Source organism: Amblyomma mixtum, chromosome 8 (genome assembly GCF_055824585.1).
Source record: "Amblyomma mixtum isolate Tamu chromosome 8, ASM5582458v1, whole genome shotgun sequence".
Taxonomy (NCBI): Eukaryota; Metazoa; Arthropoda; class Arachnida; order Ixodida; family Ixodidae; genus Amblyomma; species Amblyomma mixtum.
Window position 1 is genome coordinate 45,670,794 of NC_143019.1, and position 72,089 is coordinate 45,742,882.

Consider the following 72,089-nt stretch of genomic DNA (forward strand, 5'->3'; position numbering starts at 1 on the left):
TTAACCATTCAACGCTCAAACGTTAAAAAAGTTCAACGAGTTCGTCCTGCATACGCAGCCAGCATGCCTTCCCGCGCTGTTGGTGGCATGTAGTTAGAACGTAGCCTGCGCAGAGAGGTCAGACGAAGATTATCTTTTACACTATCGATCCAGCGCAGTCGCATTTTTATCGCTAGCGGCAGGGGAGGTGGGTTTGTTCAACAAGGACCACTCTATTCGAATATTATAGCGCTTTTTTCGTTCCCTCTTTCTCTCTCTCCTAGGGTACTGCAACAAAACATCATTGGCGGAGTGCAAATTGTTGCGGAACCTAACAAGGACACCAAGAACTAATTAACGCGCCTTGTCACGCACTGTCTGCGGGCTTGACGCGCTGCAGTTCCACTCCCCTCTGTACTTATCCTTGCTCGGCACACACGCACACACGTGCATAGAGGATGTTTATCTGTTCCATTATTCTGCTTCCTGCCTAGGTTGTGGAGCGCATGTACCGACTTTATACACAGAAACCACGTTGTGCCACTCGCCGCGTGCATCTGGCAAACCGGTTGGAAATGAGCCTCCGCCGCAAGGACGTGTCGCCACTTTCCTTTTACAGGAATTGCGAGCGTGCATTGCAGTATGTAGTGCCTAATGAAACAAATGAAGTGAAAGAGGAGGCGACACGCAAAAGCTACGGCGCTCAATATAAGGCAGGAAGGTTCTGCACCCGCCTTTGTTCTTGCACGCGCCTCCTGTTAAGGTAGTTGCGGGACGATGGTGCCATGCACGCAGTGCTGCCGCGGGAAGATTTCCGCCGGTGTCTTTGGCAGGCCCACGGCGTGCCTAATTTTGGAATAACAATTCGACTTTTTATCCCTTGATGTCAGACCACACGCGTGTTCATATTAGAAAGGGCAAAACAATGGATAATTACCGTTCGATTTTATTTAGAAGCAATCTCGTCTATCGGATATACAGCGCAGTTAGCTCGACCTGTCAGGTACCTGAAAAGGCAGATCAGAATGTTTCAACAATGAACAGAAACATGATCATTCCTTTATATAGGAAATCTTGGAAACGAAAGATGACGATTGTGAATTTTTTGGCGCGAGGGCATCAGGGGCCAAAGAGCGCCATGGCACAACGGGCTTTCGTCTTCTCAAGTTGGGGTCAAAGACCCACTTGCCAAGCATTTCACACTGAGGAAGAAGAGCACCAGCCTTGGGGAAAGCTTTTACCCATTGTATGACGGGTCCCAGTGGCACAGGCGATCGAACCCCGAACCTCCCTCATGCGAGGCGGGTGCTCAAACCACTAGGCCACCGGGAAACGAGATTGCGGACTGTGGATACAAAAATTAAACCAGTCGTTTCTAAGCTTGGCCATCGATATTCGCTTGTTTATTTTCTTAACACCAGAGCAGACAGTTTTGTGCTGGCCTTGAATTCGAGTATTGCTCCTGAGAAAGTAACACAGAGAAAGTAGCTCTCGTAGAAAGCAGCGCTTCAATTCCGGCATTGCACCGGCGCCTATTCCGTTCACCGCAGCCGGACCCGGAAACGCTATACCTGGACGAGCAACGATCCGTTCCGCGGAATAAGCGGATCCAATTACTCGAGACTGTTTGCTCATTTCCATTCACGGCTACTGAAAATCGATCTTTTGTTCTGCCACGTTGCTGTGCTCGTTGATTAATTGCTGGCAGTGCAGCCGGTAACCACGGCACGCCTCTGCCATTACGCGCACGTGTGTGCGCTTGTTAGCTTAGGTGGAGGCAACACTGTGTTGGGCAGGGCGTGGCCTCGTCGTACGCGCAATGCAAATGCTGCCGCTTCCCAGCTCGTTATCACCGAAGTGCCGCCCATCTATGCGGTACTGCTTGGATTCAGGCGTCGTCCGGCAGGGGGCTACCTCAGTGGAATTGCGCGCAATGCTGGCGAAGCCAGGGTAGTTATGATGTGTCTTGAAATTACGGGCGCTGCTTTCTTCTTTAGTTCACTTTCAAGGCTATAAAATCTATAGAGTCTATAGACTCTCTATAGACAAATCCTAGAGAACAGTCTATCACTACTAATGCTATATAGACAGTCTGTAGAAAATCTGTTGATTTATGGCCATACACTTTTAGTAGACTTTTTCTAGAGATGGTCTGTAGACTATGATTAGAAAAAAAGAAATACCTATAGGAAGGCAGCAGAGCCTATAAGACGTCTATTGACTGCCTATAGATAATTTTTATAGCATCATTGAGGGGGGTGCGCTTGTGCAAACGATCTCAACCCTATCTTGCTTATTCTCCAATAAGTAGTGCACAATGTGGAAACCAGTACCCGGCAAGCACGACTTGAATGAATACTTGGCGTTGTAGACGCTCCTATTTCTACACGGATACTTTTCGCACGTGTCCCAGTTGGAAGTAAGTTAAATCGCAGCTGTAGCGTCTCCCCAGCTTCAAATCTTTGTATTTTTTTGTATGACCTGTCGTTGCAACGACAACTGGTGTCCGCATACGTCACTATCTTCCACCGCTGAGATCACGGTAAGCAGAAAGACAAAGTGCGTGGGATTGTCCAAGAAAAAGCTGGAGCCTCCTACTCCTTCACATTGAAACTGTCTGCAATCGCGCTTAGCAGGTACGCTATTATGCGGTAATTTCCTTTCAGTCTGGTGCAGGTAATTTTTGGCGAAAACAAAGGAGTGGCTTCGAATTTGTGTTTAATGAAAAGGCCAATGGAGCATGGTTTGGTCCAGGACAATTTTTCCAAGTAGTTCATTTCAGAAAAGCTGTGCACAAGGCCGGGGAAAATCTTGTACCCGTTAGAAAACCGGTGGTCACCCAGTGGCACTGGGGATCGAACCCAGAACCTCCCGGAGGCGAGGCGGACGGGTAGGCCAGAGGTTCAAGGCTGAAAACGAACACTGCTTCTGCTTTCAGTCTAAACTTTTTTCACTACTAAGTCCAATGTCATTGCGAGGTTTCTGTTTGTAATCTTATGTGATCGAAAGAAAAACAGCGATTTTCATTCTGCGTAAGACACATAGTAAAATAAAGGAAAGAAATTCAGTGCCAAAAAAACAACGGGTGTGGCTTTCAGTGTAACCTGGAGTCAGCGCGTAAGAGAATCGAACGGGAGACGAAAACCCGAGCGAAGAAAGCTGTTTCTTATAAAGAACCAAATGCGTACGTACTACTTTCCCTACGTTCGTGTAAAATAGGCGGAGAAAAGTGGTATGACAGGGCGTTCGCGAATCGGGCCGAGAAGAGTGTCCACGGGGGTGTGGCGAGTGAATCAGCGCAGGATCCCGGCTCGCGGTACGCGCTCCGGCCAAGAGTACTTCCAGGAGTCCTGCTATTTTATCGCGCCCTGGCCAAGGCCACTCAAGCCGAGAATCTACAAGAGCGCGAGTCTCAGTTCCAACCCGGAACGAGGCTATAAAACCGCTCGGCGTCACGCGAGCTGCATTGAAATGGGAAACAGAAAGCAGTCATGGTAACACTAACGGCGCGCAGGAAAAACGATCTTAAGTCAGAGAAGGGAGTTGGCCGAGCGAGTTGAGGAAGAGGGCTTTGAGGCTAAAGCCCCTTAACGGCACCTCCTCGGCTCTGTGCTTACTCCCACTTCCAGCGACACTGCTTCTCCATTCCTCGCAGAAAAAAAAAAAGAACCGAAACGAACTTACAGCTTCTTATTTTCTCTTTTTAGCTCCCGTTTTTGCTTTCATTTCGAACAGCCCGGGGTCTCCACTCTGGGAAGCGGTAAAGGTCCTCCATGAAGCCGTAACTCTTCATTAAATAAGAAAACAGGAAGGAAGGGGCGTGCTTTCTGGATGTGGAGGGTTCCTTGAGAGATTCGAAACCTCTCGTGCCATAATCGCTGCTTACTCACGGGATTACTCCAGTCTTCTGCACTGGATACAGATTCTGCTCTGAGAGAGCAAGCTTACGTCGAAGCATCCATTCTTGCTATTTTCCTTTGAATTTTCCTTTGATAGAGAGATAGCTCGGATCTCTACCAACGTAGACAGATGCAGGTGCTAAACGTTTAGTTACGCTCAACATCATTATCTAAAGTCTCCGAATTGGGCTATCTCGTTGGCTGACGTTTTGGTCGAACCGTAATGTAGCGCAGGTTTTGTCGGTTTCGCCTGTAAGTCTTGGTCGCCTGATCAGCACAGCAAGTTCGAGTAGTAACTCCTTTTCAGCCCTAGCTGTGAAGTAGATTTTATTTGGTTTTAACCACGTCGCTATTTCGCTGAAATATCTTCGTCCAAGGCATATCCCGCACATATCTGGGGGAGCCGACGAAATCTTTTGCTGAAATTAAAAAAAAAGTTACCCGCGCATATTTCATTCATAGTATCCTCGCAGCTCTGTGCCTGACCTGTGGGCATCTCGGGCGGGTCGGCGCGAGACATGCAGTTCAAGCTGCATTTCTCTTTTTCAGGTATTAGCCATCCTGCTTTTCCCGAAAAAAATTTTTGCGGCCTGAGTCACCTCAGTCATTTTTATTGCTTTATCTGCGCCTTATGGAAAGCTGCTCGTTAGCCAAATTTTTCTCTGCAAGCACAGCAAGTCCTTAGTGTTGAAGCTGCCGTGAGAGGTTTAAACCTCCGGAACATTCTCGCTATTGATGTGCCTTGAGATGAGTTCCGTTCACGCTCATTACATGTGGAGCTCGCCTAGCCGCCTGAATATAGCGGCCCGCAGCTGCCCATATCTGCCAGCCGCCAGCTGTTCAAGCCATTCTTAACACCGCCCCTTCGAACGTTGTGGAACGCGAGTGGTTTACGCAGTGAGCCCCATGCGGGTGCAAGCAACAAAGTGGAGAATAGCCCCCAAGTTTACGAAGTGCAGCTTGAGGCCACGAAAGGAAAATTCGCTGACGCATCGTTCACCGCCTGCTTCGTCGGTTCGCTTCGTCCGGTCTGTTCTTTATTGGACAAAATGGCCACAGCAGCTATGCGCATGATCGGATGGAAAGTCAATAGGCTGTATAAAGCAGACGACTGCTTTGTACCATGATTGCGATAGCAGCGCACCGTCTTTTTCCGTACACAAGGCAATGGGTGGACCATCAGCAAGAGGAGGGGTTCTCAGTGGTCGTTACATACTCCATTTCACAGCGAGCCGCCGTAGAAGAAAGTGTGCTCAATTTGTAATTCAAGATGGGCCGAACCAGGAGCAAACCTTCTTGGGGAGTCGTTTGGTAGCGCTTTCAATGAGCCAGGGGGCGCTTCGATCGGCGGCGATGCTGGCCTTATCGCGGCTGTTAAGACATCAACGAAGCTTCGCGCGTTTGTAAGTGGCTCTAAAGTAAGGAACTATCGGCGGGGGATTTGTATGGCTATCATGTACCGCAGAATACTACAGACTGTATGCGAGTGTCAGATCCTCTTGTTTATATAGCACAAGAACGAACCTTGAAGCTCATTAGGTTCGGCACTGTTTTTAACGACGATGGTGATCTTTAATATAGAAGGAAAAATGGGAATCACATACGTAAATTATCTATTCTAGTGCACTCCCAGGGCTCTGAGGCTGTGTGCACGCAGTAGTCCATAAGGTAAACTGCCTAGGTTTGACTTTGGGAATAAGAAACGAACCTCAACTGTGAATATGAAAACGGGGCGCATGCAGAGATGTCCGCATGATCGGCAGCTTTAGCTACGCCAGGAATGAGGAAACAAAATTGTAAAATAGGGAAGTAGTTTTTAGCAGATTGTGTCAACAGTTAGGCCAGGTGGAAACACATAACCTGACAAGCCCCGGACCACGCCAAATATATCGTTATTTTTGACGACGATTAGAACATCTGTAGAAGTGAGCCGTTAGGAGGAGAAAATATGTGTTAAAACGGACATTTCTGGATAAAGCTTTGGCGGTAAAAATTCCCTCAGAGTAGATCAACCTAGATTTTGTAAATTGCGCTGACATCATGAAATAAACGGGAGTTTTTGTATTTCGTCTCCCTCGATACATGAACGCTGCGGCCTGGATCGAACCCGTGACCTTCGGATCAGCAGCTGAACACCAAAGTCAACAGCCACCATGGCGGGTTTAACAATAGGTGAACGAAAGGCGCATCCCAGTTGGTTTTAGACGAAAAAAATAGCACTTGAAAATAGAATGAAGGCTCAGATGATTGAAGCTCTTCAGAAAAGCAGAAAAATTCTTGCTGGTCCCGCTTTTTCACGTGCGCTCGCAGTGTACTGCCCTTTTTGCTATTAATGCGTGCTGATTATGCAGTGCGCGACACAAAGAATACCGTGCGCCCGAGCAAGCGGCAACCTCGCCCGAGATTCCGAAGCAACAGCGCAGCGGCAACGATGACGCGAAAGCGCCGGCGCCGACAACGACGACGCTGCATTCATTAATCTTCATTAGCCTCGCCCGTGATTGGACCCAAAGCCGCCCGCCCTCCTTTCCTGTGACGCTGCCTCAGCGCTAACGCTGGCTTTTCTTCATTTCGACGCTGTTTAATTTTCCTTTGTTTCCACCGGTACTACTTGGTGTCGAGCTTTCTTTTTATGTTGTGCATACAGACCAGTGTTTAAAACTTGCTGTTTGTGCAATATTTATAAAAAGGTTCCCTTTTTCAGTCGGCACTGCTACCGCGTTCTTCTCTAGCAGGAATTAAAAAGAAAACTACGCCAATGCCACTACAATTAAACTTTAGATTGAGTGACAGTCGGCTGGCCAGCCGAAACAGCAGCGAACTCTAGGGAGTTTCGACCCAATCTTTCCCCTTTTCCCCCTGTTCGCCCTACTTTCAGCTTCGCGTTTCATTTTTCTTCTAACTTGCGTTCTATTTTTACATCGTTTCTTTTATACGATGTGACACTTCTGTTATTGAACGTCTGTGCAGCATTTATTGAGTGCATCGTCTGTGCGCGCACAAAAAAGACGGCGGTTCAGATCGCGTGGCAGATTACGCAAGAGCATGCTGGCTTGTGCCGCCGGATGTGCATGTCAGCCATGGTTTTATGTTATTTGTTTTCTCTTTTTCCTTTAGAGAACCGAGTCGATGAGAGCCTTTCGCCACGCGTTCTGCACTGCTTAGCTAGACGTTTTAACCTCAAAAGTACACCCCCCCTCCCTCCCTCTCTTTTCGCTTTTTCTGAAGGGCAAAGTGTTTGTAGAACCAATAAAAAAAATCTGCTACGTTATTCTCTTCGTCGCGCTTTTCGAAAGATCAATCCAGGAGCCTGTTTTGCATAATAAAACCACACATTGCAGAAAAGAGGACTTCACTGATAAAGGGAGAGGGGAGTAAAGAGGTTTGGGCTTCCGGAAATATATACAATAAATAAACCAATAACATGTTCCTCACTCTTACGCGCTCCCTCTTTATCTCAAACTACCTGCTCAATGAAAAAGGAAAGTTAGTTTGTAGGCCTATATTATTTAGACCTGAACCTCATTAGCTGATTGTCGACCCGGTGGCTCAGTGGTTATGGAGCTCGGCTGCTGACCTGAAAGACGCGGGTTCGATCCCGGCCACGGCGGTCCCATATCGATGCAGGCGAAATTCTAGAGGCCCATGTATTGTGCAATGTCAGTTCACGTTGAAGAACATGACGTGGTCGAAATTATCCGGAGCCTTCCACTACGGTGTTTCTCGGAGCCTAAGTCGTTTTGGACGTCGTTTGGGAATATCTTCTTTTCTCGTCAAACTGTGCAGCTACTTTTAAGTCCATCGGTACTTACGATGATCAGATACTGCACTCGGCAAAGAGCATGAAGGGTTCTGCGTACAATGCGCCGTTTATGGCAAAACACGATCGAGTACTGCGAACGTCAGTACGTAAGTAGACAGCCGAAAGGAGCCTACCGTTAAAAATTTTCCATTGTCCTTTTTACTGACGCCTGTTTTTTTACCGGTGAGCTTAACTCCAACCAAACCAAATCGAGTAAAATCATAGACTTGTTTCCAAAACCAATTGAACGAAGAAGTAGTGAGCGATGGTTAACGATTGCATTGCCAGACTTTCATCTGTTCTGCAGCTGTCCAGCCGTTTCGTTTGCCGATGTGATACCCGCGCGGGACCGGCTGCCGGAGCAACCCTTCAGTACATCGCTTGGACGTTTCATTTATCAAACTGCCCGCTTTCGGAGCAGCGGCAGACATGCCGGCGGGAACACTTACCGCACAGGCAGTAGGAGTGCGTGGAGGAGGTGGAGAGGCGCCTGTAGAGGGAGTGCCGGGAGAAGAGAGTTAAAAAAAAAAAGATTTCACGAAGGGGATGACACATGTGCCGTATGTGGTACATCTGTAGAAGCAATTGAACACCTCATACTCAAATGTGATCGTATCCATCCGGATGTCGATGCAGGCACAGTCACTCTTCCTGAGACCCTAAGGTTTAAAGATAACAATGGTCATGTAAATAAATCTGCAGTGGAAGTTAGCAAAAAAGCGCCTGGAAGATTGGTGGTTAGAAGAGTAGGAAACCGTAGTCAATGCAAATGGCGAACTTTAATGAGAATTTAGAACACAGTTAAAGAAAAGTAAAGAAAGCTGAGCATGGTGGCAATTGTCACCATCCCGCTTCAAAGGGGGCGCTCCTATCCATCCATCCGTCCATCCAGTGACAGGGAGTGGCTGGCTTTTATGTGCACTGCTACAATCGCTTTACCAACCGGGCTAAAACTCCTTCACCTAGCAGAAGTGAATGAAGTCGCTACTAGCTCCTTAATGGCGGCCGTCCACGCCTAACCTTATGAGCCGGATAAAAGACGGTATTGCCTTGCGGTAGCGACCAGAGGTGCCTTGCTGCGGAAACGACTAAGCAAAAAAAAGAAAGAAAGAAAAGACATGAAGGTAAGGGTCGAACGAAGTACAGCTCGCAACCTATATTTCTTTTTTTTTTTTTCCCCGGTATGTATCGCGCGAGACTTCCTTACTTGACCGGGCCTCTCGATTCCGTTCGCTTGAAGTTTCTGCCCCGACGGAGTGTCTGCCGACTTCATCCCTCACCGGAGATGACGGTTCGGAAGAGAGATGAACGCAAAGAGGGACTGACCAGAGGCGCCAAACGGCCCGCCTAGTGACGCCTATAGTTTTACCTTTCCGCCCACGTCTTTCCAGCTCAGCATTCTTTGGTTTTGCTTTATTTTTAACCTTCGAGGCTTCCTTGTTCATCTTTACCGTTTCGCGCCAATAGCGCACACTCACTCTTTCATCTGGGTTTGAGGGCCTGTTTTTCTCTCTTTATCGTAAATGTTACCATCCATTCCCGAACCGCTGCGGAAGGTGGTGGTTTGAGAAGGAATATAGGAAGGAGTCGAGGGAGGGACATGGCGGTATATCGCCATCGTTTTTCTCACCGTTTGTCTTGCGCACGTCGAAAGTAAGGTAAGGGGAATAAACAAAAGCAAAATAATGGCGGCCTGCCGAAGGAGTTACTTAAGCGGCTGCCGTAGAGAAGCATTGGAACCGAAAAGAGGGCCTCACCCATTCCATTTATTTTCCCTCGATCGCTTTCTACCTGCGACTGTATTCCTTAGCAGTTCTCTCACTGTCAAATATGTCATATATTAACGACAGGAAGACTTCAAAACATGCAAGAGAATAGGAAAAATATGTTTCAGTCCACGCTTAGGAGAGCTTAAAGTGAGTGTATGATTTTTTTTAGCGAAAAATTGGAGCCTGTTGGAATCTGCAGAAGCTGTGAATATATGCAATCTCACATATACAAAAGAAAAAATACGCAATATCGCGAAGACATCAGCTATAAAATAAAGAGCGTGCATGGATATGGAAAAAGCAATGCCTGCGAAATGAACCGGGGCGGCTTCTTTTCCTTCTTGAGCATGAGCGCTCATGATCGTCAATATCTCTTTTTTGCTATTGTTTTATTCTTCATTTCGGCAATTTTTTTTTACCCTGAGCACCGGTTCTCCGTTGACCGCTTCGGCGTGGCTCGTTTAATTACCGAACCGGAAGAAGGAAAGATGCTGTGCCGTCACAGCTCCCCCCCTTCCGAACTATTTATAAAAAAAAAAGTCAAGTTTGTAGGGAATGAGGAGGAAGGCGAGGTGGCCAGTAGTGGCGGTGGGGGAGATTCGGGTTCATTTATTATCACTATAGTTCCTGCTTCCTATTTTACACCGATGCTCGGCATCGCGGGGCAGATTTTCACGCTCCGCTGTCGCCGATGGGTGGCTGGGGGAAGAGAACAAAATCCCCGGATCGATGAAGAGCGAAAACTGCTACCGAGGATTGAAGTCACAGAAAAAAAAGAGGAGAGTGGCTGCAAAGAGGGGATGTCGAGGTCGGGAGCGAAAAAAGAAGAGTAAAGGGGGGGGGGAGGGGACATAGCCTGTTTCCGGTTCGATGCGCGCCGTCGCGGATCCGGTGTAGTGCAGTGCCATGCGGTGGCGAGATATCCTGGCTTAATTATCGCTTTCCCTGCCACCATCCTCTCTAGTTCTGAATGAATGATTGGTTAGTTGGTTTATGGGGTTTAACGTCCCAAAGCGACTAAGGCTATGAGAGACGCCGTAGTGGAGGGCTCCGGAAATTTCGACCACCTGGGGTTCTTCAACGTGCACTGACATCGCACAGTACATGGACTTCTAGAATTTCTCCTCCAAAGAAAGTGAGCCGCCGCGGCCGGGATCGAACCCGCGTCTTCCGGGTCAGCAGCCGAGCACCATAACCACTGAGCCACCGCGGCGAAATGATTATTCTGAAATTCTGAAAGAATGAATATTCAGGCGAAGTGCATACCAGAAAAAAAGAACATGAAATTAAGACCCACAGAAATGAACTCGTGTTTATTGATAATTGCAGTGCTTCTGACACGTTACGGGCAAGTGTTGCGTAACAAAGTTTTAGCGATAACAGCAGTGGGCTCTGTCCTTGGCCTTGATGCAACATATCGCTCTGTATGAATGTTACGTATGCATCGACGTATGTAGCGGTTATAGAAAGAGACAAAAATTGAAAAATTGCGTCAGTTTTTATAAAACCCTGTTTCATTTGCGCACATAGAAGCCTACCAATGCCACTATAAATGCTAATTGTATATATCGTGATACCACAGTGAAGAAGAGACTTGCTGATCCTATACCCTTTAACGGATGATCAATACCTCTGCATGCTCCATAACATGCAGAGGCAATATTTCATGCACCATGTTCAAATGCAGTTCCATAGTAGGAACTGCAGAGATGAAGCGTAACCAGTGTATCTGAAGTGCATGATTCCGATAGAATGCCAGTTTTTAGAGAGCAATCCTCTTCTCCTTTTCCTGAATTAGTTGCTCTTTTTCCTGCTTTTGAATTACAAAATGTGTCATGCGATCCCATCTGCATTCAACTCTGGCGACAGACGAGCAAAAGCCACACTATCGAAAATCCACTCAACAAACAAAAGCAGCAGTTGCAATGCACCATCGACAATCTGCCCCGGTAGCAACACGAGATTCAAAGCACAAACTAACTTTCGCTGCAAGAAACACGGCATGCGCTATAATACCGTTAAAGAAGGCTATACCCAAAGAGAATAAAAGATGCATGCCGTAGCCAACACCGGAGCAGTTTTTGTACTTTCTGTTTCACTTCAACGCACGTTGTTCCACCACTCAGAAGGTCTCCGTATAGGCTGCATCTTTCGCATGGGCTTCTATTCTGTACGTTTCTGTTTTGTATGTTTCTTTTCTATTTATACTTCAGTCGTTCTGTGCTCTCCTTTCGCACACTGGCAGAGAGCTTAGTAGTTAGTTACGATGAATCCACTGAACTGCACTGCTGGAAAGTGGGTGAGTGCAGTGCTTAGACAGCGAAGGCAGCCAGAGTGAAGCAACAGCAAAGGGAAAGTAAAACGTCCACGTACTATATCGAAGTCCGTGATTGTTCTGAAGTCCATGGTTATTTTGATGTCTTAGTGTATTTTTCGCATTTAATTAATTAATTACACGTCATAATCCAAATTTTTCTCACGTCAACGTTTTATCACACGTTGTCTATCACAAGCAAACTTTCGCACATTTATCTTCAGAAGACGACGTAATCGTGCGGACAAAATTTGCGGATACTTTTTGCTGACGCGACATAGCGACGGAATTCTTTCGGTTAAAAAAAAAATCACCCGAAATTTATAGGAGATAAGCAATTTTTCTTTTGCGCGCATTCTATCAGGCAACTGGTCACCGCTAATAGAGTGTTACGAACAGAGGCAGACCCGTCGAGAAAGCAACGACGAGCGCGAAGCGAGGAAGAACCGAGCCGACGAAGGAATCAAGCTCTGGAGAAAGTCGTGGCCTCGAGAAGTGTTCCCTCCAATGGAACTGGAGCTTTATTAACTGCTCAGGTTCCAGCGAGAGTGGTCGCCTTTCAGAGCGGCCGCCTCTTAGATTGCTTCGGAGCCTTCGGGAGATGCTAGTTGCTTTTACCCTTTCCCACTCCCCATCGCTAGAAATCCCTACTGCGCTACTTCTCAGCCTCTTCCAGGTCAGCCCCAGCAACGGTTCTCTGTTTTTCCCAGTCGGCGACTTCGTCCCTGTCATCATTCTTCTTCGAGATGGAGGGCCGCCTGCAAGCCGGCACTGAAGGAACGGGTCTCAGAGCAGCAACTAGCCCCTAACTCACGCACGGGCGCACGAACAAACACCAACTCTACACGACGCAGACCTGAGTTGCACTCAGTGAAGGCTGCGCCATGCTATTGCCCTAACCATAAGGCACGGAAATGCAGGACGTCGAGACATTCCGTTGCTGCACCGAACATGCACGGCCTCTTCAATTGTGTCGTGAGTGTGATTTCAAGCAATGGCGCTTGTAACTTAGATACTTAAAAAGGGCCACAATAATGAAAGTAATGGTAACTGGGATTTTCTGACCCCAACACCTTCACTCTGTTAAGATAGGTGAACCTGCGTCTTTCTCGGAGACCCGCTCCGTATGACGCTGCACACAATTAACCAGGCGTCGTGCAGTTCCCCGAAGTAAGCTTTGGCTTCGCAACGACTCAGCTCCTGCACATAACAGAATAGAATGAAAGATGGCGACAGTTGCGCAGCATCCCAGAGAAGGTAAAGGCCTGCTCGTTCCCTTCCCTCTGGGAGTGAGGGATGCAGCTCGCTTCTCTTTTCCCGAAATAAACAACCAGAAATAAGAAATCAGCCAAGAATGAAGGCAAGAGAGATCTTCACATTTCTTGGCTTAGTTGCCCGACCGCTGGAGTAGCATTTATTGTTCCGTTTCTGAATTCGCTCTTGTGCTCCCTCTTTCTCTCGCTCTCGTGTCCTGGAGATCGCGCGTTGCTCTGGACCCGCCGATACAGGGTCCACCCGAAACAATCCCTCTTCGTGCTTCTCGCGTGAGCTTTTCTCGGTCTCTGTGCCAGGTCACTTTCCCACGTCCTAATAGCCACACTCCGCTGCCACTTCTGCATTTTTTGCGGGAGCGTCAGGTCGTCCCCTGTGCCGGCAGCTTTGTAGTTTCTACCATCACTTGACAAGCGAATTTAGTTGATGGGGTCAGTTAATTTTTTGCCAAAATCCTTCCTGATATCTGAACTCAAAGGGAGTGCACAATTTTGAACAGTTGATTGGGACATGCCGCGGAAAACGAGTTAAAAACTTTTGCTTAGGAACGTAGCCAAATAGCATTTCGGCGGAACTGGGTCTTTGCTTCGTTCTGTGCCAATTCATTTTGGTTCACGTTTGTATACGTAGAATTAACCACAGCGCTATTCATTCAGTTACCAGTTAGGGGCGTCTGGTACCCCGAACCTCATAAAAACCAATCCGGGACGTCTACTTTGGTGTCCTTGCCTCTCTTTGTGAGCTGTAGATTTTTTTCTTAGTCGCTCTTCTGCCAGCAGTGTGCTTCATAGTGTACATAGTAGTAAGAATAGTAAGCATAGTAGCCGAGTTATATTTTTTGAGTATTTTAATGTCAGCTCTAGTTATTTTTCTATTGCCTGAACAGGAATTGGCAATGCCTCTTCTCAGGTACCGACTCCTCCTGTATGTCCATGTAAGCAGAAAATAAATTGTAAATGGCGGTTAAGGCAATGGAGGAGGAAGGCAAGGCGCAATTGGACTTCCGCTTGCTGTCTAAATCTAATTTTTTCTCTCTCAGTGCTTGTTCATCGTTCAGAAAAAGCCCTGATTGATTTGACAACTCTATCTTTCTCTCCACATTCTATTATGAATTGCAAGATGCAGTTGTCAATGTAGGGAACATAGATCGCTGTAGTGAGTTCGAGTCTCAGACAAATTTCAGGCGCATAAAGACTCAGTGGGAACGCGGCTGTAGTAAGACGCGTCCGATAAATCAAGCAGTCTTTTTTGCTTTTCCTTTTGACGCTTGCACTACCACCACGGCGTTATTAGTTCAGTCCGACGACAATACTGCACAATCTGCGGTCACTCCTGCTTGTGACAGATTTTCACGTAACTGAGCTTGATACTGGGGTGCCTCAAAGAGATTCAGCTCAGGAGAGAATGAGGTTATAAATTATGCTCTAAGCAATGAATGTCCAGTGATACTTAAGAAACAGCAATAAAAGGTTAGATGTCGGGTCAGTTGGATTTCTGACAAATTATACATATTTTTAGCACAACCAGGACAGAAACCCAAAGAACGAAAGACAAACACGAGCGCTAACGTGCAACTGATTTATTGAGGGAACCACGACGGCATATATATCCCCACAGGCCTGCGCGGCCGCAGCCTAACAAGCGACTTGAAAACAGCCAGAGAAAAAACGTCATAACAGTAGACGTAATAGAAAATTCACCGCAGCGTTGTACAAGGCAACTGAAGTGTCAGTCACACAATCTGATCCTGATTTCCTCATCGCGCCAACTAGAAGTAACTGCATGGATCGCGAGAACACATATTCCTGTAGGCGGTTGCAGTTGCCAATATAGGCTAAGCTACCACACATGCGACCTAACAACCTGGAAACGTTGAAGAACTTGCAAATCTTACATTTTCACGTTTTTGATTTTAGCTTTCGTGAAGCATGGTCAGGGAATGAAAAATAATAAAGAGAACTAAAGAACAAAGAGACAAAGGAGGACGGTGGCATCCCAAGAACGCGTTAGCCCCTCCGGGTTGCCCTTACCCCAGTGCAGGCACAAGACCTGCAACGCTTTCCCCTCTCCCATCCTTGTTTACTGCAGCCTCGACTCCCAGCCGACACGCGCACAAGCTGTGCTGAGATGCGCCCCAGGGAAGCCGGAGTAGGGACCAAATGTTTTCCCCCGTCGGGGATCGGATCATGGCTGACGCCTTTACGCGCGTAGATCCCGCGTAAATCCTCATTCCGCCCGCGTCGGCGTGAGCGCAAATGACCCGCTTCATTTCCTGCGTCACTGAAAGCTGCATCTTCGGTACTCCTTTGCGGCGCTTCCTCGCTTTGTGTTCTTCGAGAACAGGGAACGGCCGGCCGGCTAGGCTTGCTAGCCACCCGGCCGGCTAGACCAGAAACCGTAGAGAGCTCTATATCGAAGTCTGGCACGCCGAAGCTCCAAGATTATCATGTAGAGGCTACTTCGGACGAAACTGCACTAGCTGTATCGTGCGCAAGAGCATTTGGGGCGCTGCCATTCACTGAATTCAAAACAGGCCGTGTACAGGAGCAAGAAAAAAAAAAAAGGAGTTAAAAAGACTTTCGGGGTAGATTAACCGTATCGTCACAACACTCCTTGATACGGTTCGGCCAGGCCCTGCGCGGATGCGATATCACAGTTCTTTAATCCCACAGTACGAGCGTCCAAATTTGCCCAATCCACAATCCGAGTGCAACGCCTTCGAGTAGGGAAGCCAACATAAATTAGCATTAGCTCCTCCTAGAGAAGACATTTTGGCTATGGAATCACAACGGCGACAAAAAAAATTAAAATGATTTGGGCTCACAGTAGTCGCAGCCTAGGGACCCAAGCCGCTCGCAATGCCCTAGCATTAGTCATCATCCAAACAACAAGGCAACGTCGTGGGTTGAGGACTACAAGAAAAAGAAGACTGTCGCCGGAAGGGGGGGGGGGGGGATAAATGGCCGCGTGTTGGCTCTTAAATGTCCCTGGAGAAGGGCAAAGACCAAGATTTAGGGAGTCGTGGCTTCTGCCTTATCGGCGACTTCCACTCGGACGCACCAAGCCTGCTTTCGTGGTGAGACTTCTACGCCGTACGAGGAAGGCTCGTTACGACCCGTTTTCAAGGCTACGCATTCGGATATTTAGCCTTCAGCTTCCGTAAACATTGCTGCAGTCATGCGGCGCTTTCGGCCACCGATGTTGTCTATTTGTCTGTTTCAGAGAAATCTAGAGTACGAACGGAAGGAATTCGAACGCTGTGCAGGAACCAAGGAGCGCTTCTGTTGTGCGGTTACTGTTAATGCAGGCGTATACAGCCTAGATCCCTACAGGGGCCTGAAGCTGCGGTTGAGCCTGGCCTGAACTCGAGGTTAAAAGCCCAAGGCCGGTCCAGGAGCTCAGCTTCAAGCCTGGCTGCGACCTGAGCCCCCTACATTATCACTCTACTGAGCCCGGTTCTGGCCCGTGAAGATAGATGTGAAGCCCCCCCCCCCCCCCCCCCCCCCTTCCCGTAGCAGCTCTAGAGGCAAATTGCACAATCTTTGAAAGGAGGTTCCTAATAGGCAAGTAAGCAAGTGGCCAGCAAAGGCTCTCAAATTGAAAAACGCGTCAAATAACTGGTTTGTTTAAGCACAACAATGAACAGAAAATAATGCAGGCTCGCCCGCTGGGCGCTTTGGACAGTGGTCTCATCTGTGAGTAGCTCCGAAGCTCCATGAACCTAACAAAAAGGGTTGTTACGTTTCTGGGCGATTCGACGAACGACCATAGAGTAACATAAAAGTAAAGAGCGGACACTCGGGCCCTTTCGCGGCCGAGTTCGGCGCTTCCCCGTTTCCGCCAGATGGCACTGAACGTGCAAATAAAAAAAAGAAAAAGAGTATGGTCTTGGCATATCTTGGCTTGCAGTGACGTGCGCTGCGCGCCTACGGCCGCAGTTACGTCAGCAACAGCGGCGTCTTTTAAGTGCGTCAAGCCAACGGGCAAGCACGCCCAGGCGGCAGTGTGCGACGGACCGACGGTGTGAGCGGCTGTATTTTTTTGCGGCGTCTGCAAGCTTCGTGGGCACGCCCGTTTTGTGTACTGCTGTGGTGCTGCGACGGTTGTTTCTTCCACCCCGTGAACTGTCCAACAAGAAGCTGCAGCTGTCGGCCTTAAAGGCGGCGGCGGCGGCTCTTCCTAAGCACTTCCAAAGAGGCAACAAAGCTGCGTCAAGGGCAGATGCCCACCACCAGGTTTTGACAGTAGAGCCTCCAAGATTCCTGTTTAAGCCTATAATCTCTGAGGCCAGTGCGTTGCCCCGGGTCCGCTAGGTGCGCTGTGCACAAAAGTCGGCCGCTGGGGCCTACGGGAGTGTCCGCTCTTTACTTCTATATTACTCTATGGAACGACGAGCAAGCGGCGACACTGAAGGTTGTCTGGAATGCCTTTATTCCGTCTCGACAGCCGGGCAGGAAAGAGCGGCGCAGCGCTCTGCCGAGGCGTTTATATAGCCCGCGATATCAGCGTTTTTCATACGCGTCACGATGAACAAGCAATCAGCAATACGTTCTGCGCGACAGAGGCTGTTATCGCCTGAAGAACGTAACAACACCTCCCCCTTTTAGGATGGCATCACATAAACTGAACAAATTCTTCGCTGCTGTGCAAACAGCTGTGAAGAGCTCCCCCACAGTCGCAAGTCGAAGTCGACAATAACGAAGTTCGTAGGTGCAACACGCACCGCTGGCCCATATAACAGTCATGACGACCAGTTCGGCGCAGATGAAATCCTGCTTCCGAGATCTGGTGCGGCGGAGTCCACAGCGAACATTGAAAACAGGAATAAGCATGAATGATTGCCTGATGAGACTATTTACAGTGATGCAGATGAGCCAAAAGAAACAAGAACACTAGATGGCGTACTTAATCATGCGCCCGACTTAAGAAGCCTGCGTTCGCATGAAGTTTACTTCTCTTATGCTTTACCACAAAAGCATATTCCTGGAGAGTTAAACTCTACCGGAGCAATCTGCCGTTCTTTTGAGACAGTTGCTGGAGCCATGTCAACGGTAGATGACCAGTAATTAGAATAAATTCCGAGCCCAAAAGGTAACAGCGAAGCTTCTCGACAGCCCACACCAGGCAAGCGCATTCTTTTTCAATTGTGCTGCAAGCTTGTTCCCTCGAAGTAAGCTTCCTGGTGACAAACAAAATGGGGTGTTCTTCCCCTTTGTCGTTTTCTTGGCATAATAACACGCCCATACCTCTTTCGCTAGCATCACACTGCACCAGGAAAGCCTCGCATAGTCTGGGGTGGACAGCACAGGCTGAGTTACCGATCCAAACTTCAGGGACTCAAACGCTTCACGCTTACGATCGTCCCATACAATGTTGTTGGGCTCCTTTTTCTGGAGGGCATCCGTAAGTGGACTCGCCTTTTCTGAGAATCGGAGAATGTACTGATGGTAGTAATTCACCAGCCCGATTAAAGATATCAAACTATTCTTCGTTTGCGGGAAAGGAAACTTTCTGATTGCCTGAATTGCCTAATTGCCTGAATCAGCGCTCGTCTTTGTGTCTTCTTGCTTCGTCTGTCGTTTTGTTCGCGCTGTTCCCTCCCACGATGTATCAGTTATCCATCCTTCTTAATTTTAAGTTGTTGCGGTCGTCTTGCTCCCCGACCGATGACATGACCCAGATATCAGACTTCATTACTGCCGAATTTACACTTAGCAGCCTTAATCGTTAACCCTGCTTCTTGCAAGCGGGAAAAGCCCTGCTGCAAATGTTGGATGTGGTCCGTTAAGGCGCCTGAAAAAATTGCTGTATCGTCCAGGTAAGGTAGTGAAAAAGCCTCTGTTCCGGCGAGAACCGGATTCATTAGCCTTGAAAATGCATACGGAGCTTTTAAACCAAACCTTAGAACAAGCGCCTTAAAGACACCGAACGGAGTCATGAACGCTGCCAGGTTGCTCGCGTGTTCGGTAAGTGGTACTTGCCCGTATCCCCTGACAACGTCGATGGCAGAAATGTACTTTGCTCTGCTTACTTTCTCGATGCAGGCTTCAATATTCGGAATCGGGTAGACCTTTGTTACAGTAACGGCATTTAACTTCCGGTAGTCCACACAGGGACGCGGATCTTTGCAGGGGCTCTCTACCAAAATCATAGGAGACACGTAATCACTTTCTCCCTTCTCAATTAACTGCAGTTGAAGCATTTGATCTACAGCATCTTTTAAAATCTTTTCTTGACGTGGGGAAAAGCGATAGGACTTGCACTGATTTGGCGACTGACTGGCCACTTCTATATTGTGCTGGACTGGATTGGTTATTCCCGAAACTGTGGAAAACAGATTCTGGCATTTTTTGGCCAGGGTAAGGGGCGCTTTTTGTCGCTCGTTCGGTCGTGCCGTTCTTTGGCACGTGTCACACGAACGAACAAACTCCTTAACGTCCTTGCAACAACCGGGCCAATAATATTCTGCCAATAGCCTGCACTTCGTTTTCGTGATTCCTAAGTGCCCCGACCATCCTTCCTTATGAGCAAGTTCCAAGAGGTCACGCCTGTATTTGCATGAAACTACCAGCTGGTCTACTTCATTCCCTCCATTGTCCTTAAAGTGGCGATAAATAATGCCGTTCTTCACATAAAACGAGATATTTGGTTTCACATTTTTCCTAGGCTATCTCGACATTTTTCTAGCGTTGGGTCCGTGGCCTGTTCTCTGGTAAGCGTGGTCTTATCAACATTTATCAGAGCACGGAAGTTCGCGCTTTCTGGCGAAACCAGAGTGGTTACGTCTGCTTCTTTGAGCGTATCCTCCGGCATCCCTTCTGCCGTTTCGTCATCTGACTTATCAGCTTCTGCCCTCGTCGCGAGCGTTTGCGGCTCAGAGCCGTTCGCTGACGTCATGGAGCGGGTGACTACTAGAACGGGATTCATGTCAAGCGAGACGCCCAAGTCACCGAGCTGCCTTGCCGTTCGGTTCGAAAGACTGTACGGACAGCTGGGCAATACCCCGTCGGACACTGGGCGCATTTGTTTTTCAGTCCCGGACTGTCCGGGACTACTTGCCGACTCGAGGCCGGTATTTGTTTTTCTCGGGCAGCCCGAAAGCTCCGCCCACCTGCTTGCATCGCCATAGCAACGCGTTCGTTTTTAGCCTATGGCAGTCCGCGGGCTGCTTGGGGCTGCTGAGAAGGCAGCAGACGATAGCTGCGCGCCGCGCTGGCAGCCATATTAAGTTAGACTCCGTGTGCATTTTGAGTGCTTTTCGTGTCCCTGGAGGTCGATATCATGCGTTAAACCTTCACATGAGCTCTGTAGCTCCTCTCTGAGCCATCGCAAGACTTTTTGTTCTTGCATCTTCGTTTATTTTCTTGAAATCCACCGCACACGGACGCGCGTTCGGAGCTGCGAGCGCGTATTGTTTGCTCGTGTCGTCAAGAGGTTCTTGTTCGCTTGTTTTGCCACATGCTGTCTGTACGCTTACCTGAAAGCATCGCAGGTGAACCACTCGTATACTGGAGCAGCTATAGAGCTTGTTGTCAACATTTTTGCGGAGGCTTTCGTCTATCCGCCTTTCCGCAACGAGTTGGGCTACTTTGTGCGAACTTCGCCGCAAGCAGTAGCGGCGAGCATACCTCCGAAGCTGAGTTCTGTAATGCACCTACGCTAAGCTGACAGTACAGTCTTTAAATCGACTCAGTATCATGATCGAGCGCACGGCGTTGCTTCGGCGTCGTAGTGGCCGTGGCTTGCATCGTCTGCTAGCAGATGACAGCGTCCTTGTACGGTAACCGAGGGGGAGCCCGACTCTGGCGCCGTGTTCGAAAGCAGCCTATGGCAAGTAGGTCATGTGACCATGACGCTTTTCCTGTGCGAGCGGAAGCCGAGACCTGCCAGCAAGTAGTCCGGGACTGGAAAAACAAATGCGGCCACTGCTGCCTCCGTGTCTACTACACCAAAAGGCCCGTCTAGTTTTACTCTGGCTACGATCTTCCAGGGCCTGTCGAACCCACACGCAGTCGCCTGTGAAATCATCTTGCTTCACTAGCGAGGAATGAACCAGGTCGTGTGTGGCTCCGGTGTCTTTTAAAGCCTTGCAAGACTGACCATTTACTTCTATGTCGTACAAGCATAGAGTAACATAAAAGTAAAGAGCGGACACTCGGGCCCTTTCGCGGCCGAGTTCGGCGCTTCCCCGTTTCCGCCAGATGGCACTGAACGTGCAAATAAAAAAAAAGAAAAAGAGTATGGTCTTGGCATCTCTTGGCTTGCAGTGACGTGCGCTGCGCGCCTACGGCCGCAGTTACGTCAGCAACAGCGGCGTTTTTTAAGTGCGTCAAGCCAACGGGCAAGCACGCCCAGGCGGCAGTGAGCGACGGACCGACGGTGTGAGCGGCTGTATTTTTTTGCGGCGTCTGCAAGCTTCGTGGGCACGTCCGTTTTGTGTACTGCTGTTGTGCTGCGACGGTTGTTTCTTCCACCCCGTGAACTGTCCAACAAGAAGCTGCAGCTGTCGGCCTTAAAGGCGGCGGCGGCGGCTCTTCCTAAGCACTTCCAAGAGGCAACAAAGCTGCGTCAAGGGCAGATGCCCACCACCAGGTTTTGAAAGTAGAGCCTCCAAGATTCCTGTTTAAACCTGTCATCTCTGAGGCCAGTGCGTTTCCCCGGGTCCGCTAGGTGCGCTGTGCACAAAAGTCGGCCGCTGGGGCCTACGGGAGTGTCCGCTCTTTACTTCTATATTACTCTATGGTACAAGTATGGCCTAAGCAGGTCTTCTGCCTTATCCGTGCACAAGTTAACCGCGGACACTCTAGGCACACGACAGCCTGAAGCCACATGACCCGGTTGATGACATTTGTAGCAGAGAATAGGCTTTCTTGCTTCAAACGACTTTATTTTCAGCTTTTGCTTTTCTGGATCCAACGCTTCCTTTGAAGGTGGAACATGCGTCGAACACTCTGCGGTTTTAGGTAACGGGCGAACCGTTCCTCGCTCGTGGCTTCGGACAAAGTTAGGCTTTTCGTTCTCACACTTTTTTCCCATGTCTCGAGCAATAAAGGTCTGCGTAACCAGCCGCCACTTGTACGGTTTTTACATCTGGCCTGTCCTGAATCCAATCCTTCACGAATGAAGGAAGGGATATAACAGAAAAACTGCTCAAGTGCGATCTGTGCTAGCACTTTTTCGCGGTCCTCATAAGAGTCTACACCACGGAGCCAACTCTTTAGAAAGCCCATTAACTTGTAAGCGAACTCGGCAGAGCTTCTGGCTTTTTACTTGCCTCTCGAAACTTGATTCGAAAGACCTCAGGGGACAACCTTAACTTCATCAGTAGGCAGGTTTTCACGGATGAGTAGTCCTCCGCCTCTTTGCAATCTAACCTTGCCAAAACATCGGCCACTTCCGCTGGCAGCAAGCTCAGAAGCCCCCCTTTCTGCACACCCGCTCAAAATTTACTAAGTAGAGACCCAAGTCTCCCCCGACGCAAAAGGGCTGCAAGAGGCTTCGCATGTCCAATTTTGTCGATATATCGACCGCCATGGCTTCCTCGTCCTTAAGGTTTTGCTTAAGCATTTCTAGTTCAAGTTCTTTCTTCCGTTTCCTCTGCGCCTCAGGCCAAGATTCTAAAATTTCGTCGGCGCCCGCGCCACACTTTTCAATGGCCGAGATGATCTCGGGCTTTCTCATGGCTCTCGTCACCTTTACGCTCAACTCTTCGGCTATGAGCATTAATTCGGGCTTAACAACCGCACCGAGATCCATCTTGTTACGACCAAAACTTTTACTCGAAAAAAAAAAAAAAATCTGGGTGCTTTCCACCCACTGCCCTTTCTAGTCATTGACAGTCTACTTCTTTTAAGCTACCTGGTGAACAAAAGAGACCTTTCAGGCACTCACCGACAATCGCCGCGGAACCCGGAGTCGTCGATCCCACCGCTGCCACCAGCAGTTACGTTTCAGGGCGATTCGACGAACGACAAGCAAGCGGCGACACCGAAGGTTGTCTTGAATGCCTCTATTCCGTCTCGGCAGCCGGGCAGGAAAGAGTGGCGCAGCGCTCTGCCGTGGCGGTTATACGTATGGCCCGCGATATCAGCGTTTTTCATACGCGTCACCATGAACAAGCAATCAGCAATACGTTCCCCGCGACAGAGGCTGTTATCGCCAGGAGAACGTAACAGGGTTGCATGCACGCGTGAAAAATTATTTGCGTTCGCTCTAGGTTTTTCATTAGTCACTATCTATGGCCATGTATAAATATTCAAACGCCCTTGCAGCCATCGCAATGGGATTTTATGCGAAGCATATTAACGTAGGTTTCGGGCCTTCGCGCGACGCTCGGCGGTGGCCACCCTTGACTGTGAAGTGGGGTCACGTCACATGACGTCACGTGATGACGTCACACCGGCTGCAGATGGGGCCTCATATCGCGCCGTCGGACGTCGCCCGGCGGAGGCCTCCACGCTTCGGTTCGCGCCGTCGAGCGCGACGCGGCGGCGGCGCCACCATCGCTGCATCACGTGATATGTGACGTCACGCCAGGGATGAAGCGGCGCGCGCCCGCCGTCGCTTCAGTCTCTGTGCCCGCAACCGCGCCAGCGTCTTTGCGCCGGGCGTGTATGCGGTCAAGATGCCTCCAAACGCTAAGGACGTTAATAATAAGAATGCAAAACGAAGGCTGCAGCGTGCTACGGAAACCGATGAAGAACGCGAAGAACGCCTAGCCAAGCTAAAGTACGACGATTAACCTAAAACCACGTCTCCGTTACTTAGCCCCATCCACACTGAGGCAGCTGCTTAACATGCTTCGCATCCACTGGGCTTAACCTTGATAAGCCTCCATTTTTTTTAATGAACACAATTTTACAGGTTGAATTCATGGTCGCGCTGGCCGCGTTTCAATGGAGCCGAAATTCAAAGAGCCTACTTATTGCGCAATAAATATTAAGGTGAAGTGCAGAGCAGGCTCGACTTTATGCTAAACAGCTGCTGCTACAGTGACTAACTCAAAAACGCTGGCTTCCACTAAGCACTCAGCTTTTTCTCGGCCGTTAGTCACTGTGATTGTGAGTGTCCTAGGCGATAATTGGGGCCATTATCAAGGTCAATTTTTAAACTAAATTATCTAGCTGAAAAGTAGCATATTAGATGCTATAGCATGCTCGGGACGCCAAAAGTCATAGCGTGCTGCAGGCATGGCTTAAGCTCACACTCTGATCGGTGCTTAGCGTGCTACGCGCTGCGCCGGCGAGAGAAAAGTCTCGCACGCAAAACTTCGACGCCTGTAGTCATTGAAAAAGAAAAAGAACTGAAAAAAAAGCAAGAATAGGATCTAAGAGAGAAAGGCACCTGAAATGGGCTGAGTGAAACCTGCTTCTTTGTATCTTGTAATGCACTCATGCAGGCCTTCGCTCGAGGCGCAAGCCTCGAGCGAGGTCGGGTTCAATCATCCACAGATTGCGGGTTGTCGAGCCGAGGAGAGGAGGGCGTGGCCTCATCAAACTTTTCGGCCTGAGTCCACGATGGTAGTACCAGGTATTCTCTCCTGTGCATTAACCGTACCAGCCCCGCTATCCAGGGAACGTATAGCGAATAATGAAAATTTAACATCGACGCTGAGTAGATCAACTGCGATGCAGCGAGAAAGAAGCAGAATTGTGCGTACCCACTCGACAGTGTACTTACTTGTGATCGAACGGCTTAACTCGCCGCCCACAAAAGCCGGTGTTTTTATCGGCTTCGATTGCGGCTTACCCTAGAGGACTAAAGCAGCGAACGCGCAGGGACTATAACATTGCTCTAAAATACGCTTTCTCGGGATGTGGTAGCCTGGGCGCTTTGCGTCGCAATAAGGCCGGGTCCGGTTTAAATATTACGGCGACAATGCGGACACTATTTTCATGAGTGATTAAGCAGAGCCTATCTCCGTTGGCACTGATTACTCTGATTACTTGGTAACTGGTACTTGGTGGTAACTGATTACTTCCCTGCGGCCGACACGGTGGCTTAGTGGATCCCGGCTGCGGAGGTCGAATTTCGGTGGAGGAGAAATTCTAGAGGCCCGTGTAGTGCGCGATACCAGTGCACGTAAAAGAACCCCATGAGGTCGAAATTTCCGGAGCCCTTCACTACGACGTCTCTCATAGCCTGAGTCGCTTCGGGTCGTTAAACCCCATAAAGCAAACCATGATGTCCCTGCACATCAGTCTATCGGCATAGCGTCTCATCTGATACTGTCACCGAATTAAACATGTCATACTTTGGCCTCATCCGCTCCTACACCAGTGTTTAATCCATCTCCGATTTGTATTTCGTGTAGTGCTTTTTTTCTATTGTTCTATATATTGAGCATTGATGCATATATCTTCATAGCGTAGAACCACATTAATATAGCACTGATTTTACGTGCTGCCTAGATTTATTGGTTGTCGTGCTTCATTTTTTCTTTGTCCATAGAAAGCGTATATAGAGCGACTGGCAAACCTTCCTGGACATGTACAAATGATTTAAGAGAGAAATGGGTAAATTCTCACCGAGCAGAAAAACTTCCACCGTCGTTACTTTTGCATTTAGACTTACAAACTGGGCACAAGCTGAGTTCAGTCATGCCTTCAGTGAGCCTCTGTGGTACTAACTGACAACATCATAATCATTGGCAGTCGACATCAGTTGCCGTTTAAGGCGACCAACCAAAGGCACTAGGGACAAACCTGTGTTTCGTCATTTTAGTGATATAGATCAACTTGTTGTGTGAATTACAGGCTGCATTCACTAAGTGCTTATCTGGGAGCTTGCTTCTTTGACAGAGGTGACAATAGTCAAAAAGGGGTGGCCAGCTGATTTGCTCGGCCGGCTACGCGGGAGCCACTACGGCCGCTACATCATCCATCATCCGCACTCTGAAGACATCAAAGAGTACGCTGTGATTGATACATTTTCCTTCGGGGCTCTTTTGATTTCGCACAAGCTCGCGCAGTCTCAAAGTCTTTCCCCTCATTAGTGCCCCAAAAAATACAGGCTTGTCCTCTGCTCCTTTACCTCTTTTCAAAAAACTTTTGTATGCGACGAAGTGAGCCATCCCTCTGGGTCACACTTGAAAGGAAATCGCGCTTAAATGAGTATGATTGAGTGGCCGTCTCACTGCTTTACCCGTGAAAAAAAGAAGTAATTACTGCGCAGCCGCTTGGATGTCAGGCGTGCCTTCCGGCGCTGTCGTGATGCTCTTGGCTTCTTGCGACACCGCCTTTTCATCTCTGATTGCGGGCTGTGACCACACGCGTGCCCGTATGCGCGGAGTGGCAGAATATGGGAAGGGTTTAATTCCTCTGCATTGCCTAGAGCAATAAAACTCTGGAATGATCTTCCTGACAACATAATCTCTTTCATTGATCCTGGTGAGTTTAAAAAACATCTATGTATACATTTATTGCCATAGTGATGTTCGAAATGTACAACAGTTTCATTTGTTCTTAACGTTGTTTTCCCATTTACCACTTCTGTTACCCCTGGTTGCTTTTTTTTTTCTCATGTTCGTGTTTCGCTTTTTTTTTCTTTCCCTCTATTTTCGTGTCTGATGTTATTTTCTCCGTTTTGTATAAATTTCGTGTTCCTTTCTTGTATTTGACTTGTACCGCGTTCTTGTACCGATATTACGGTTTTTTCCATCTGTATGTACCTTTTTTTCGATTTGCCCCCCTCACCCAATGCTCTTCGGGGCCTGTGAGGTACTAATAAACAAATAATTAAATAAATAAATATTGGCATGTCTCTCTTCAGAGTGTATAAATGTACCAGTGTCATGCCTGCGAAATCTTTGGCGTCCGTGTAAACGCGAGAACCCAACTTGGCCTTCGAGTAAAAAGCAGCGCTCGTCCAGGCTACGCCTTCGTTATCGGCAGCCACGCACCTCGGCAACAACCTCTTTCATCTATTCTACCACGCTGCAGTTGAGATAAAATAGGAAATATTACTTTTTCTATCTTCAGAGAATAACATTTTGTCTAATAATAAGGAAATATGTTCACCTTGATTAAAGATTACCTACTGCACCTAATATCCGAATGCAGCGATGTTGAAAGTTTTTACTCACAATACACAATGGGAATAGCAGGCAGGTATTGTGTAGTACGTTGTGTAGTAACGCAGGTTGCTTCAACTCACGTCCTTCTTTCACAAACTTTACCATAGTCGTTCATCCTTTCTGCGCTACACGTAGTGCCAGCTAATCAGGTATTTCCGCGACTGGATAAACAACATAATGTATACACCATTCTCGCCCGCACAAATCTGTCTTTATCAGTTACCGCTTCTCCTTGCAATTCGCAACTCAAATCAGCTTCCACAAAACGTGGCGTCCATCACTGACCACGTCACATTTGTCGACAGTCTGAAGTGCTTCCTGGGGCTGTGAATGTTGTCTGAGCCGCATATATCTACCTGCAATGATGTATTTGCTTCATGTTCGAATTTTGTGTGCACTCGCCTGTTTGTGCATTTTCTCCGCGTTATAAACTTTTATTGTAACCCCCCTCTCCCCCATATAATGCCCACACGGGCATTTAGGGTAACTGAATATATAAATAAATAAATAAATACGTTATTATAGTCAGGAAAAATGAAGACCAGCTTTAATCTACCACGTATTCATCCGCAGGAAACGGTCGGACCCCAGACGCGATGAAAAGGGCGACTGCTTCCTCCTTTGCATTGGTTATTAATGTCTGGAAGAGCACCGTATTTCCAATGTGCCCCTCTTTTTTGTGTTTATGCATGAGAACAGAGAACAGTGCATTCAATTGTGAGGAGAATAGATACAATCTAAAATGGTCGCTGAAAGCAGGACGATTTCACGCTGGTATTATTAGTACACGTTTTTTAACGCTTATTTCCCACTTTACGAAGGAAACTGCTGATTCATGGGCGAATTATTGCCTCCTCCTAATGACGCATGAAAAGCTGCACCATTTACAGCTCGTCATGATACTGTCTTTTAAGGAAACACCCCTGAAAGAGTCCTGCAGCTAGCAAATTCAACGATGCAAAAAATACGAATACCGCTTGGAGAGACTAATAATTCTAATTTTAACATTTCAGCTTCGAAAAGCGTGTTATCGGCGTTTATTTTCTAGTCGTATCTGGATCTTTCCGCTGCTTTTGCATTAAAATAACAATTTTTTGAATGCCACTCGCTGCTACAGGTGACACCCAAGTGTTTCGTCGAAGCAGGAGAGGCCGAGCGGTAGCTTGGATCGCAGTTAGGGGTTCAAGTAGCGTCGTTGGGTCCCCAGTTTCCTGCAGCATTCCCTTCAGTCATGTTACACGCAAGCACGCGAAGCTTCTTTGCAGTGTCCGCCATTGTCAGACCAATACGGATATTTTGCGCACGTCGAAAGTACGGATGAGAGCTGCACCCTATGGAACTCCACGCCCTATCTAATGCTCAGTGTTCGAGTCATCCTCACACTGGATCAAAAAAAAGGTCTGATGAGCAGATACCTTCGTATCCACATCAATACTAAACCGACATTTTTAACAGCGTCCACAGAATCGAGGATGCCATCTTGAAGCACGTTGATCAACACATTTTTTCACATAAGGAGAAAGCGCCATGGAAATACGCTCAGGGTTTTACTGCAGTGGAGAGTTGTTAAGTGACATTGTCTGTGGAGGTGCGGCGCCGCCGAAAGTCAGTTATAGCAACGGGATAGATGTTGTAGCACTCGAGGTGTATCATTCGCCAATCATGCTTTCCAACACCCTTCCCGTACGAACTGTCTCAATTACCGGCTTGTAGGATGTTAAATCGGGCCAAGATTTTCTTGGTTTCAGGTGTAGGGTTAGCTGACTGCACTTCCACTGCCGAAGAACAACTCGGTAAGTGCATGATTAGTGGTAGCAGCTGAGTTGCTGAATGCGTGCTTCAGGGCCTAGTTTTCATATAGCGGTCTATATAATGTCCTCTGGCCCTTGGCCATGATCAACGCTTTCATGCTGCAAGAGATGGGTCGAGTTTCTCAAGAGAAAACTAACATCCATATCTGATACCTGAGACGCAGGGAGAGCATGCACAAATTAAAGATCTGTTAGCAAGCATAAACCACGCTATCCATTTTCTACATCAATCTTCTGGCAATCATGATGAGAGCCAGAGCGTGAACGGTTTCCTTAGTCGTGGGGACAAGCGAACACCCCCCACCATCCGCTATATGAAGTACGAGTGCTAGCGAGGATCCAGGGCGAGTTAAAGGAATCCGAAAGCTGGTCCGAATACTTGTCGATTAGTCGTTTGATATTGTTCTTTATCCGTCGGGCCTATCTGGTATCAGAATCAGTGAGTCGCTATATTCTATCTGAATGGTAACAAATTGCACTTCGGCGTTCCAATTCCACATCCCGATGTGTGAGCCTCTATCAATGTTCACCGTACTTGTCACAGTGCCCTTCAGGCTGATTATAAGGCGTTTTTGGCGTGTCTTCTTCTTTTGTAAGGAAAGTGCCGTCCAGTCAATTTTTGGTCTTGTTTGATTTAGTGAGTGCATTGGTGGTGAGGCCAGGCGGAGTTCGATCACTCCCATGAATCTCGACATCATAAAATTATCGAATCATCATCATCCAAACTGCATCCACTGCAGGACTAAAGGTCTCGCACATATCCGTCCAATTAACCCTGTCCTGCTTCTTATGCAGCAGCTATATTCCAGCAGTCTTCCTAATTGTCTTCTCCCAGGTCCCAGGTAGTGTTGTCTATGCCGCCCCATGCTACTCTTTCCTTCTCTTGTAGTCCACTCTGTCAAAGTACTTTCAGTTAGTTTGCCTTCCCATTAGAAACGCTCCTCGCGGCCATGTCTTCTTGATTCAGACCGAAACTACCGAATATACTGGTTCAAAGACAGCAACAAGAACCTCAAATAAACACAAGTGATGTAGAAAGAGCTCCGCATTCAAATTGGACTGTCGTCATTAGCAACACAAATTTTGGTGTTTGAAGCAAATTATGCCAGATTCCTTCGCCTAGCGTTTATCCCGGGACTTCCACATAGTAAATGATGAGCGCGAAAGCCGCCGCTGATAGTCCATGATGCACGGGTCTGCACGAGGATGGTTTCGAGCATTTTACAGTAAAACAAACTGGAAGGAAAACATATGCTACAATCAATGTGAATATCCAAAATCATCGGTGCGAAGTACAATGTCGTAGTCTCCCCCCCCCCCCCCCCTTTTTTTTTTTTACATGAGCTGAGAAGTTCTGACTGTTTGGATGACGCTGTCGAAGATGTATGATTTGGAAACAAGCAAGAAAAGGGAAATCTCCTTAGTCTCTCAGTGCAGAGGGACCTTATTTTAGGCGCACTTTCAGGGACGCCAGCGCGCCGTAATCACGCAAAGGACAAAGGGTAGTGCGAGATAAGCGGGTTGGTGATAAGGAGCTGCGTAGCCCCTCCATCTTCTGAGGACACCTACGCCCTTGGCCGCATCCTTCTCGCCATTCAAAAATTGGAAGCACCATTTCAAGCACCTCTAATGGGCTAGGGTTTTGCACCGCCACCATCCTTGGGAAAGAGGAAGCAGCCCTATTTTGCTGACAGCCCTCTACTGTAATTTGTCCCCGCCTTCGTTCTCAGTGGTGTTCGTTATCTACACGTCGTGCAGAGCACATTCGACCTGGGATAACAAGCATGCTCACGGAATCAGTTTGAATAGAAACACCGGCGGACGTGATGGAGCTCTAGTAAGGCTAATCAAATGTCTGCGTATCGTTTTCTGCTGCCAGAAAAAGAAACAGATAAAATGTTTTCCGGGGTCGCTCAGCTGTGCCTATCACCTGCATCTTTTCGTACACGCTGTGGGTCCCTACACTACGCAATAAAAGCTAGCCAGGTGCAGTCACACATTTATTATTGATACTTTTACTACTACTGCTACTCTTGCTTTTCTGTGTTTTTCCTAGTTCTCGATGTTGCCGTTTTTGGTAATAGTAGTTGCAACGCGTGGTTTTATTTAAAGTGAACGGGACAAAAAATACGAAGAAGAGAGAACAAGCCCCACAGCACGAGTGCAGTGGTCTCTTCTCTGTTCTCTCTCTATATTTTTCGCGCTGTTCACTCTTCAAGTGAAATCAAACCATCACGCCCAAACGGCAATCCTCACTCAAGTGGTAAAAGATGTAGTTCCAGTGGACGTCGACGTCGGCAAATTGCAGCTGCGCGCTCGGGAATAAAGTCATGCGAACATTATCGTTTCAAAATTTCCGAGCATGGGAATTCACTCCTTTCCGCGCAGATAACCAAAAGGCGCGACAACAAAACGGTACTGCTACCTCTGGAAGAATATCATCGTTTGCTTCCATGTAAACTTACCCAACAACTTCGAACTTAAAAAAAAAAAAACAAACTATATGCATGTAACTAAACAGTGCCAAAACAATGAAGATGATGACAAAAACAACAAAATTAAAAAAAAATTGTTCTAACGCTCTTCACGCTCTAGGTGAAATATGCGGGTTGGCGGCCGGGCAAATGGGCGAACAGACATTGCTGAATGAAATACAAGTGAGTCGCGGATCTTATAGCGGCGAAATATTGCACAGAGGGCGCATCGTACGAGGCTGGTGATAGGAATAAAATGCAATGAAAGATTTTGGAGACACTGTTACCAAACGCTTGGTGAAATTACGCCAGCAATGCATTCACGGCAGCAGTGCACCGTATTTGCTTGGGATTGGTGACCGTTTACGGCACCTACCCTCCATCCTTCTTGTCACTGGAACTTCCATCGAACCTCTAACCTCCTGGTGAGGTAGTCTTCTTCGTTTATTACTTGTTTTTCTTCTTCTGATCTCTCCCCCATGATATGAATTACTTAACATCCTACCTAAGCAGGGATTTAAATAGTGTACGGTACACGTTATCATGCGTGCGCTTATAGAGGCATGGATGCCCTTCTTTGTCATTGAGATAAAAGAGCCCAGCAGCCATAGAAGAAGAGATAATCGGAAGCAGGTCCGCTGGGAGCTTCATTCTTCCACTGGCGAGCTCTGCAGTGTGGACGGGAAATCGGGTCCGCGAAAATATCACACGCGAAGTACTAATATATACACTTAAGAATACAAAACCTCACACGATGATCACCATGATCACCACGATGATCACCAGGTGCCGATCAATATCGCGTCGCATGGTGCACCATGCGACGCGATATTGATCGGCACCTGTTTACGCTGCCGAATGTAATATGGTTTATTCTTTATTGTTTGTCTTCTTCTCACTATGCTGTCATTCATGACATCACAGTGTTTTGGACCAATGAGTGTGGCCATTTGCAGTGACGTCATGCGTAACGCCACAGAATGCTGACCGCTACGCGCGCCGCGGTGTTACGCCAACGACACAGAACCGCAACACCTGCCCTTAAGAGCTGCCGCTGTGGAACGCTAGAGCTTGGGAGGGGGGTTAGGGAAGGGCGGGGGGGGGGGGGGGGGGGGTTCTATAAACAGTGGACTAGGGTCAAGCGCATCAGCTGCCCCGGACACAGCCTTCTCCGAATCTGAGTATCAGTCCGTATAAGCGGCAGTGTTTAGGCCACCAACAGCACGAATGACGGCCTAAAGTTTATTATTAGGATCTGGCAGAAGTGTCGATCACATGCGGAGAAATGGTGCAGCACTGTGAGAGGCATGAGTGTCTCGTCAGCAGACTTTTCTTCTCTGGCCCAGACAACAAGGGGGAGTGCTGATTAAGACTTGCCTAAGAGCTAGGGAAACTCGGGCGAGGACAGAGGGCTCTATATTGCTCCACCCGTTGACATCCGCGGAAGATTAATAGCCTCCCAAAACGTGCTATTATGCGGGATTCCCAGGGTAATTCGATTAGAGGTTGGGCACAGCTTCATTAAGCGTCTTTTTTCTTTTTTTTGCTTGTATTATTTCGTCAGTGCCCCCCTCCTTTCCTTAGCAACCGGTTTCGTAATTTTTTGAATCAGCGAAGTGACGCTACCTTTGGGACTCACCTTTACGAGGTCATAAGTCTTTTGGCTTTTGGACGGGAATTGTGCTCAATGTAAGGGCGCAACGATGGATGGTGTTCGTGAAAAAATAACAAGAAATGACGGCGGGACAGGCGTGTTGTATACGTAGGGAAAGAACTGCGGGAGCGAGACTACGGGAACGAAGGTAAAGGGAGTGTATCGCGAAGGCAAGGTTGCAGCGCGTTATGGGGAAGAAAGCGCCCTCGCAACTTGTTGGGTTTGAAGGCAGCAGTGGCCTGGCGATGGTTCTCATTCGAAAACAGCGCAAACAAGACAAGGACGACGGAAAGAAACGTACAACACGCGCGCTGTGTTGTACGTTTCCTTCCGTCATCTATTTTAGAATGATTACCTACGAAATCGCCCAGGCTTCTACTTTGGTGACGGTTCTTCGGAAGCCAGTCGGCGTCTTATCCATCGCTCGGCAAACTGCAGCCGTAAGAGCTTGCGATGAAGAGTGCGTTTCTTTTGCTGTGATAGCATTATACTAGTCTATCCGTCCTCAGGAAGCTCCACACGCCACTAAACCACATAGCTTCAGCCACCTTCACCCATCAGAAGAATTCTGTCGCATCTGTGAAACCTCAGCTTAGAGCGAAAGCATTCAGTGGAGTAAGAGCGTCAGTGTAATCATCGAGGGTAAACCCAATTTTTTCTTCAGAATTATTGCATATCATTTCTGGTCATTCGATAATTTTTTGTCCTCGGCTTCCTTTTTCAGTCGTCCTTCCTATGAAAAGAAGCAATCAGCCGTTATTAGGAACGCGCAGAAGCCTGAAACTGAGCTTTACGTAGCGGACCGCCACAAATACTAGATGAAAATTTTAGTAGAAAAGTAGAAAAAGCATTATAATGAGGAAGAAGTGCGGGCAGAGGCACACTGTACGGCGCGGGATCCCCCTTTCTTTGAGCTCCTGAGGCAAGGAGATAAGTATCTTGCTTTTCTTTTGCGTCTCGCTGGCGACAATTGTCCGTTTACGCCCTTTTCTGTGGCCGCCTGCACACGCCGCGTAATCAAATTCGTGCCTGAAAAAAGAAAGCATCGGAGAAAGAAGGATGGCCCCATACGAGCGAAAAGAAAGGAGAGAACGAAGGAGGTGGAGAGACACGTTGAAAGATAGTAATGACAGTGCGATAACCACGCTTCCTACTGCTAGACTGTCCACAAATCAAAGTCAGTTTCGTTCGACGTTGCCACTTTCCGAGACGCTGTCTTCTCCTCTATGCTTCCAAACTGTACCCTCTTTCAGCCCCTCGCCATTGCATTCACTACGAATTCTAATTCATCGCTCACTTTACATTTTTTTTTTAATCTGAGCTTGGTGCTATTATTAGCTCCACGTGTGCTTGGCCTGTAAGTTGTGGTGCGTGTAATGTTTCATAACCGTAACTGCATTTCAAGTGGCGCATGTGGGAGGAATTCAGCAGGCGAATGTGACCCGACCGGACCCCGTACGGTCAGCTCACATCCACTCGCGGTCTAAGCCACTCTCAGCGAATAGCACTCTCATCTCTATTTGGCCTCATTTTCGAGGTTTCACTCGCTCTGAATGCACATTATGTTTATGGCACGTCTTTCAAGCGCACATGCACCATCCGCTAAGTGTCTACCTCATAAAGCTATCGTATAGGATCCCGTGACTTGCAGGCCTTTTGTTAGACGGCGCAGCATCTCACATAATGGGTTCACAAGTGTCGTATCATTGCCACTCTTTCTGTACATCATTCACCGGGGAACATCTTTCCACATTCATAATTTTCATATTTTTTTAATTCGAAGGCTTGCTGTGTTGCATAGAAAAAGGCTGTCGATACGGTAAAGGAAATCGTGGAGGCTTCTCTCTTCCAGAAACAAAAGCAGGCTCCTGCTCTTAGTGTTGTCTGTTAGCCACAAGGAAAGCAGTTCCTCTATGGTAGCCGTAAGTCAAACTTCCAGTAGCCGTCGTCTTCTCGAGTTCTGCGTTCCTGGGCGCGTCCACAAAAGGTGGCGAAGATCCACCTCAGCAGCCGGCGCTGAACATTTGGAACATGTGCAAGGCACCACATCTTCCCGAGAGCCCCATCGGCACGTCGAATCTTCACCTGCACTTGCCCACCACGCGCGGGCAAAGAAAAAGAAGGGCACGGAACTCCTTTAAAAGTCTCGGAGTTTTCTTTTTATGCGAAGCATATTACTAGAGGTACACTACAGCCCTTCGCCGTGGTTACGCGCCGTGCACACCACGTGACATACCACGTGACACATGACGTCACGACAGAGGAAGACGGAGGTACACTACAGCCCTTCGCCGTGGTTATGCGCCGTGCACACCACGTGGTACAGTGACGTCACACCACGTGACATACCACGTGACACATGACGTCACGACAGAGGAAGACGGAGGTACACTACAGCCCTTCGCCGTGGTTACACGCCGTGCACACCACGTGGTACAGTGACGTCACACCACGTGGCATACCACGTGACACATGACGTCACGACAGAGGAAGACGGAGGTACACTACAGCCCTTCGCCGTGGTTACACGCCGTGCACACCACGTGGTACAGTGACGTCACACCACGTGGCATACCACGTGACACATGACGTCACGACAGAGGCATTCCCGCGCATTTCGAACGCGCGTTCACACTCGGTGTAGGTGAAACGCTCGCTCCACCGGGCAGGCGGACGCGGCTTCCGTGGCAATCCAGGCGCCCACCCAACGCGCGTCTCGGGGTTAGTCGGCGTTCCGCTGTAGCCATGCCGTTGTCTTCCCCCACGACGAAGGCTTCTAGTGGTTGTATTAAAATGACCAAGTATTCAACCAAGGAAAGCCATGTATTACCAAGCCTAGCCATCAATATGCTTCGCATCTGACCAGGGTTAACCAAGTTAAGCCTCAGCCATTTTTTTTGCTCACCAAAATGTTCTTTGTTATTTCACTTCAAATATACTTCTGTCTTTTTTCATGAATACATTTTAGAAAATTCACGTTTGGCTCCGATATTTTGTAGTAATCCTATGGAAATTTCCTTATTTGTACCACTATACCTTGGCCAATCCCCCCACGTGGGTATGTGCCTATATAAAAAGGATGAAGAAGAAGGGCACGAAGATGGCCAGCCGTAGTCCCGGCACCGCTCCCTGCAGGAGATTAACAGCTTCTCTTGTGATCCTCGTCGGGGTAGCGGCTGAGTACCTGGCGGTGTTTTGCTAGCTTGCCCAATTTGTCCTTCTTGTTTTCTGTGCCTGCTCCTGTTATAGGGTGATAGGGCGCGGGACGACGGCTTAATGTCTACCTCTTCTCCCGGCCAAGGGTTTTCCCCTTGGTCGGCCTCTCTTCCACAGGACCAGCTCCCAATCGATGTCTTTTTTCGCAGTGGAGTCACCAGCATTCCTGTAGTTTAGTTCCAGCTGATGGAGGCGCCATTCGTTTGAACAACCCGGAAGCGGTGCAGGTGGCCCTTCAGTCTACATCGCCTCATTTCATGCGAATCACAGATGTGCGGCAGTTCGGCAAGGGTGGGATATTGTGCAGGTCACCGGACAAGGATTGTGTCGCCGACCTTTTGAGGTGTACCTCCTTCGCCAACCACCCGGTGAGCGCATTTATTCCGCCTCATCTAGCGTGTTCCAAGGGCTTAGTCCGAGGTGTTGACTCTCGATTGAGCCCTTCAGAAACGCTGGAGAACCTCTCCTCTGCGGGCGTCATTGCGGTCCATCGTTGCAGCAGAATGGTAGAGGGGGTGAAAATACCTACAGAGTCCGTCATAGCCACATTCGCAGGAGTAGTGTGCCCTTCAGAAATCAAAGTGTGGCCACTAGTGTTTCGAGTTGACGCATTTAACTCTCGTCCCCTTCAGTGTCAGAACTGTTGGAGATTTGGCCACAGCGCCAAAGCGTGCAAATCGGGCTCACGGTGCTGTGCATGCGGCGAAAGCCATGCTAGAGAAGAATACCCTAAACAGCAAGAAAAATGTTGCCTGTGTGGTGGTGCCCACTCTGCCAACTGTCCTGATTGTCCTGCACGAGCTCAAGAAGTGCAAGTTCTAGAGATAATAGATAAACGTCGATGCACGCGACGAGAGGCCTTTGCCGCAGTCAAAGAAAGAGCCTCATGCTATTCTAGTGTGGCTGCAAAATGTCCACCTGCAATGGACGCCTCTTGGACACAAGCAATTACCGCTGCGGTTGAAAAAGCAGTGGCGAATGCAATGGAACGTATTACGGAAACGGTATCTACGTGCATCTCACAGGTAGTAGCTACCCAGATGACTAATCTGCTGCAAGCGCACGCCGCTCCGCTCTTGTCCTCTATGGTTTCGGCTGCTCCTCCACCATCTGTGGACATCAATAGCGCTCCACAGGGCCAAAGTCAGCATGAGCGACAAACGACTCCTGAAAAATCTCTCCCGAACAGCGTTAAGGACGCATCCTCTGATGAATGTGTTGAGATGGAATTCGATACCCGCGCCCAAAAACGAAGTGGGTCTCCTTTGAGTATCCCGGATCCATCTTGTCACCAGTCCAAGTCCCAGAAAAGTCATGCAAATCAAAATCCTAAGACCAGGATTCTCGAAGCGGCAGTTGCCGCTGCAGCACTCCCGCCAAGATAGGGTCGTTAAGTGTTCTTCAATGGAATTGCCGATCTATATCCTCAGCTTCAACATATTTAATTTGCCTATGTAATCAACTTCAACCGGATGTAATTGCATTACAGGAAACATGGCTTTCTTCAGATATTAATTATCATCTCAAACATTACCGTTCGTTCCGGCTAGACAGGTCTTCACGAGGGGGAGGGTTGTTGCTGCTGATTTCCTTAAAGTTTTGTCACAGGGCCTTCATTTCTTTTCAGTATGCGGACAGTCAGTGCGAAATACTTGCGGTTGATCTTAGTATCCCAGGTCAACAGCCCTTTACTGTAGCTAACGCATATTTCCCTTCAGGTGTGCATGACACTCGGCCCCTTGACTCATTGATGTCTAGCAGCAGATCTCAGGTTTTATTAGTTGGGGATTTTAATTCGCACCACGTGACGTGGGGGTTTAAAACAGATTGTTTCGGCTCTAGACTATTTGATTGGATTTGCGACAACAACATAGTCTGCAACAATTCAGGAATGCCTACATTTGTACGTGGTCTATGCCGCTCTGTTTTAGACTTAACTTTTTCCTCCCAAGGAGTCTCTGTCTCGTCTTGGGCGCCTGTTGACTGCGCGACAAACAGTGACCATCTACCGATTAGTTTCAGGGTTGCGTGTAACTTAACTCTTCCCGAACGACAACAGCACACCTTCATAAATTACGTTCGCTTTAAAGACACTCTCAAATCAGCTCTCACAATCGATTCGGACCGAAACACCACTACGAGTTCCGAATGTAAAGCTACACATATATGCACAGTGTTGGAACGCGCAAGGCAAAAGTCTGAATTCATTGTCACAGGATCTAAGGATGCTATCACCAATAATTGGTGGAATGCAGAGTGCACGCGTGCCTATAGACGGCGGAAAGCAGCCTGGAAGAAACTCCTCCTAAATCAATGCCCCAAAAATTGGTTGGATTATAAGTATGTCGCCGCAACATTTAAGCGCACTATCTCCCGCGCGAAGGAGGAGTATATTGCAAGTCATTATGATTTTCTTTCTCAGTCAGGAAATAAACGGGCCTTGTTTAATTTTATGAGGAGAAGGAAAGTGATTCCTCCGGCTGTCAATATTGAATCCCTCGTTCAATCCCCTGCTGACATCGCTAAGGCCTTAGAGGGAATTGCGGGTGGCCTAGAACGTCGATTCACATCTGCACTTCATTATCCACCTACATTCTCATGCATCTCAAGTGATTTAATTGAGGTCACTATGCCTGAGCTTTCGCAAATTGTTTTGCGCCTATCTCCAGCGGCTCCTGGCCCCGATAAGGTCACTACATCTATGATTAAAATTTTGTTTACCGAATCTCCTGAAGATCTGTTGGCTCTGGTTAACCATTCCCTTAAAGGTCCATGGATTCCCCATGAGTGGCGTCTTGCGGAAATAGTTCCAATACTTAAAAAACAAGGGCAGGGTTTCACTTCTGACAACATACGCCCGATTTCATTAACATCGAATTTAGTGAAATTGGTGGAACGGGTCCTGCTTCGTCGTATCATGCATTTCATTTCTGCAAATGATATCTTGAATCCTTGTCAAATTGGTTTCAGGCCGGGCTGTTCGATTTGGTGTGCTCATACTGACCTTGAGAGCTGTATTAAATTAGCTCGCAGCACTAAACAGTTTGCCGCGCTTGTCACTCTGGATATCAGTAAAGCCTACGACAGCGTCGAGTACTCGATGCTGTTACACAGATTACAGGTCCTTAATTTCCCAATCTATTTCGTAGCCTGGATCTTTGCTTTCCTGGAAAACAGAGAATTTTATTGCTGCCGAAATGGTGTTTCTTCAAAAAAATTTCGACAGACAAGAGGTGTTCCGCAAGGCTCAGTTCTTTCCCCTGTTCTTTTTAACATCTTTCTAAGCTCCATTCCATGCATCCATAATGTGTCAACTTACGTGTACGCTGACGACATCGCATTTTTTGCTTCTGCAAAAGATATTCACTCTCTGTATCAGATCTTGCAGGATTACCTCAATATTCTTGACAACTGGTTAGGAAGTATTCATCTGTCCCTCAATGTGAACAAATGCGCCTTGTTGGTCTTCCCGGTTTCTCATCCTGTACATATCTGCGTTTCTTATAGAAATCATATAATTCCTCAGGTTCAAACAGTGAAGTATCTTGGAGTGATCTATGACTCTACTCTTTCCTGGCGGCCTCACATTGAGCAAGTTTCTTTAAAAGGAGCTCGGGCCATTGGCATCCTGCGTCGGCTTTGCAGCACTAGGTCAGGGATGAGAAGGCACACACTTCTGCTGATCTATAAAATGTATGTCCGCCCAATTTTGGAGTTCGGATGTGTTTTATTCTCAGGAGCTCCTGCCTATAAACTTCGACCGCTTGTGCTCTTGGAGCGTGAGGCGTTGCGCCTCTGCTTGGGACTTCCAAAGTATGTAGCTAATGTTGTCCTGCACTTTGAGGCGCGAATTCCATCTTTATTAGCCAGATTTCGCCTTTTAACAGTCCAAACCTTTTTAAATTTGTACGACTCTCCTCTCCACACATCCAATGTAATATTTCTTAGTCAGCCCGCAGTCTTTTTAAATGCCACCTGGTCTCGTTTGCATACTCCGCAGATATGTTTCGTGCAGTCTCTCCTCGATCCCTTAAACATTAAGCTCACAGATATCCATCCACTGCATAACATCTCACCTTCAGTCGAGATTGCATTTGATAACATTTTCCCATCGAATGCCAAGCTCCAGCCCTTTCCTCTCCTTCTCGGTTTGTTACAGGACCACCTAAGATCCTTTCCTTTTCATATTCTCATTGCTACCGATGCCTCGCAGGATCGTGAAAAGGCAGGTGTGGGCATTTTTTCACCTGCATTGGGATGGTCCTTTTCTCTCCGTCTCCCTGACTTCACTCCAATTTATCTGGCCGAATTATTAGCTGTCATTCTAGCCTTACGTAAATTAGATCCTGCCGTTTCCAAAGTCATGGTTATGACGGACTCTCTATCTATTTGCTTTTCATTATCATCACCCTCTGAGTCTCGGGCATCACGCCTCTTTAAGCAGCTGATCCCGCTTCATCTAAATTCGGTGAGGTTGCTTTGGGTACCGGGTCACGTGGGCATTCAGTTAAATGAGGTTGCTGATTCATTAGCAAGGGCCTCTCTCTGTGGCCCAATAATTGCTGTCCTGCCAACCTGCGCATATACAGCTGCGGTGAGGTTTCGCAGTTACACAATATTTCAGGAATTTTCAGCCTCGGCGCTTACTTCATCCCCCGAATACAAGCATCTTCTGCACCCTTGGAGCAGCAAAGACTGGAGTTCGCGCAGACTGGAGGTCTCTTTCACGCGTTTGCGATGCCGAGTTCCTCTGCTTAATTTCTACCTTCACAGATCTGGTCTGGCGGTTTCTCCACTGTGTCCACTTTGTGCCGAGCCTGAGACAGTGGATCACTTCCTGCTGTTCTGCCGCCGATTCTCTTCTTTGAGGAGGCGCCTATTAGAAAATCCGTTTCACCAGCTGGGTCTGCCTGTGTCCTCTGAGGTTGTTCTTTCCTTTGGCGCTACTTCGCTTGGACGAAGCAACAGGAGTGCGCGCTGTGCAGTTCAAAAATTTCTTTTAGAAACACAGCGACTCCCATGCTAATATTATTTTTTTTTTCTATTTGTTTTCATTTTTCTGATTCTCAAACTTTTAATTTATTATTATTATTATTATTATTTTTTCTGTCTCTCTTTCAGTCAATACAAAATTGAACCATTCCATATGTTGCATTCAAATTTGCACATAATGCCGTCCTCCCATCTTCGATCTCCCTGCTAACAGGTCCCCTTTCGTTGCGTCGTCCAATCTGACAGCCTATACCCTATTAATACTCCTTTACCTCTAAAACTCTTAATCATTCAAACAGTTCACCGCCTGTGTCTTGGCCACTCCCCCGTAGTGGGTATGTGCCATTCTACTTGATGCCAACAACCAACCAACCAACCAACCCGGAGCCTCCCGCGCATCCGCAGACGCGTCTGTAGCCTTCATCAGCTGTGCCGGAACATCCTGGTCGCCATTCACACGCTGCCGGAGTGGAAGGCTCTCGCGCAGCGCTTCTCGGAACGCGCCCAGCGCAGGGCCTTGATCTTCTCCATCGTCCGCTTCAGCGGCTGTGCGGTCAACTCCTCCCTCCAGCGCCACTTCTCCGATGCGGATCACCCGTCCTACTGGGTGACCTGCACGCTCGACCGAAAGAACTACATGGCCGTCAGGTGAGGGTTACTACTTCGAGGGGCAGTGTGGTAGATAGGCTTCCTTCGGTACGCAAGGGTGTGGCTCAGTTTAACTGCTGTAGGGCGCACCAGATAGATTGTTGGCGTCAGCATAACAAAGCGAAGGGGCCGACATCTGCCACTTTCACCTGCTGCCTAACGTCGTGCGGGTACGCACGACGTTAGGCAGCGTTCCCTACCACTTCCAGCACCTCACTACCATTTGTGAACAGCTTTTCCTTTTCGAGACGGTTGCACATTACTAAGATTTTCTGCATGTTAGTTTTAAAACGTAACGTTCTGCTCTGCCTGTATAGCTCATTGATCATGCTTTGCAGCTCATCTACTAAGTGACTTAGCAAGGGAATGCCATCAGCGAGGCGCAAATTACTTAGATATTCTGCATTAACTCTTATCTCCAACTGTTCACAACTGCACCGAATACGAGTGTCATATGCGGGTTGATTGTTTAGCTTGGCCTGTGTTCGTAGGTGCTTCATAGATGCTACACGTCTCGCGTCTTCGCACAGGTAGTGCTCCACTAACGGACAGATCTCTCCTATTCTGGCTGCAGGGCAGACAACCACCGCCTCGATCAGCTTCTGGATGACGATGACTTCTGGCAGTGGGTTCGCCTCGACCACAGACACGTCCTCTCGGTGCTGGCCGTTGCCATCAACGCGCCCGGCTGCCTGTTGCACCTCGTCACGCTCTTTCCCGACGACGGTCTTCAGCACTTCGCCGGCGTACTCGCTGTTAGAGCCTTGTGCATTCGGGAGCCGCATCTGTGGAAGTTCCTCCAGCAGCTTTGCTCGGCGCTGCTCTACCTGCGAGGTCCGTACACGAGTGCAGAATTATTACTTGTGTAATGATAAAATGTGTGATAACATCAATTCCAAGCAGGATAAGTCTACCGGTTAAGAAATGCATCGCCTATTGACCTCCGCTCATTACAGTTCTGAGCTTGACAGAGCCGCTTTTTTTCAACCGCTTTCCTAATCCTACCGATCCCTACTAATTTGCAGCCTTGCACCGTTTCTTTTTGATTAATATTCCCTCAATTTTTCCATAAAACCACCGATGATCTTGCAAAGAACAACGGATTGACGTAGAAAAAATTGGAGAGGGCACTTAAGCTCCAATGCTATTACGCGAAAACATTGATGGGTTAACGCCTATTTATGCAGAAATCGCCACTCTCGACTTTACATTTATAGACCGGAGGGAGTCCTCGTGGTACACCTCGCGCAGTGTGTCGCAGTTGAGCGATTATTCTACGATGGCAGGTGCTGCTATCAGTGATGATTGTACGACCCGAGTTGCTCCTCCTGGGCTACATATCGCGACAAATCATTAATTCAACTGCCACCTGCCACGATGGTCAGTGTCCTCACAATCCAGTGCGCAGGCTGTGATGACGTCACAAAGTCACGTAACCAAGGTTGCCAACCCAGGTTGCTTCACCGTGGGTTTTTCGCTCGCAACGCCGACACCGACGCCAACGATGACGCCGGATTTTTCTGCCCAACGGAAACCTAAAAGCTGTGGTGTTAAAAGGAGGAACGGACCCAAAAAATTGCGCAGCGTAGTGTTTATGTGGTGGCTCCTATCTTTTATAAGTCGGTACGCCGTTCTTTTGACGAATGAAAAACTGTCGTTCCCAACGCTGCATGTTCTTCGATTCGCAGTTTATATGCAATGCCCCGTGTTCAGTATTTCAGCGCCATTGTCACCACGCGCTGATGTGCATATTACGTACAAATCCCAAGACGTAGGGATGCATGCGCTTAAAAGCCATGTTGGCAGGATATTTGAGCAGAGTTTAAAAATACACATGGTATATTTAGATCTGCTAGTTCGAACCGGGTAAATAGGGGTTATCAATGTCTTGCACGAAGTCGGGGTATCCAGACAGGCCACATTTTGTTGAAGGCAACAAGCAAAAGAGAGCCGTGTACTGAGTGGCCCTTCTGCATTAATGAAACCCAGGTTCTCGAAATTGAACTGGAACACACTCCTCTAACGGTGACTGTTTCTTTCATCCTATTTCACCCCACCTTTATCTCTTACCTCAAAGTCACTTCTGGTTTCCGCAGTAATTCTGACATTTTGCGATTATTTTTCTAACCAGAAAACTAATTTTCTGTAAATTCAGCCCTCGCGGTATGGTGTTGAAACCTGAGGAGGTAGATTTTGTCCAAAGAAAAAAAAGTGTTGGCGCGATTGTGTTCCAGGACTTTAACCAATATAGATATTTGAGCGTGCTCGTGCATCTCCATGATGATATACGTAGTGCGAATGGACAAGGACAGAAAGAACGCACGCATATATGGCGCTGTGTCATTCTGTCTTTCTGTCCTTGTCTCATGCAGTATGGATTTCATACTCCACAGCTTCTAGTTTGCGTTCGGAAGCTCACTAATACAAACGCATTGATGTGTGAATGAACGGAACGAAAACTGCGTAAGAACCTTAGGTTTGGTTGAAAGGCTCTTCATCCTGAAGCAGTTGGAGGCAGTCGTATGGATTCTAAGAGTTTACAACTCTCTTTCGAGAAGAGAAGAGGTTCAGGAAAAACAACCGGCTCGTTTGTAACTTTTCCCTCCGATCTCTTCGCGCGACACCCACGACTCAGGTGAGGGCCTCAAGGTGGAGCCCTTCGACTTCTTCAACGTGTATCTGCGCCACACCGACGTGGTGCTCAACAACGGCCTCCTGTGGAACCGGCGACGCTTTCAGGCCACCTCGCTGCCGGACTCCCTGTGGTCCCTCCTGCTGAGGCCGGAGGACGACTTCGCCGCCGCCTACGCGGCGGTGTGCAACGGCGACCAAGCGGGACCCTTCTGCTTGGCCGTCGTTGTAGCGCAGCTGGTCGTCCTGTCGCTGAACGACGATTCTACGATTGCGCCAGATCGTCGCGCTATCCCCGGAAGTGCCGGGGAGGTTCGTCGTATGCACGGGATTGAGCTCTCCCCGTCACCCTGCGCCTACACTCAGCAGCTGTTCTCCACGCTGTCTGAGTTGCTTCGAAGTCCGCAGCCGACCCTGGAGTCTGTGTCGGACAGGACTGGAGCGATGTACTCGTCGATGATGCCCGTGGACGCCAGTTGCTAATCTATTTGTGGCTGTATCATTTCTAGAGCCCAAATGGATTACTTTTTCTGCAATATGGATGCATCATATGGAGAAATAAAGCACTGAAAAGTTTAGCAAGAGAGCAGTCCGAATGCCCGCTTTTCCGCATAACGACTGTTCCAAGCAATAAAAAAAAAGGCATTCGTTCACCGCCTTCCATACCGGACATGTTTAACCACTGAAGGACTTACAAGGTGTCTGGCTGAGCACATCGCTATATTTATTTCTTCATTCTTTCAATGGGTCCTTCGATTCGCTAATATAGTAGCTGAAGGGCCTTCTGTACCATAAAAAGCTTACTCTAATCTATACAAGATGAAGCTGCTACCATACAACGGCCTTAGCTTGCAAACATCTCTGATTCTAAATTCTAAAGAGAAATTTGCCTATATAAGAGCAGAAAGGGTACAAGCTGTCCTCTAGCGCCCTGCTCTCTATAAAAAAGGAGTGCTCTCGAGGAGTGCTTACTCCCTTTTTATACCATTCTGTTTAGAGTGCAGCGAGTCTGTTCAGTAGTGCGGCACTCCCGGAATCCGTTCTTGCATACCTGACGCACTTTTAATAATTTATTGCATCAGTGTGGTTTCAGAACGCACGGCAGTGTATAGAGTTTAATCCCGGCGGTTTTATTTTCCCATTGCGCCTGAACAGTAACTGGAGGGGGTGCAGAATGACTTTGTGCTCCGGTGCTGACGGGTCGAGCTTTACGTTCACGATCCTCACTAGGTCCATTTCAGGTATCTCCATGATGTCCGCAGTGTGATACCGAACAGACTTTTTATTTATTTATTTATTCAATAAACCCCTAAAGGCCCTCAATCGAGGGTATTACATAGGGGGGAGCGAAGACACACAACACAAAATAATATTGAGCAAACGCCAATGTGCTATACATAAGAACAGAAAGCACATGTAGAAAACAAAAGAAATAAACAAAAACCTGTAGTATACATTCTAATTCACGCACACAAAAAAAAAACAGATAGTGTTTTAGAGGCATAACAAACGCAGGAACAAAACAAAATAACAAAAAAAGCTGAATGCAGCATGTGGTACAATCAAATAGTGAAGCTAAACAGACATTTGGGTAAGAAGGTCCTGAAACTTATTAAGATCCCGTTCAGAAGCGATGTGTGATGGAAGATTATTCCAGTCAACTATAGTACGCGGTATGAAAGAGTTAGCAAACGAAGAAGTGTGGCATGATATGCGTTTAACTTTCAGCGGGTGGTCGCGACGTGGAAATTTCTCCGAAACTTTCGTGGAAACTTCACCAATTTCTTACGGTATGCGTCGTCACAAACGAGCCTCAGCGCTCAACCGGCAGCAGCTAGCTTGACGCTTTGCACTCAGTTGCAGCTACCATTTGAGTAAAATATTTTCAATTTCACATCACCAAAAAAGACTACAGGAGCACAGCACTGACATGCGCACCATTTCTCTGATGGGAAGGAGAGTGAGCAAACTGTTCAGCGATGAATCCGAGCGTGGACTTCGCAAGCTTGTAAGCGTGCGATGATGTGCGTTACCCACCCATCTTCCTCCTCCTCTGTCTGAGTGCCGGACGAGTTCTCATGGGGGAGCTATTAAACACTGGTGTGGTCACTTAGCCCCCCCCCCCCCCCCCCCCCCCCTTAAAGGTATGACGCGTAATCGTTCAAGGATCAATGACCATATATGCGGAATTAGTAATTCTCGGCTTTACGTTCACAGATGCCTCGCAGTCCTCATACCGATCCTGGCGCAGTGGCGAAGTGTTTAAGCGATTGGCCTTTTCCCTGCGGTCGGATGTGCTGTCACCGGTTTATGAGGCTCAAGTTCCATTTTTGCGAGAAGCCCCTCGCGACCAGTCATTAATCTAACTGCGACCTACCGCGCTGCACAGTTTGCTCACAATCCGATAGGCATGCTGTGAGTACTTCACAAAGAGAGCGACACTGGTGGCCCATTCTCCACAGAGAGCACAAAGGCCCACAAAATACTAATATTCTGTAACCTTCCCTTATCACTAATATGTGGTACAGCCCGCAGATTTCTTTTTGCTCTGTGCAGGGGCCGGCGACGTCCCTCTTGCCTCAATCGCAACACACTTTTTCTCCTCCTCTCGCTTGCCGTTGCCACCATAGAAAATCTCACTACTTAGTCGTTACCAATTTTTTTACACCGGAAATATTCGAGCACGGGCTGAGTCGGCTCCAACGTCTTGCCCCCAAACCTAGCCATATAATTTGGATCACCTTTTGGAATCTTTGAAACGGTTCAAACCCCTTAGATTTATGTTTTTACTTCGGACAGCCATTTTTACACTTCATTTCAAATGCGACGCAATTCCAATGCTTCATCCTGATCTTTGAAACCTCTGTCGACAAGTATTGCAATTTTTTGCATACAGGCAGCGGGCAGTTTTGTCTGAAAAATTATTTACTTGATTGACTCATCCGGTACATTGTCCATAGACGCAACATAGAATCACGTTGGGAATTTATGCCATATCGGGCGGATTAAAATCATAAGGCTTTATATTGCCCGCATCTATAAAGCATCCACAAAGCTAAAAGCTTCAACTTTTAAACGTGTACACCCCGCGGGCTCCATACGACACTTTACGGTACTTCAAAATGGCTTCGCCTCTCAAAGAAATAATTGTACACAGAATAAGAGCTCGAAAGTTGATTAATAGCCGAGGGATGGCCTCATAACCGGCCTCTTCATGACCAGGTGATGATTGCTTATTTGCGTCAGCGATGGAAACCAAAGGTTCTGTCCACGTCAGAAGCAGACTGAAAGGTACCTGAGTCTCGCATGGGTGCTCATAATAACATCTGGAAAGAAACGGAAGGATTCGAGCCGCTTCAACAAAGCTCATTCATCTATCTCTTTCTACGTTTTTGCGTATGCATGGATAGCTTACGGACAGCCTACGCACATGCTTGCGTGCTGCAGAAACACAATGGACAAAAAAATACGAAGTGTTAACGAACGGTAGAGACCACCAAAAAAGAAAGACTTTTTTAAAGCACAACAGCGGTTTTCATCCAGATAGGCCACCAAAGCGAAACCGGAGCAGACTTCGTTTTCTCACGCCTGACTCATGCACCAGCAGCTCACTGGAAGTCGAGAAAACAAAACTCGACGAATCCTGAATTTTTTGCGGGCAAGGAAGGAAGAATAATCGGCGCCTTAACCTGGTCAGTGCACTGTCGTGAAAACTGTGCCCAAACGCATCCCGGCGGCCTCGTCACGACAAGTGGAAGGAATGAAACTATTTCAGACTGCATACCCAGATTGTAGAAACCAAAAGCGGGGTAGGCAGTGCGCTGTGTACGCTCTATCACGCCGTCCTGTTTGTCAAGAAACTCATCAGGAGGAAATGTGAGTCGAAATTGCGAAAGAAATGTTTCAGGGACGGCGAATAGGGGAGTTCGGAATTTCGGCGCCGTCAAAGTTTGCGAGTTCCGAGGTTTCCACGCTTTGCCCTATACGTGCGTAAGATATTTGCGTAGCAGCGCTCTCAGGCTAACGCCGCCCATCCTGCTCCGTGTCTTTGCGCAAATCTAAGGCTTCTAGTGTGAACGGAACCAGCTGGGCACTCTTCAGCCGAGCGCCGATTGGCGGACGCGCGCCAGTTCCCTGTTTTTGCTCTGAATACCTGTTTGTCAACGCTTTTTCTCACGGCTTCCTGCGGAAAAAAACTAGGAAGTTAAATATAAAAATTCTACAAATACGTGGAGCTCCACGCAGTGCTGTTAGAGCAATTCTCGGGGAATATTGCTGATTAGGACAAGCAGAGCTGATGATAATGTGCGTGGTCTGGACATCCTTTTCAGTATCATTCATAGACAGTGGTGACTTTTAACCAGCGCACTTACAATTCAAGACTAGAATTAAAATCTCTCCTAGCTGAGTTGTCATAAACGTGAGAATGAATTTCAGAAGCAATCGCTCCGAGGATTACGCATGCAGTGCGAAACAAATATGCTTACTTGTATACTGGAGAGCTCTACGAATGCATGTAAGAAACAGGAAAACTGGAACGAAAATGTGATTGTATTACTGTCACAGCATCGCATCCATCCAAGGTAATGCGAAAAAAAAAAGGTTTTGTAACACGTGCTGTGCCTCAGCTGATAATAATATCAAATTGCATAGACAATCCGCACCAAATCAGTTTCACAATATTCGTCGCAATTCTCTGCTGCTGACCGAACGGCTTTGCAAGCTGAGGCATCTTATGACTCGTTTTTATACGCCATCTCTAAGTTTGGTACAAGGTTTGTTTTGAGCTAACGAACGATTCAGTTGATTTCTTTACGCTCCAAGGAACAAATAGTTTTACTACAGACAATCTCCTCGTATATTACTTAATCGAATAAGAAATATTTGCAACTAAACATAGAAAAAAGAAAAGCCACAAAAGAAAATGACAGGATGGTCACTACTGCGGAACGGGAGTTTCAAGGACAGCCGTTTAAGTATTTATACTTTATGAAGTGTTGGAACAGAGAATATGAGAGCGACATCATATCAGTGCAGTTCTAGTTCTAAGGAAAGGGTAGGAAATCGATTGCCCTGCTTGTGAATGAATCCATTTTCCACATTCCCGCTAGTGTGCTTAAACTGGCATTGTGTTTATCAATGTGTTTGTACTGAGTTCTTTATAGCACCATTTGCGAACAGAATTTGTACCGCTCCACGAGACTACCGCATGAACGTATCGCACTTTCCTGTCCATATAACCCCGTCCCTCCTCGTGAAGTTAAGCTCCAGCAATGCACTGTCAAAAGCCCTTTTTTTTTAATCTTACGTGTCCAGCATTTAACCAAGAAGGATTCTTATTATAATTGACTTCGAGAAATGCGATATTTTACGTTAAAGGCTCATACACTCGAAAAGGACGACAAAAATCCACTCCTTCGCTAATTAGGCCATGTGTTTGTAGTCGTGGTGTCAGAATATATCACTCTAGCCTGAGGCGCCTGCACGCTCTGATTTTGGCTAAAAGTTCTCTCGCTCTATGTCTTTGTGAAGAATAGAGCTATTTTGTTCATTACTGGATTCTGGCTCTCTTGCCGTCGACTACTGAGCGAAAATAGCTCGTATAATTGCTGCTTGACCAGCGTGAAATCATGCTGTTACTTAATCTTCATTCAAGGTTTCAAGCTTAGCCGAGGGTTAGGTAATGTTTCATACTCGGTGCGTCGGCACTGCGTTGTAAAAGCTATCGCCCTCTTTTTATCTTCCACGTCTCTTCATACTCCGCAGTCAAGTCTGCTACGCCTGAATTCGCGCCGTGCAAAAATACCTTAGCGTAATGTTGAAACGACAGTTACTTAAGCAAAGTTTCATCTACGCCAAAGTTTGTTTCTTTCGTAATTAGTCATGACAAGCGTAGGGTCAAAAGCAAGTGTACTTGGCGAAAGTACAAGTTTTCCGTGCAGGCAGGAACGACTCGTTTCTTACGCCTTCACAACTCCTGTATATGTTTTTTGGTCTGAAATAAAAAACTGATTTTTTCTTCTTGCATTTTTAGATGGGCACATGTTTTAATTGTTCTGTTCGATTAAATGGCGCATAAGTTCAGTGAACCAAGTGCACTTTTGGGCAGACACGCTCGAGGAGCGAATGCAGTATAAGAGGAAACATTACCTTGGGACGAGCGAATAGGGCACCATCGCTGCTCATGAGATCGAGACCGATCTAAACTACCGACCTTCCATCTCTTCAACTTTTGAATGCTAATTACTGCCACTGCCAAAGTAGTGGAAGAAGAAATGCATTCCAAGGATGCCGTTCAAGATAAGGTGCATTTATATTACAGCAAGAAGTAATCGCGACAAAAAAAAAGAAGACGCAAGGCGGGAAATCGCAGTGTCCCTCTTTCGTCAAAGTTGAGCTGCTTTAGCGGAAGGATGAATATCTCGAGCAATATTAAGGGACTCCAGTCCTCAGATGAAATGAGCGAATCTTGCGTTTAAAAAATCAAATGTATTAAAAGCGAGAAAAGTGGTCATACGCACTGTCTCCAGAGCAGGCCTCAGGGAAAAAGCGGTTGATTGAAAACTTATCTCTCGCGCTGGAACGGAGTTCCTACGTAGGAATCTAAGGTTTGGAAATTCTTGCCATAACAGAATAAAAAAAAATCTACACCACATGATCGGCACCTTCCCCTCGCGTACGTCGAATTCGATGAGTAGTTACATGCCGATTTCAAATTTTTATGCTGTCATTTTTTTTTTTCGCGAAAATTGCAGCGAGCACGAAATTCGCACGAAGCCTTGCCTTTCAAGCGCAGAGTCCCTGGAGAGTGTGGTGTGTAAAAGGCAGAAACTCAAGTGTGAAGAAAAGTCCTCTCATATGGCCGAGCGAATGAAGAGCATTTAAGTGTAGGGCGACGGGGAGAACTTTATTCAGAAGGCACCGAAAAATATGCGTATAAAAGTTGTACCGAAAAGCCCCTTTGATTTTTGTTGCCAAGATACTCATTGTCGTTGATACTCGTCAAGAGTAATACAATTTGACCAGGTGTCACTCTAGTTGAGATCTTTTGAACTTAGAAGAATAAATTTAAATGGCAAGGAGAAATGTATTTAATAGATTCACGTAGAAAACCTGCCATGTTATTGCCTGATAATTCGAAACTATTAATATTGATATGGGGGGGGGGGGGGGGTTGTGGCAGAGCTGGATGTTCAGCCTTTGTCAAAACATTGGAGTCCAGGGGGTTTGCTTCTAAGCACTATTGTGGCGCTCCTGTAGCACTAATAGAAGTGCTACGCATCGGAGGGAGCAGGACCAAAAATCTTCTTACCTTCAGAAGATTTGGTACGCTGAGGACGCATTACGAGCAAAGCAATGTGGCCCAGAAGCAAACCCCCTGGGCTTTAAACTTTTGACAAATGCTGTACGTTATTCGCGAGGTCCAACAACGATCCTCCGCGCCAAGCGTTGTGTCTGCAAGCGAGCTTCTCGCCTCGGCGTCGTCGTCTTTTTCCTTAACGATCACTGAGCGTCGCTGCTACGCCACAATTACCTCGCGGTGGAAAAACGGTATCCTTCAGACTTAGGGAACAAGCACAATATGCAGATCATGGTACGACTTGAGACGGTCAACGTGCATTGTTCCACAGTTGCGATGGCACTCATCCTGGAGTGCCGAAAGCGGTTCAGGTATGCAGTTCACAGGAGAGGTCTGGCAGCTAACACGACAGGAGTCTTGGTACTTTGAAAGCATTTTCATGGAGAGGTCGGGTAGAGCATATTTTAACAAGGCTTTTTTGCCTCGTTTCTGTTTATTGCTGTGGTGCGATTCATGTTCCGGTTAGTGTATCCTTAAAGGTGCAGTGAAGGGGAATCTGAACTCGTCTTTGTGCCGCGGCAACTCGATCTCCACGTTCCGACCATTCTTAGAAACTTCGACTTATAGCCCTGTGTGGCCGATTTCCCTAATTAAATCGAATTAACATCCGGCTCCCATCTTTACTTTTTGAATTCTCCCCGTACGGTGGGCGGAGTTCACCAACGCGTGGAGTGCCTTTCAGGCAGCTCCGTGGAGGCTTTGCTTTCGCTTTAGTTTGTTTTTTAGGTTTCCGTGAATAAATAGTTTCATTCGCAGGTAATACAGCCGCAAAATAAGCCCGCAGAAATAAAAATACACGCGCACTATTTGCTACTACGGATTACTACGTATTACTCCACCGATGGCAAAGCGGCAAGCCTCCACCGGACTGGGTGAAAGGCACTACACGCGTTGGTCGACTCCGCCCACCGTATGGGGAGCATTCGAAAAAGAAAAAAAGGCGCGAACCGGATGTTAATTCGATTTAATTCGAGAAATCTGCCACACAGGACAATAAATCACAGTTTCTAAGAATGCTCGGAACGTGTAGATTGAGATACCGCGGCAAAAAGACGAGTTCAGATTCCTCTTCAGTGCACCTTTAAGCTGTTTGTCTATTGGCTGTTGTGCGCTTCTTGTCGCACTTTATCTATCCACGGACTAGCATGGAGTTTTCAGGAAAAATTCGCATTTATTCCTAATTTGTGCCGTTTGTTTTTTCCTTTTTCGGTGTGTAATTTCTACACCCGACACCGTGTAACAGGAGCCTCTCTATTGCTCTCAAAGCACTTGCAACGCACAAGAAAGAGCGTGACTTTTTTTTTCCTGTCACGGCGTCCGATCCAATAACTTATAATACAAACAGCGGTGGTTTTACCCTTGCTTGTGCAGTCCGCACTGAAAGAAGCGCAGAGCGGAATAGAAAAGTAAACCTTCAGCTATTCCGCTTTTTCTCGGCTGCCTGAGCACAAACTACTTTCCTTTTTTTTTGTATAAACTATACGGTCTTTCAAATAACCTTGACATTGAGCAAAAGATAAAATGTGCTTGTCTCGGCTTTACTTCTGCGTGCTTCCGGAGGCAGCTTAAAGGAAGGAATACGCGTCTCGACAACAAAACCACTTTTGTATTTTATGTTCCCACAGCAGCCGAACGGTAATGGGGTGATTTCGCCCAAGCTTTTTTTCACTTTCACCATCTGTCAGAGCGGCACGAACGGCGCAGTCCGTTCCATGCAAGCGCGCCTCCCGTCTTTTTGTGATGTCCGCTGTGAGCGAGTGCCGTATATCATCGTCCACTTTCGTTCGGCCTCAGCCGGAAAACTCAGACACAAGCACACACGCTGAACTGCGCGGCGGCGGCAGTGACGGTGAAGCTGTGTCCATTTAGTCGTGAGCTCCGGACAGGGAGCGGCGTCATGTCACCCTCCTTTTCGCCGGCAGCAAGACAAGAAATGATGGCGCTGTCTCGAGCACCTACAAGTTCCTCACCGTGCCAGCCATACTCGCTTGCAAGCCGCTCATTATCCGACACATCCCCGCAGAATCAGCCTGATGTGTCTCCGAATTCGACACACTATGTTAGAGATTGTCGCAAGACATCCAGCTATGCCGCTACATGCTGGAGTGTTTAACGTTGTTAGTTTGGCCCCAGCTTCGTTCCACGTTATGGTCTGTGAATGAGGAGACAGCATCACAATCTGGGAAACTTCCTCAATGAATTGTGTGCGGAAGCAGGACTGACCAAATTAGTGGCACCACATGCGGTCTCCATATCTGTTTCTCTGAGGTGCAGTCATATCCCATTTTTTCGAAATGCAGATTTATTTTCCTTAAAGGGCAACTGCGCCACTTTTGGAGAATTCCGCGATACTCAAGGATTCAAATCTATATAGGCTGTAGGTAAAGCATGCTAAGTTATCTTGCACAACCATTTAAAATAGTGACGTAATCAACGATTAAATTTTGCGCTTCTCCTCAAAGCGACAAAGGAGTGCGGGGAAGTTTAGTCTGACGTCACGGAAGGTATGATTTCAAATTACCGCTGCCGTCAGCCACGCCCTGACGTGCCTCTTCGGACGCTGCCAAGCAACGTTCGGCGGGCTTTGCCTTTGGTGGCTTTAGTTTTTTTCCTTCAAAGCAGGCGTTTATGAGTTGAAAATGTACCGATACCTTCGATTACCACATCATGCGTCCCCCACTTAGCGTTGTGCGATGCGGAGAAGCTTAAAGGCCATCGCAATTTTATTTGGTGATTACGTCACCGTTTCAAATGCTAGGCCAAAACCACTTCGCATACTTTACCTGGAAGTTTCACACATTCGACCCTCTTAAGCTCGTCCATTTCTAAAACCTATGCAGTTGCCCTTTAACACAAGGTCCTCCTCGGCAGTGAAGGCTGGTCGCCTATGAGGCACGAGGAACTCTCTGGATTTGTTGCGAGTGACATTCCGCTTGACCGTGTGCGAGAAAGTGTGCAATGTTATTCCTGTTGTACGACGACAAATTGGCCGTGAAGAAAAGTGGCTTGCGTGTGATAGCCCTCATATCATTTAAAAACAACCACACTTATATGCGATGATGACAACGTTTTCACTTCATTTGCTCCCATGCTGCCAAACAACACAAAATTTGGTTGTCATTACAAACATTTCTGTTGTTACTACAAGCTTTTTGTGAAGAACATTACAGGAAATCTATAGCGCCGACAGAAACATTTCGGTTGTGTTTGGCGACTGGGAAGTCAGCAAGTTTTAATACTGAACTCTCAATATTGATAAACCCGGTGCACCTCGTAACCCCCGGTACAAAAGATTTAGCAGCAGGAATTTTGTTCCTAACACCGAAAAGTTTCTAGTCATGGACTTTAAATGCAAGAAATTTCGCGGATAGATCCGCAAAAATCTTGTATTCAGTGTGGGGCATTTAAATAGAAAAGCTCCTGCTAAACCGTAGTCTCATTATTTGATTTTGCTTGCAATGTAGTGGTGATGGAAATAAAATGTTTCAGTCAAGATAACCAAGGGCATGGTTGCTGCTATCTTAGATGTCCGCTCAATTTTATTCGAAATAAATAGCAATGTTATTAGGCAACCTCCCTCATTAGTTAGCTACCGAAATATTTTGCAAATATTTTGTGATATGAAAGTATGTGTTTCCACAAACACAGTAACAGATGACCTCCAGATCTAAATGGCCGCGGTGATTTGTTCTTAGATAGTTGCGTGTCTTTCTCATCGTTGTTAGAACTAATAGTATTACTTCGACGTCATAAAATGCACACTGCTTTTATTAGTGCTCTAATCTTTACACCCAGCGATCTCCTCTCACATCATCGCTCTGGTTAATATATCTCCTGAGGAGTTCTAGCGTCGGTGCCACGGTGAAGGACCGTTTTGCTGTGCAATTTATGTTAAAAGTCATTCCCGCCGGCGTTCGGCAGAATGTGAGTTGCTGGTTCAACTCTCCTCAAACTGACCCCATTCCACACACCTGTGCAAACGATTTCGAGCGTTCCGTGCCAATTACCCGCTTTCTATACTCCCTTGTCCTCCCGTAACCTTCTTTCCTCACAGTTCTCTGCTCCCGCCTTCCTTTCTCAGAGCTTCGCAACGAATCGGCGGAGCGTCGTTGGGGGTCACTCTCTTCCTTCCCACTTTAAAAGGGGGACGAAAGAAATCGGTATGTATTTACTCCTTCGCTCTCCTTCTCTTCGGTGCCGTGCCAGCCTCGAGAGTTTGAATTAAACCCACTCCACCGCACCTCCATTGAGGTTCCCAACGCAATTCCACCGGTGACCTCAATACCGAAACTCTCCGGCACTTTCTTCTCGCACCTCCTGGCTTAAAGGGCTTGTTTACCAAAACATGGCTTCTCGGCTCGCAAAAACCGAGTAGGGTGCCCTTACTAGGTGACCATCCTTGCACTGGCACCAACAACGGGGGCAGCTTGGGAGAGGGTGGCCTGTACTCTTTCACTGCAATCTCGCCTTTCGGAGTTGCTCTACAGCAAACCAAATGGGATTCAATATTCAAAGAGTCCAAAGTGAAGTTTCACTGCCGCCATTTTACCGGCGTTCAATAGCTACCGTGTTTCCTCCAACTTACTGGGTGTATGGAATTATTCCATTTAGATCTTCTTTTGAAAGCCATGAAAGATATTGCGATGCAGACTGCAGTGTGGGCTGTGAGGCAAGGCGGAAATTATTTGCGTGATAGAGGATAGAAAAAGGCGGTTTAAACCTTAAATTAACGAAACAAATTTATGAGGACTTGTTTTGTGGCGCAAGAAGTTATTTCGGAATTGCAGGCCGTCCTTATAGAAGGGAAGATAAGCTTTTTAAAATGTCGGAATAGGCATTGTGGTTGGAGACACAGAACCTCAAAAACAGTATTTTGAAAACTCATTAGGTTGGCCTTCCCATGTTGCACGCTGATCGAATGGCGTCGTTAGAATAATTAATGCCGCCAATATTTCTGCAGTTCGAGTGTTTTATGACGTAGAAGTTACGGCTTTATGTCTGTCTCGACAACACGCACAACGTGTATATTTGATGACTATGAAACGGAAAAACCAACTTGAGCGTTCAGAAATCTCTATTTAACGAAGTGGAGAGCAGCACGAGAGCACATATTCCACTTCGTTCCATCCTTTTCATAACCACTCGCTCGCTCAGAACACCCCGCTCCTTCCTGTGGCGGGAAATAGGCCTAACGCCTGATCGCTTCGCCGCTGGCTGTGAATAAGTTCGCGCCAGAATTTCCTAACAGGTGGCCCCCCTAAAGATGCAGTTGCAACAAGCATAGTTTTGGCGAAAAGCAATTTTCGTCATAGAAAGCATAACATATGAGAGCTTACGTACACAATCAACTAGGAGATTTTGAGCCGGACCGCTTCAGAAAGAACATGGTGGGCAGAAGCAGCTCCCACACCGGAAGTGGGCGCTTTCCAATAGTACGTGTTGGCGGCGCCACAGAAGCTTCCTCTACTTAGCAAAGCTGATCTATGGCTTGAGTGCGGCAATGAGCGAAGCGCTGCCCTCACGCAGTCTAAGCTTCCATATTTGTACAAAACATAGCACGTGCTTCATACTCCATCACCCACCCTTCCGTTCCAAGGATTCAAAACTTTTACACCCGCTTTGTATTTACTGCACACGACCAGTATTATTCGCAGCATATGGTTCCTTCTTATATATTGATTTTTTGCTCCTAGCACCTTGTTTGGCCATGTTATTGGTTGAATGTTCCGTTAGGTTCTTCTGTCAATAAAGCACAGAAGTACGATCGAAAAGCAAACGGGAACCAAACCGGGAAGAAAGAAGATACGAATTGAACAAAGGTAGGTGGTCAGTTGGAGGAATGAGGCAAGCGTGGCTGTTGAGTGCTCGCATCGTACCATGCATTCCTTTCCGAATGAATGCAGGTCGTATCTCTCGCTTTTCCGCGAACAGCCGCCATTCAGGACCCAGAGAACACTCGCGTCAGCAATGACACTTGTATTCCATTTGCATTCCATAGCTATATATATATTATTATTATTATTTATTTTACCCTCAGGGCTTACAAAAGCATTGTAGAGGGGAGGGCAGAAATACAAATGACACTCTGCAATTTTGTTAGAAAGAGGGAAAAAACAATAATAAGGAGAAAATAAAGGCATCAACAACTGCGAAAAAAAAGAACAAAACAAAAGATCTAAAGCACACGGGTAGGTTGCAAATACACAATAGTTTGGTTGAACAGAAAGCAGCGTATGCATGAGGCAATGAGGCAAACAAGCATAAGAGCAAAACCCATCACACGTGCGCCTCAAAGGAAGTGAAGAAGATAAATCAGCCGAGTGATGACGTCGTAAAACGCAGCCCCGTCCGAATCCACTCTAAATTACGCGCGGGAAAATTTTCGGTTGAGGGCGCTTTGCCACGCCACAGAGCGTAGGTAGCGCAGTGCTAAATACGAGCGTGAACGAAAAAAATAACAGAAACAAAAACTTCAGAACGCAAGCGGAATGAAAGTAAAAAAGAAATAAATTTAGAAAGGCATTGGAACGCATTACAAGACTTTTTTTTTTCTCGTGAAATAGTGAGAGACAAAGATACGACGGCACAGTTGTAATGGCCCGAGAACGATTCCTAGCGTTCGCCCCGGGATGGTTTGAGCAGTTAACGGGCGCCTCTAACAGTCTTGCGGTCATTTGCATTCCCTTTTGGTACAGTCGGTTGGCAGAGCTGTTGGTAGTTTCAGTGAAGATTGGCTGGTAGTTTCAGTGAAGATTAGGAACAAATGCAACAAGTCCAAAAGATTATGCGAAGAACCAAAGAAGCTGTTGCGGAGGCGTGCTTTGCAGCTTTTTTTTTTATATCATTTTTACAAATCTCAAAAGCTGGTCTTTATTTTTATCGCGAAAAGACGCATGTAAAAAGAACGTTGTTCCTTACTTTTTCCTCTAGAAAGTGATAATTTAGAAGCGAGCATAACGAAGCCCAGACTCTTTGCTTTTCCTTATTTAAGGTGTTTGGGATTAAAAGCAGAGACAGTAAGATGGCATGTAAGGTATTCCTTGCTGTATATTTCCTAGGAAGTGTTGTATGGGGCCTGCTGAATGCCAGGGGCGCTTGTAATGATTGATAGTGTGTATCAAAGTGCATCACGCCATTAAAAAGGGCGACCATTCGTAATAAAGGCGCTCAGTAGCATTTATGCAGCGCGTGGTTGCGTCGACCGTGGGACTCATTATGCATGCCGGGGGCGAAATGGGATGCGAGAGGAATCAGAAACCTCTTCCTGTAAAAGTGGAGAACGCACGGTGCTCCTTTCTCTAAATGTTTTTCTTGCTCAAGGTAATGCACAAAGTAAAGTAGAAGGAACCTGCTCCGCGGAAAACTTTTGGCGTGCAATGAAATAAGTAGGGGCGGGGCCATTAAACGCGAATAATTAAAAGTAAGGTGTGAGGGTAATAACACGAGGAACATGTATTCCGTGCACGTTATAGCATACTGACAGCCCCATCTGATGCCACATGGCAAGATACGGAAAGAAAGAAAGAAAGAAAGAAAGGAAGAAAGAGAGAAAGAAGGAAAGAAAGAAAGAAAGAAAGAAAGAAAGGAAGAAAGAAAGTAAGAAAGAAAGAAAGAAAGAAAGAAAGAAAGGAAGAAAGGAAGAAAGCAAGAAAGAAAGAAAGAAAGAAAGAAAGGAAGAAAGAAAGAAAGAAAGAAAGGAAGAAAGAAATAAAGAAAGAGAGAAAGAAAGAAAGGAAGAAAGAAAGAAAGAAAGAAAGAAAGGAAGAAAGAAAGAAAGAAAGAAAGAAGGAAAGAAAGGAAGGAAGAAAGAAAGAAAGAAAGAAAGAAAGAAAGAAAGAAAGAAAGAAAGAAAGAAAGAAAGAAAGAAAGAAAGAAAGAAAGAAAGAAAGAAAGAAAGAAAGAAAGAAAGAAAGAAAGAAAGAAAAAACTTGCACTGCATACGCTTTTATAAGAAATAAACATTTATGGGGTGAAACTGCTCTCTTCTTTTGGGTACTTCCTCGGAAGGAGTTGTCGCAATCACAGCTACTAACGACGAGAACCCGCCTTCAAATTCGGAACTCGTGAAGCTGTTGGAAGTATAAAGATTCAGTGAAAATCAGCGCAGGATAATGACACAAGAATTCATTTGCAGCATTAATATGGGCCTTTCTCTTGTAGTGGGCGTAGTCGGGCTAATGATTATGATTATTTGGCAGACCTGTAGATTTACTGCTTACAGAACTCAGTGCATACAGATACCACAGCCATCTTTGAGGTGAGTTACTACTCAACTCGTCGGATACTAGGGCAGCATCAGTCGTGCCGGAACATCGGCCATGCGTAATACTATTGATACAGCAAGCCTTAGCATACCATGTATACAGGGTGTTTTACGTAACTTGAGACAAGTAATAAAAAAAAAGCATGGCATGGCATCTGCGTGAGGTGAAAGACATATTACTTTCGCCTTGAACTACACAACTTCACTGTTTCTCTTTTTAGTTTGCCTTTTCTCTGTGGTGGCTAAATGAAAGCTCTCCGTCAAGGCACGCCTTTTCGGGATTCCGGAGTATTGTACTGACGCACTTTCAGGAGAATGGCGACAGCAGCGTCAGCCGCTGTCGCGCGCAGGATTCATGCATTCAAAATACGTATAGCAGCGCTACAATGTGGCAGCACATGCGGGCAATCACGTGTTTTTTATTCAATATTCATTGCCTGTATTTAAATGCTACAAAAATATTTCATAGGGTGCGCGCTGCTACAAAAAACTGTATAGGTCGTTTCCTAACGTACTTACAACCCAGCGAAACGCACTTGACACTGAAGCAAATGTTACAGTTTTTTCAAAATTAGTTTTAGCTAAAGAAATAATTCAAAATAATTTCAACATACCGTGCGGAACGCTGCACGACAGGAAGCAATATACCGTTGGTTTCACACAAATCCTTGGCTAAAGTTACGTGAAACATTCGTATACGTTACGTTTTGCCCACAGTGCCCTTTAATAGAAGGTGCTGCTGTTTGCACAGTTCATCTCAAGCTTCCACTTCTCAGCAATGTCTATTTCCTTGCAAAGCATTCAGGGCAGTTAGCTCTTTAATGTGACCCACAACTGTATTGCATTAGTAACATATGCGCTGAATTACAGCCGTCACCTCTGCGTAGAGTGCCAAGTCCTTGGAGCGACAATGATCTGACATCTGCGGCATAATTTAGCAAGCGATTATGGTTGCCCGTGCAATGCGCCATCTTCTAATCTCCACGCATATTTGTCAGCTTCCTCGACAGGCGTCCGTTATGCTTTGGCTAGGTTAATTATTCCCCGATTACGATCACTTATGCACCACAGCCTTGGGATAGTATAGAGATAGTTGCAACATGATAGGTTGCAACATGATAGGTCACATACCTTGAACGACGAAACCATAACAGTGCAACATTTTAGAGCGGGCAGCGGTTTATCGGTGCTGCCGAGAAACCATGAAAGGCAGCGACAAGAAAGCGCGTACAATGACACAGTTCATTTTGTAGTGTGACCAGGAACTTCATCTCCTTTTGTGATCAGCGACTCCGTCGCTGAAATCAATTGTCATGAATAAGAGAGACTCTACAATGCGACCACACCATCAGCGCAACATATATATATATATATATATATATATATATATATATATATATATATATATATATATATATATATATATATATATATATATATATATATATATATATATATATATATATATATATATATATATATATATATATATATGTGCATCTTATAAGCCCATTTATTCGCTGTCAACGTAAGCTACCCAAAGAGGTAAAAAAAAACTCTTGCGGCAAACCTTTTTCCGCGAGCTCAGCTGACGGCAGCATCCAGCGGAACCGTGGAATAGGGGCAACCGACCGTTGCGGATGGACTCATCTGACCGCATAAAAGCTCTACAGAGCTAAATAAAGTTATCCTATCCTATCCTATCCTATCCTATCCTATCCTATCCTATCCTATCCTAATCCTATCCTAATCCTATCGTAATCCTATCCTATCTTATCCTATCCTATCCTATCCTATCCTATCCTATCCTATCCTATCCACGGGCTTTTGCGGCGCATTTCTCCCCGCATCTGTGTAAGTTGATGACGTCAGACCACTACAACTGAGCTTTAGCTTCAATGGTCCAAAATAACGAGTTGCCAGCACGGGTATAAACGCCGGACTCTCTAATGCAAGACTGACTGAGACAGTGCTTAAACGTGTATATGCGCGTTCAGTATAGAGAGGATTTTGTCTAATCAGCGTCTCCTTACTCCTCGAACTGCAAGTACAGAAGCCAAAAATAGAACAGCGACAAGTGTGTAATCATCATAAAAAATGTTGTTCTATCTGCAAATTTGAGTTGATATTGGAGTCCTTTTTGTTTTCCTTTTCTAGAATACAAGAATGTCAAGGCAGGAAAGATGATCTGGTTTTTGCGATTAATTCTAAAGATACCTCCTTGTGTGGAAGACAGGTTCATTAAGGAGGACGGACCTGTCGACACATAATAAATGGATTATATGACTTATTAATACTCCGCACGAGCAACTGCGCTGCTGTATTAAAAGCAACCTTCAGTTATCGAGGTCAGGCCGGACCACATATTGACGCGTGTTTCCTTTGTTATTTCATTGGGATCTTTGTTTATCGCCGGCGACGGGCGGCTTCATCACTTTGCTTGTCACATGAGACGCGACCTAATTTGTCTGGAACAATCTTAACAGCTCGCACCACATTCTACGGTTTTCGGAGTTGCCGATGTTGTAGGCAAATTTCGTGGAGAGTTCGTCGTCATCCTTGAACTGAACACAGACGATGGCGACGGCCTTTCGGAACTTGAACGGCCGCCGAGCCCACTTGCTGCCATATCTTTCTGTTATATCTTTCAGTTTTCTGGCCGAGATTCGCCCAGTGCATACTTGCGTTTTCACGCCAGTTTATTCTCTGAAGGCCACGTCTGCGTAACTGCTGCCAGCCAGAGATGATATTCAAGACAACGGATAACATTTTTATCCCCGCAGCCCTTTCATGTACCTGCGCATACATGAAAAATAAATATTTTATCGATTGATTGATTGATTGATTGGTTGATTGATTGATTGATTGATTGATTGATTGATTGATTGATTGATTGATTGATTGATTGATTGGTTGATTGATTGATTGATTGATTGATTGATTGATTGATTGATTGATTGATTGATTGATTGATAAACGAAAAGCCCGCCTCGTGTGAGTTGCGCTCTCTTTCCTCCACTCATTTGGCAGCTTCGTGAATGTGCCATGTTTATAATCTTTTCATTTGAAAAAAACAACCATAACCAATAAAGCAATCCTGGGCAGCTTGATTTTGCGCGTCGTGAAGCACACGCACGGCTGCTTTTCTCGAGCTACTGATGCACATATAAAGAGCCGTTGGCTGTCACCTTTCTAGCCATTCAACGCCCAGCGATTAAGTGATGCCCGGAGTGCCTTTTATCCTCACCTCTGCAAAACTGGCCGTGCCATGAAGGGACGAGTGATTGAGGGCCGAGGTTCCGACGGGCTCTCAGTCACATTCTGTAATACTCTCCTTCAATGGCTCGATGAATCCGGCGCTAAGTTCTTGACGGAGCATCCTGTGTTACCACAGGACTCTTTCTGGTGCCTTTCGAACGCTGTTACTACGCGGCTTGCTCTCGTCACGTCACCGTCTTCATCCATCACTGTCCGCACCAAGTACTGTAGACAACCGCTACTTGGCAGACATCCTCGTACTTTCAGCTCTACTTTCCTTCTTCTTTTCTTCACTAGTCCTCTCAATAAATTTTCACTGCAGTTTTTAATATATCAATGATATGTAGGGGCATTCATTCGGACTATGCCATCGCTTGATTCGAAACGAACCACATGTTCATCATTAACGCTATTTGGAACCATGTTGTCGTCTTTGTAACTGTTACCTTGACGACCTTTTCTGAATCTCCTTCAGCTGTAGCGTCAAACAAAGGAATCAGGAAGCGAACGAAAGATTCAGATCTCAGATCTGATTCAATTTCCCTGAGTAAAACAGCCTACACGTATTATCCTCAAGAGTCCGCTACTACGAAGCCATCGCATCTGTGTAACACGCATAACACTCGGCGCATACGCGTGACCGTTTTGGCTGCCACGAGTTCCCTTTATACACTGCGCATATGGAACGCGTTGAAGGCTTGCGTGCACACGAACAATGACGCGCTTGGGATTGTTCGCGTCTTTTGATTCTTCGCCAGTGCCGCGCGGGATTTGGCCATCGGGAGAGGCCCGCTACAATATCACATTTTCTTCTGGAGTAGTCCGCACCACTATACCGTTCTCCATTCAAAGCGCCCGACAGATCACCGTGAAAAAGTGCTTTTTGTCAAAAGCGCGGGCGATAAAGACGGCGGGCAGATTTCTTTCGTATCAGCCGTGCTGGAAAAAACTAGACGTTGTAAAAGCGGCCTGACAAGGAACGCCAAAGTTTGAGTGCGAAGTGTAGAGAAAGCTAAGTTTCGCTCCAAACTACGCGCATAACTTAGGGTGTCTCGTGGTTATAAATGGCGTGCAGGAGTTGAAAAGAAGTACGCGGATGCCTTTGATGTCACTCTGCGAAGACGACGGTCGCTATGCGTCACGATGCGCGGAGTCGCTCGGCGCCAAGGTTGCTGCTTAAAGTGCACTTGCGACCGCGCACAGATATACACAGCACTGAATCAGATCATAATCTACTAGGTCACACGACCTTAACAACAAAATTACTGCATATTCGGAGAAACAAGCCTTGTGAACTTTATTTAATCGCTTTATGAACATGAGCTAAAACCAAATGTTCAGCACAGGTTCTATCCGGGATCGTTTGCAAGCACCTAATTCTTGAATGATGTGACTGCCATTCTCTTCATGCTACAGTAGGTTCCACCACACTACAGTAAAATAATTTAGATGGAAGGTGCAGCGTTTATGCTTTGTTTGCGGCGCCTAATAAGCTGAGCAAAATTTGGTTTTTCAAGCTGTTTGTTTTCAAGCTAAGCGCATTGAATGACGGTTGTCTGATCAAGCACCAATTGCGATTTATTCCGTGCAGTGCTGGCGTGATGTATAGGCACCGCTTTCTGTGGGGCTGTGCACATCAGATAGACTGGACGCTACCCGAATGCTAAGCTAAAAAAAAAGTTTCAATTCATGCGACAGGGATCGTAAAAATTCCTTCAGAAATATCACCCGGCACCTTCGCTAGTTCAAATGTACGCCTGCTTTTTCAAACACTGCTTTATTTTTTTCAGGCATGAAGGCCCACTGACCAGAAAAATTATGAAAGCATTTAACATTCATGTCACTAACTCCGCCTGCGTCAGTGGCCCCATCAGCTCTGTTTTTCCTTAATGATTAAAATCATCATTCAGCCAGTATCAAGACATGCAGAGTTAGAGAAAAGTTTATAAGGGAGCATGTTTCTTCGAGCATCTCGTGAAAATGACAAATGGCAACGAACCGTCTTACGAGGCAAAGCAACCCAGCATAACTAAACTATAGCTAAAGGCCGGATCTGTGCTCAAGTATTGCTCCATAAGTCTGCTGCAGAAAAAAAATAAACAAAAAAAAGTGCGGAGAATGGAATGAATCCCGACTGCCTAATCAAAGCTCTTAGGCACCAGGTGGATCGAGTTCCACTAACTTCCGGTCGACCCCGTCATCGCGACCAGGGCGCGTGGGATGTTTGTGAACGCGGTCTTCGTGGGGACGTGCGTAGACGACGGGCACTACCTAATTAGAGCGGTCGTTGACAAATGGTCGTCCACGCGAGTGAGCGTGATTCATTCGAGCACAACGCGCAGAGTAATCTGGATACTACTTCCACCTCCAGGCACCCAGGCATCGCGATTTTTTCATCGACGCTGATATAGGCGCTTAAGGGCGGGGCTTAGCACCGCGCCACCGTGGTTAACGATGCCTTCGCACCTCACGGGGTTTTCAAGCGTAACGGGCTGCTGCAGCAGGCTTTGGGCGTATTGCAGGGTCACGACTTCGTGGCCAGCCTTGTGTAGCGGTGATGATATTTCCACCGTGTGTGCACATACGTGAAAATGCATAAGGAAGGCTGAGTGGTGGGCCTTTTGGCCACTGCACCAGGAGCGGCATAAGCGCTCCCATGGATCCGTCAGTGTAAAGCATAGAGCAGCCAATTCCTCATATATGGGCATTAACCCATTAACGCTCAACTCTCCTCCTCACCACGGCTAACTTCCATGCCTTCTCTTCTCCTCCTCCTCCCATTAGAAGTACCTGTCTGTCCTCGGAACAACTGGGCGATCAGCGGGCTCTGGTGCTTCATGGCCAGGATCCTTGGAGCTCTTTATACTGCAATTAAAACATTTTTCTCGTCTCTATCTCTTCACGGTACATGCAGTTTGTAGTGACTACGCCTGAGTAAGAGTCTTTAGAACTCACGGATCATGGGGTCTTTGAACACAGTTTGCTATCAGTCGCAGGAGCTGAGCATGCAAACTCGTTACGACATACCTAAGTCCTTCTCTGCTTGTTTAAACACTCGTCGTCGGGAACTTTCGGCATGGCATTAACGACGCAATCTTTACCTCCATCGCCGCAAAAGGAGCAGCGTCTTCTTGCTGCTCGGGGTTCTAACATTCTCTAGTTCCACTTTTATTACGTGTAGTTACGAAGTACTTAGTGATCTGCATGATAAATAACTGGTTAGTAGTTACTTAGTGAAACATCTGGCCTTTTTCTTATGAGTGTATACGCTAGGTAGAACAAAGTGTTTCCGACGAACAATATATTCGCCGTCTTGCTGCCTTTTCTTCGGAGAGCATTAACAGATGCCATTGCACCAATAATGCATAACAAGCTGGTTATATTGTGAGCTTCCGCTTGTTTTCATTTCATGGATTGAGAAAAAGTATTATTATATTTATCCTGCATCCAACTCGCTAAAATTTGAAATTCTAAACTGCATCAACGAGCTTCCGAAACCTAAAAACCGGCCAACTATGACAGTCTAGCTCCGTATCGACCGGAGGAAGGGCCTGCTCAAAACTGAAGTAGCTTTAAAGTGCGCGTCCTTGGCGGCGAGAGCTTCCGGGAAGGAGCCTATAGCTATAGCCTCTATGCAGGAGATGAGATTGCTTTTCGCCGGCTGCCACGCAGCCAGGATGAAATATGCGGCCTTCGGTGAATAGTGACCCTGTGACGGCGTCCCCCAAGTTCTTTACGTTCTGCGTTGCTTCGCACAACGGTGGTACTAGAGATGCTCTTCTCCTGGGCCTCAACACGAGCTGCAAAGCAATACGTCACCTCGACATTTTATGCTGCTTCGCTGTTTACAAAGTTTCCTTTTTCTATTCTTAAGTTTTCACCATATTGCCAGTGCCTACGAGCAAACTCCATCTACTAGACTTGATATGCAAATCGTATGAGATAATGTTTTTATGTGCCCCGAAGGGCGCGTTGAGTGATATATTGGCGATAAGGAAGGCTTCTTCTAATATGTCAAAAAAAGTTTTATTTAACTGAGACCCAGGGCCGGATGGCAGGCAAAGGATTTTTCTCTTTGAGTAGTAGTTCTGTAACTGGCTGCTTTTGGGCGATTTGACATGCTTGAGGGTATGAAAAAACACTGCTTTTCTTAGTAGCGAAGCGCTTACTCTGAAATCCAGATTGAATTCGTAGCTTTTTATTCATTGTACGCCTGGAAAGTGACAAATGCTTGTGTTTTGCCCTTTCTTGCTCCTGTCAGTTTTTTAATGTTGTGCTTAATGAACGCGGCCGGTGATCTTATCGCCTAAAGTACAGCACAGCGCGCAGAACTGTGTGTGATATGTACTGAATACGGAGAATGTGGAGTCACCGGCGCTGACGGTTTTTATTCCTTCGATCTAGTAGGTGGTGGTGGTGAAAACATTTATTAGGAAGGGACAGGAGGTATCCTTGGATCAGGTCGTAAGGGACATGCTTGAGGGTGTGAAAAAACACTGCTTTTCTTAGTAGCGAAGCGCTTACTCTGAAATCCAGATTGAATTCGTAGCTTTTTATGCATTGTACGCCTGGAAAGTGACAAATGCTTGTGTTTTGCCCTTTCTTGCTCCTGTCAGTTTTTTAATGTTGTGCTTAATGAACGCGGCCGGTGATCTTATCGCCTAAAGTACAGCACAGCGCGCAGAACTGTGTGTGATATGTACTGAATACGGAGAATGTGGAGTCACCGGCGCTGACGGTTTTTATTCCTTCGATCTAGTAGGTGGTGGTGGTGAAAACATTTATTAGGAAGGGACAGGAGGTATCCTTGGATCAGGTCGTAAGGGACATGCTTGAGGGTGTGAAAAAACACTGCTTTTCTTAGTAGCGAAGCGCTTACTCTGAAATCCAGATTGAATTCGTAGCTTTTTATGCATTGTACGCCTGGAAAGTGACAAATGCTTGTGTTTTGCCCTTTCTTGCTCCTGTCAGTTTTTTAATGTTGTGCTTAATGAACGCGGCCGGTGATCTTATCGCCTAAAGTACAGCACAGCGCGCAGAACTGTGTGTGATATGTACTGAATACGGAGAATGTGGAGTCACCGGCGCTGACGGTTTTTATTCCTTCGATCTAGTAGGTGGTGGTGGTGAAAACATTTATTAGGAAGGGACAGGAGGTATCCTTGGATCAGGTCGTAAGGGACATGCTTGAGGGTGTGAAAAAACACTGCTTTTCTTAGTAGCGAAGCGCTTACTCTGAAATCCAGATTGAATTCGTAGCTTTTTATGCATTGTACGCCTGGAAAGTGACAAATGCTTGTGTTTTGCCCTTTCTTGCTCCTGTCAGTTTTTTAATGTTGTGCTTAATGAACGCGGCCGGTGATCTTATCGCCTAAAGTACAGCACAGCGCGCAGAACTGTGTGTGATATGTACTGAATACGGAGAATGTGGAGTCACCGGCGCTGACGGTTTTTATTCCTTCGATCTAGTAGGTGGTGGTGGTGAAAACATTTATTAGGAAGGGACAGGAGGTATCCTTGGATCAGGTCGTAAGGGACATGCTTGAGGGTATGAAAAAACACTGCTTTTCTTAGTAGCGAAGCGCTTACTCTGAAATCCAGATTGAATTCGTAGCTTTTTATGCATTGTACGCCTGGAAAGTGACAAATGCTTGTGTTTTGCCCTTTCTTGCTCCTGTCAGTTTTTTAATGTTGTGCTTAATGAACGCGGCCGGTGATCTTATCGCCTAAAGTACAGCACAGCGCGCAGAACTGTGTGTGATATGTACTGAATACGGAGAATGTGGAGTCACCGGCGCTGACGGTTTTTATTCCTTCGATCTAGTAGGTGGTGGTGGTGAAAACATTTATTAGGAAGGGACAGGAGGTATCCTTGGATCAGGTCGTAAGGGACCGATCCTTACAAGTACTAGGTTAAGATCCCTCCTTAGTTCGTGACCCCAGTGGCGGTGGCCGTCGCCCAGGCGCGCCCGACTAAGGCTTGTTGGGCCTGTAAGTCATGGCAGCCGAGCAGGTTAGCCTTCCAGTCCTCCCGAGTTGGGCTGGAGATGGGGGGAATAGCCGGGTTGGAGGGGCAGGCCCACACCATGTGATAGGTGTCAGAAGACACCGCTCTACAGTGCAGGCAGCTGCCGCTAAAGGAGGGGTAGGCGGCATGCACACATTGGGCTCTGGACACTCGTCGTGTATAGCATGCAGTTCTGGAGAGAGTTCCATGGAGATCCTAAAGTGAGATCCTTAACAGTAGCAGGGGTGTTGCCTTTAGGAAAGTGAAACAGATTCTGAATCCCTAGAATTCACACTCCTGCCCCTTTTGATTAAAAACAAACACAATGAACCTAAGCTTTGCTACTGAGAAATTTGGCTTATATACAGGGTGTTTCACCTAAGACTTTCTGCAATTTTTAAAAATAAGCTATTTGAATTAGATGCGCGCTTTTTCTGGCATAGCATTCTCAGTGGTGTAGTACATCATAATTCAACTAAGACGTGCTAACTAGCAGGCTTGTTAACCAATATTTAATAGTTAACTTTTAAACTATTACCGTTGGGCTTCTTAATTATTGAGAGGCATGTAGCCCAGCGTAATTAATGTCCATATCCGTTTTTAGAATTTCGAGAACGCGATTATCCTCGGCGCTGTGGCCCAACAAATTTTGGCTATTTCGACGAGTTAGGTTCACTGGAGAGGTTGCTTTGCCTGCAAGCTTCTCAAACCGCATGTATTTTGGCGCGATATAGACGAAATTTGTTGGGCCACAGCGCCGAGGATAATCGCGTTCTCGAAATTCTAAAAACGGATATAGACATTACTTACGGTGGGCTGCATGCCTCTCAATAATTAAGGAGCCCAACGGTAATAGTTTAAAAGTTAACTCTTAAATATTGGTTAACAAGCCTGCTAGTTAGCACGTCTTAGTAGAATTATGATGTACTACACCACTGACAATGCTATGCCAGAAAAAGCGCGCATCTAATTGAAATAGCTTATTTTAAAAAATTGCAGAAAGTCTTAGGTGAAACACCCTGTATAGTGCCTTCCAGAAAAGGGCTTTGATGTTGGCCACCATCGGGGATTGATGTCCACCATTATAAGCACCAACGCGGCCGCATTTTAGGGCTTCCATTAGAAAACAATGAGTTTTTGTGAGATGACAGTTAACAGAACTATCCGCAAGGGACAATAATATATTTTATGGCTACTCCTCTGCAGCCAACTGCAAGGCTGCCTCTACAACTTACCTTGTTTTGATGCGTGCTTAGTTTGGTCTCTAAGGGGAGCTTTTTTGTCTCTACATGTCCACTCTGTGAGTGCGTCATGGGGCGGCTTTTTTTGCTTTTCTAATTGAATTTATCCCAGTCGTATTGTCTCCGTTACACCGCTACGCAGGCACGCAGTCTCCGTAGGGTCAAAAGCGTTGTCAGTATATTTTCCTGCTCTTTTCAGAGCTTCTCTGAGCACACAGAGCTTTTAGAGAACGGCCACTAACCTTCGGGGTACCGCGCAATCAGTAGGGCGAACCGCAATGCGAATACTTCTTCCAGAATTTCTCTGCATTGCCTCTCAATTTAAATGTATTTTTTTTTGTTCATAAAAAATCTGCCACAAAATTGCGACGCTGCTGGTCTTCAACGCGTATTCAGGCAATAAAGAAGAGGAAAAGATCAATCGTTTCCCAATTCATTGAGACCCCAGCGTCACACAGACGTAGCGTTCAGGCTCTCTACAGCTTTTCTAAGCCAACGAGAGAAATGGAAGCCGAAACGAACTGCCGTGTTTGCTGAGCTCCACCGTTAAGGCCCACTTAAACATAAAGTGTGGTTAGGGAGGGAGGGTAGAGGTAATAAAATAACCTCTCTCGTGCACGTAGCGAGCGACAAGCGCCGGAGGCAATTCCGAGCGTCCGATTAATAAATCTTCCTACGCTGGTCTCGCAACGTGAGCCTGCTCACTGATGGTATGAAACTCCGGAGAGCCGTATAGTCAAAGCGGTAGAGCGGAGACAAAGGATCCCTACCCGGTCGACAGCCATAAAAAGTGGCGGTTCACTTTCTTCCATGCCTACGGAAAGTGTAAATCACCGAAGAATGAAGCCCTCCATGAATTCGGGCTTGCCGGTCGAACCCTTTTATACTTTGGTGCCCACTCAAACGAGAATCAATCTCGATTTCCTGTGGACCTCATCGGCCACCTCTTTATACTACATCTGGGTTATGTGTGTTTCTTTAGTAAGGCGAAAGGTCAGCATTATCGCTGCACTTTATTATCACCGACCCCCTCTCCTGCTCCCCCCCCCACCCCCCAGAAAAGTTAAACAATAACAAGAAAACTGAAGATATCGCTGAAGCCAGAACACTGTCTGGTGTTAGTGGCGATGCTTGTGGCTCAGCTCAGTCTTCGTGCGTGAGAATCAAAGGCACGCCGGTGATATGTGGAGAGTGGAAGTGGGTGATGGGTGGTGGCGCTTTGTAAAAAGGCAGAGGGTGGGTAGGCAGCGCACCCAATGCCCCTGGGGGATCTCAGCAGATTTGGGTAACTTCCGGTTCCCTTCGGAGCCCAGAAAGCGCCCGAACCCCCCCCCCCCCCCCCCTCCCCCCCGGTAGGGCATTCGCCAAACTGTACTAACCACGGCTTCATCAAGGCCCAAGGAGGGTGTCATATAACAGCTCTCG

General features: G+C 46.9%; 1 protein-coding gene across 1 annotated transcript; it reads left to right on the forward strand.

The window, feature by feature from the left end:
• The first annotated feature begins 16,016 nt into the window (after positions 1-16,016).
• LOC149332265 (uncharacterized) lies at positions 16,017-45,018 on the forward strand. The gene is made up of 4 exons (XM_089557497.1): positions 16,017-16,111; positions 41,644-41,904; positions 42,479-42,738; positions 44,540-45,018. The coding sequence occupies exons 1-4, from the start codon at positions 16,017-16,019 to the stop codon at positions 45,016-45,018; spliced, it is 1,095 nt and encodes a 364-aa protein (XP_089413623.1).
• Positions 45,019-72,089: the final 27,071 nt, after the last annotated feature.

Bases quoted from the DNA above. Each gene is read 5' to 3' on its own strand.
- LOC149332265 (XM_089557497.1), top strand. From the start codon at position 16,017: ATGTCCCTGGAGAAGGGCAAAGACCAAGATTTAGGGAGTCGTGGCTTC. The intron at 16,112-41,643 runs GTGAGACTTCTA...ACCAACCCGGAG, and splicing joins GCACCAAGCCTGCTTTCGTG to CCTCCCGCGCATCCGCAGAC. The intron at 42,739-44,539 runs GTCCGTACACGA...CCCACGACTCAG, and splicing joins GGCGCTGCTCTACCTGCGAG to GTGAGGGCCTCAAGGTGGAG.